Below are 72,089 nucleotides of genomic sequence, written 5' to 3'. Positions count from 1 at the left end.
TACATATCATCTCCTTAAATGAAAGCGGACCTAACTACACAAAAATTCAAAATCGAGTTATTGATTTATTGAACATTTGCCAAGAATACTCTATTATAATTGATTTAATAACGTATCCTGTAAAAACAATAAAAATGTAGTTACGTACGTTTGCATTTAAAAACTTACTTAAAACAAAAGTAAAGTAAAAAAAACTCAACTAAAAATATTATTTCTTATCGAAAATTAAGGAAAAAATTTCAATTAAAAAAACAAAATATTCTAATACATAAAAGAGATCAAAACAAAAAATTCATAAAAATTAACGAAGTTTTCAAAAAAGAAATCTGTTATTCGCTTGTGTTTTTTTAATTTTTTTTGTTGTTTGTTGCCGCATTATATAAAAATCGTGTAAAAAAAGTCGCGTATTTGAAAAAATGGTTGTTAATTTGAGTTCGCGTTATATCGTATTCGCGTAAAGTACCGCGTAAATGGAGGCTTACCTGTATATAGATACCTAAGTACAAAAGTTTTTTTCAATTCTATGGATAGATTATTTTAAAAAAATGTTTAAGTAAAATTATAAATTTTGTTAGATATTTCTCCACATAATTAAACAAGTAAGAAAGTATGGTCGGTCAAGCCCGACCATATAATACCCTACACCAAGTAAATGAGTAAAAATATTTTTCTTTTAAAATATCAATAATTTATATTTTTGAGTGATTTTCGGAAGTGGGCCTTATATGGGAGCTATGACCAATTATGGACCGATCACCATAAAATTAGGTCGTGTGATTTATGTCTATATTAAAGTTAATTATGTTGAATTTTGTGTGTATACCATCATTTTTAAGCGATTTATGCACGTTAAAGTGATTTTCGGAAGCGGGTCTATATGGGAGCTATGACTAATTATGGACCGATCGTAACAAAATTTGGTGACATGAATTTCGTATATATAGAACTTATTTGGAGCGAAATTTGTGTAGATATATAGATTTTTTTTCATCATTTATTTATTATATCTTCATTATTTAATGAACTAACAATAAGTGGTTCAAATCTTATATCTAATATTATTATTTAATTAGTCCAGCCAGTGCCGGACGAAAAAATTTTGTGTTCATGGTTATTTTGGTTAAATTGGCATTCTTCCTTCTAGATTAGGTCTGCTGTGTCCCTCCTTCTTAATCGAGTGTGGCCACGGTTATCTAATATGTTGCGGGCCAGCGGGTTTGGGTGAACTTCAAGTTTTTTTAAATATTTTTGTACGTTTTTCGAGATTTCAGTTTTTACAATGGGCACGTTTAGATCTTTGTGTATATTCGCGTTTTTGATATACCAGGGGGCAACTGTGATCATTCTTAGAAACTTGTTTTGGCGTCTTTGGATCTTTTCTACATTTGACGCTGAGGCCGTGCCCCATAACTGTATGCCATAACACCATATCGGTTTTATGATCATGTTATAAAGTAGAAGTTTACAATCTAAACTAAGCGTGGAGTTTCTGCCAATAAGCCAATTAATTTGAATTGATTTCAATTTCATTTGAGTCAACTTTGCATCTATATGACTTTTCCATGTAAGGCGACGATCGAGATGTATTCCGAGGTATTTCACTTCCGATTGTTGAATTATTGTTTGGTTATTGATATGAATAGGGGGGCATGATTCTCTACGCAATGTAAATGTAATGTGTGTACATTTTTGCTCGTTGACTTTAATTTTCCATTGTTTTAACCATTTTTCTAATTCAAATATGTGGTTTTGTAAGTGACGAGACGCTTCTTGAGGGTTTTCATGAATGCTTAGAATAGCAGTATCATCAGCAAATGTTGATGTATGAGTGCGATTGTTAGTTGGCATATCAGACGAATACATCAAATATAAAAAAAGGTCCCAGGATACTGCCTTGGGGGACTCCAGCTTCAATGGGTTGTGCAGTACTTAAAAAGTTTCCCTCTTTAACCTTAAATGTTCGACCAGTTAAATAGCTTTCTAATAGCTTATGTGTGTTTGCCGGTAAATTTTGACTCAATTTGTATATTAATCCAGCATGCCATACCTTATCAAACGCTTGAGAGATGTCGATGAAGAGTGCAGAACAGTATTTCTTTTCTTCAAACGCTTTTCTCACCATATTTACAAGTCTATGGGTTTGTTCGATAGTACTGTGTTTTCTTCTAAATCCAAATTGATGATTCGGAATACAATTGTTTTCAGTTAACATCGGGTACAACTTGTTCATAAGTATCTTCTCAAATAGCTTTGATATATTAGACAATAGGCTGATGGGTCTGTATGATTCTACTTTTGTGTGATCTTTTCCCGGCTTGGGTATCATGGTAACCAGTGAAACCTTCCATTCTGGAGGATAATATTCAAGTCGTAATATAGCATTAAAAATAAAAAGAATTATTTTTATTGCTATCCGGGGTAGCTCCATAAGCATCTTGTTGCTGATCTTATCCATACCAGGCGCTTTCTTGGGATTTAAATCAGCAATAGCATTTTCGATCTCTCGAATCTCAAAACGTAGGGGTACGGCTGCTGCAAAATAGGGTGCAACAGGTGGCAACTCAATTGCTTCGTTTGATGTGTTCGGTGTAAATACTTTTTTAAATGATTAACAAACAGATTCCCTTTTTCAGTATCATTTCTTGCCCAACCACCACTTGAATTTCGCAAGGGGGACTTACATATAACGGGTTTTTTAAGATTTTTTGTTGCTCGCCATAATGAGTAATCCGATTGTGGGGTTGCGTCCAGGCTTTCTAAATATTTATTCAATGATTCAATGAGTCTTTTTATACAATCTTTAAGCTTCGATTTTAGTTGGGGGGATCTGTGCAATTGCCACTCTCTTCGAAATCTTCTTTTTTCATTTAAGAGCCGTTCGACATCTGCAGAATTAATTCTATTATATCTGAATTTTCGGGGTGTTTGGGTAGCATGTTGAGCAGCCATTACATAGATAAACAAGTAAGAAAGTATGGTCGGTCAAGCCCGACCATATAATACCCTACACCAAGTAAATGAGTAAAAATATTTTTCTTTTAAAATATCAATAATTTATATTTTTGAGTGATTTTTGGAAGTGGGCCTTATATGGGAGCTATGACCAATTATGGACCGATCACCATAAAATTAGGTCGTGTGATTTATGTCTATATTAAAGTTAACTATGTTGAATTTTGTGTGTATACCAACATTTTTAAGCGATTTATGCACTTTAAAGTGATTTTCGGAAGCGGGTCTATATGGGAGCTATGACTAATTATGGACCGATCGTAACAAAATTTGGTGACATGAATTTTGTATATATAAAACTTATTTGGAGCGAAATTTATGTAGATACATAGATAAATTAAACATTTATGACCGATAAATTCCAATTTCGAGGGGACATTTGTATGGGGGCTAGGTGAAATAATGGACCGATTTCATCCAGTTTCAATAGGCTTGGTCCTTGGGCCGAAAAAGTAATATGTACCAAATTTGATCGAAATATCTTCAAAATTGCGACCTGTACTCTGCGCACAAGGTTTACATGGACAGCCAGCCAGCCAGCCAGCCAGCCAGCCAGCCAACCAGACGGACGGACGGACGGACGGACGGACGGACATCGTTTAATCGACTCAGAAAGTGATTCTAAGTCGATCGGTATACTTTAAGGTGGGTGTTAGACTAATATTTTAGGGCGTTACAAACATCTGCACAAACGCATAATACCCTCCCCACTATGGTGGTGTAGGGTATAATTAAACATTTATGACCGATAAAGTTCAATTTCGAGGGGACATTTGTATGGGGGCTAGGTGAAATAATGGACCGATTTCAGCCAGTTTCAATAGGCTTGGTCCTTGGGCAGAAAAAGTAATATGTACCAAATTTGATCGAAATGTCTTCAAAATTGCGACCTGTACTCTGCGCACAAGGTTTACATGGACAGCCAGCCAGCCAGCCAGCCAGCCAACCAGACGGACGGACGGACGGACGGACGGACGGACATCGTTTAATCGACTCAGAAAGTGATTCTAAGTCGATCGGTATACTTTAAGGTGGATGTTAGACTAATATTTTTGGGCGTTACAAACATCTGCACAAACGCATAATACCCTCCCCACTATGGTGGTGTAGGGTATAAAAAGGTTTAATCCTATGTTATTAAAATAAAATTAGAAAAGTTTAGATTTACATCACCTCTAATCCGTTTATATATTGCGCTTCAATCGGCTCAGTAGTTTCGGAGTTAAAATAACACATTGAAGCAAAAAATATATTTTTTATGTGAAAATAGAAAATTTTTTTGTTAAAAAAAAATCATTAAAAATCGAAAACGGCAGAAATTGTTTAGATTTAATGCTTTATCGAAAAGACACATGTAATAGGAACAAAATGAGATATCGATCATAAAAATCGATGGATTACTTTCGAATTTATTCACAATTAACTGAATTCGCTCATTTTTACAAAATTGTATGGGGTTATTTAGGTTATTGGCTTATTTCGGTAACAATAGCACAGTTTGATGTTATATCGGTAATCAAGCCGAGAGACCTTAAAATACGATTATGTATGTCTCAATTGCTGCTTGAACACTATAAAAGAAAATCATTTTTGCACCGAATCAATACTTGCCGAGGCATAAGAGATCGTATGTGAAGCACGTCGAACTAGCCGAATTGGCAACAAAGCCATATATCCATGGCGCTAAGGTAATTCTCTGTATTTTGTGGTAGAAAAAGGGTCCTATCTATTATGAGCTGCTGAAATCTGACCAGACCATCACAGGGAAACTGTACCGAACGCAACTGATTCGTTTGAAGCGAGTATTGGCCACAATATTCAAAGTTTAAAAAGTTTTTAGAATAAAGTGATTGGGAAGTTTTGCCTCACCCTCTTTATAGTCCACGCCGTGCACGTCTGATTACTATTTACTTCGATCGATGTAGAACGCTCTCTCTGGGATATACTTTACTTTCGATCAGACTATCCCAAATTAGCTTGCTTTGTTCTTGGCCTCAAAAGATGACCAGTTCCTTTGGCTCGGAATCCATATGTTGACAAAAAGATGTGAATATTGTGTAAATATTTCTATATAAAAGCTAAAAATTTGAAAAACTACCGCATTTTTAAATCATACAACCAATATTTCTAGAAAAAATTAATAATTTTCGCATTTTAATGTTTACACTAACAATATAAAACAATTTCTTTTTTAATTTAATTTAATTCAACTCAATAGCCTTTTCGTAAGCTTTAAATGAATTGAAATTATTAATAGAAATAGCTACTAATTAATTTTATGACTTATTTTTGAATATTTAAAAATATACACAATAACAATAAAAATGTTGGAAATACAATATAAACACATGTGTTAATGTTCTTTTTATGAATTAATTCATATATCATGGTTGAATATATTACATTAATCATATGGAGAAAATACTTATACAAATTTAGAAATAATAAATTCAATATATGAAAATATGTATGTATAATAGTTTTAACAAAAAGTTTGAGTATTTTTATTCCACACAATAGAAGAAACCATAATTTGAAAGTATATACATTATTAATACAACAAATAAAACTACATAATTAATTGTTGAATGAATACTGTGACTGGTATTAATTCGTTGTCCTCTTGTTACATTTTTGCAAATTCGATTTTGAAACTAACGTTAAAATATAATACTCAATTCTTTAAATCTTTTACAGTGCTTGGTCCTTCGAACTAGTTTTTATTACAATTTTAAGCATATCTAATTTAAAAAACTTCAAAACATACTTCCATTTAAAAAATGAAACAGAAATTCAGAAAATGTCAACTCCATGAAATTTTCCGCTTCCACTTGTTCTACATGCATTCAAAATAGAACATGTCAAAAAGTGTAGCTTTTTTTAATATGGATTTGATAAAAGTAAATATTTAATGATTTAGTTTTTGTATTTTTAAATCAGATAATTTTGGTTTAAATATTCATACATATTTACATTCACAAAAACCAAACGCATAGCAGGTGTTCAGAATTAATAATATTTGTTTAATTTGTCTTCTATTTGTCTATTTATTATTTAGTACAAAAAGAAAAACTATAACTCTTTACAAATTGCAAATTTCAATTAATATAATAACACTTTCTTTTCAACTAAAAAATTATTACAAAAAAATATTGACGTTATTGTTTATAACAAAATGAAAAATATAAACAATTCATATTTTATGTGAATGGCTTCATTTATTTGGAATAATCCGTTAAGTTGAATAATTATCAAAATGAAAGGAATCTAACGTTTTATTGTATCTTTTGAGAATATAATTCTTATAAAATTCTTTACATATTTAAATCAATCCAACACATTTATTTATATGAATTCAAATTCTTTTTAAATTTTAATAATACTCAACAAAGACAATATTTTCCTTTATAGAATCTTTTTTTGCAGAAAAATATTTTTTTTAATTTCAATCGAATTTGTATTACTTTGAAAAATATCGTTGACTTTAAAAATAATTAATGTTTAAAGGGAAAAATACACCAGGCTTCAAAATGATTTAACCACGAAATCAATAATACCACACCCAGCATAAAAAAGTAAAAAGGGAAAACTTTTATTCAAACGTTTTATTTACTTTAAAAAATCGATTCACTAATGTTACTGCACTAGAACTGAACTAGAACTGAACTAGAACTGAACTAGAACTGAACTAGAACTGAACTAGAACTGAACTAGAACTGAACTAGAACTGAACTAGAACTGAACTAGAACTGAACTAGAACTGAACTAGAACTGAACTAGAACTGAACTAGAACTGAACTAGAACTGAACTAGAACTGAACTAGAACTGAACTAGAACTGAACTAGAACTGAACTAGAACTGAACTAGAACTGAACTAGAACTGAACTAGAACTGAACTAGAACTGAACTAGAACTGAACTAGAACTGAACTAGAACTGAACTAGAACTGAACTAGAACTGAACTAGAACTGAACTAGAACTGAACTAGAACTGAACTAGAACTGAACTAGAACTGAACTAGAACTGAACTAGAACTGAACTGAACTAGAACTGAACTAGAACTGAACTAGAACTGAACTAGAACTGAACTAGAACTGAACTAGAACTGAACTGAACTAGAACTGAACTAGAACTGAACTAGAACTGAACTAGAACTGAACTAGAACTGAACTAGAACTGAACTAGAACTGAACTAGAACTGAACTAGAACTGAACTAGAACTGAACTAGAACTGAACTAGAACTGAACTAGAACTGAACTAGAACTGAACTAGAACTGAACTAGAACTGAACTAGAACTGAACTAGAACTGAACTAGAACTGAACTAGAACTGAACTAGAACTGAACTAGAACTGAACTAGAACTGAACTAGAACTGAACTAGAACTGAACTAGAACTGAACTAGAACTGAACTAGAACTGAACTAGAACTGAACTAGAACTGAACTAGAACTGAACTAGAACTGAACTAGAACTGAACTAGAACTGAACTAGAACTGAACTAGAACTGAACTAGAACTGAACTAGAACTGAACTAGAACTGAACTAGAACTGAACTAGAACTGAACTAGAACTGAACTAGAACTGAACTAGAACTGAACTAGAACTGAACTAGAACTGAACTAGAACTGAACTAGAACTGAACTAGAACTGAACTAGAACTGAACTAGAACTGAACTAGAACTGAACTAGAACTGAACTAGAACTGAACTAGAACTGAACTAGAACTGAACTAGAACTGAACTAGAACTGAACTAGAACTGAACTAGAACTGAACTAGAACTGAACTAGAACTGAACTAGAACTGAACTAGAACTGAACTAGAACTGAACTAGAACTGAACTAGAACTGAACTAGAACTGAACTAGAACTGAACTAGAACTGAACTAGAACTGAACTAGAACTGAACTAGAACTGAACTAGAACTGAACTAGAACTGAACTAGAACTGAACTAGAACTGAACTAGAACTGAACTAGAACTGAACTAGAACTGAACTGAACTAGAACTGAACTAGAACTGAACTAGAACTGAACTAGAACTGAACTAGAACTGAACTAGAACTGAACTAGAACTGAACTAGAACTGAACTAGAACTGAACTAGAACTGAACTAGAACTGAACTAGAACTGAACTAGAACTGAACTAGAACTGAACTAGAACTGAACTAGAACTGAACTAGAACTGAACTAGAACTGAACTAGAACTGAACTAGAACTGAACTAGAACTGAACTAGAACTGAACTAGAACTGAACTAGAACTGAACTAGAACTGAACTAGAACTGAACTAGAACTGAACTAGAACTGAACTAGAACTGAACTAGAACTGAACTAGAACTGAACTAGAACTGAACTAGAACTGAACTAGAACTGAACAAGAATGAAAATTCTTTTTCGAAATCCACGTTAATTTAATTATTTCATTAAAACTGCTATGGTGTAAGACATATTATACTTACAATAATAAACTATTATTTTAAGCCTTCTATTCTCTTCTTTTATAGGAGTATGTAAGTTGTAAATTATATCACTTAAGTAATAGAATTACTTCAGGGCTTTTCAAACAATATGTTTGATTTTGTCAATTAATATCAATTCAACATGTCTCATTTTCATATCGCCATCATAATCATTGTAATCATTATAATAGTCATTATCATATGTACACTTATAAATAATGAATAATAAAATCAAAATCATTCTATGCTTGAAATCATATTTTAATATCATTGACACACAAACAAGAATTAAAATTATATCTACAAGCACCGGCATTTTAAAGAATCTTGTATAATAGAGCAAACAAACACCTTTCAACACATCATGATGAAGTGAACAAGCAACCCAATACTTATTTACTACAGGGTATAATATTGTACAATATGTGTATTGTTTACAGGGAACAAGTATTAGGCCCATTGTCGGTAATCAACATAAGGTTAAAGACCTTTATGCTACGAGTATATTCTAATTATTTTGTTTGATTTGTATAAAATAATTTTTAATGTAGTTGTAGTAACGACCTAAGTTTGATATGAGTGTGTATGTATGTGCGGTTAGATTGCTTTTAGCCAAATAGCAATTATGTCAAGCAGAACATAGCAACAGCAAAATACAGCAAGGCTTAAATTCAATGGCTATAATTGTATGCAATCTGGTCAAAATAATGTAAAGTATGTAAATAAATTTGAAGAAATTAACACTGTTATAATAAGAGTATTTGGTCTTTGCATTTGGAAATATTAGTAATATTCTTGCACAATGGGGTAATTTTGTGAATTTTATAGTAAAAGATAGAAACTATTGGAAATTAAAGCAGAGCTTCAATAAGAAAAAACTATCCGAAAATCGAAATGTCGTAGACTTTGATAAGAAGCCAAAAAAAGTATTTATTCTGAAGATTTTTTAATTAATTCGAAAAATTCCAACTTATCTTATTGATCCAATACGCAATCCTCAAGATTTCAAAAAATAGATGTTCCAACATGTGACTTTAGTTAATGTAATATACAGGCATGTGATGAAAAACGATTGTTTTAAAAACTGAAATCAATCTCAAAAATGAGTTAGGTGTGATGAATTTCGATTGATTTCATATTCCATTTTTGTTCCATTCCGTATAATTTTTATAGCAAAAAACAACAAAAAAAGCATTTGTTTACATTAATTAATGTAACAATTTAATTTTGATAATTTCCCTTTGAAAGAAATTGGAATTTGAAACTAATATGACAAAACGATTCAAAAAAACACATCAACAACTTTTGTCGTTTTGAATTCGTTTTTGCATCTAAATCGTTGTTCATCACATACCTGATAGATGTACTAGTTGTTAAATACATTAACGGCCTCAATTAAAAAGTGAGAGCAAATTAATAAAAATAATTTTGTTAATAAAAAATTTGCTGAGAAGCTAAATACTTAACATTTGATAGTTATATGGACCAAAATTATTTATTTTATATAAAAAGTTTTCTTAATATTAATTTCATAAATCGATATCGACTTAAATTAATCGAATAAACTTAACAAAGGTCGATTGAATAATACTCTAGTAAATAAATTAAATTGGAGTTAACAAATTTACCAAACAAAATTTTGGCATCATGCCAGTTAAGCAAAAATTCATATCAGAGCTTCTATATCGGATGTCTTATATATTGGGTGTATGACTTAAAAATGCGGGATTTTTTTTAAATTTTTAGCAATATAAATTTATTCAAAGTATTGGCCATTGTTAGCTATGACCTTTTCCCAACTTTCCGGCAACATATGCATTCCGAGCAAAAAGAACTGTTCATCCCAGAGAGAGCGTTCTACATCGATCGAAAGGTCTTGACTATTAAGCCGGTGATGCAAAACTTCCCAACCACTTCTTTCTAAATATTTTTTAACAGTTGTTCAACATTTTGTCGTGATGGATTCATGTCTGGCCTCATATTTTGGGAGTTTTTATTTGCAAACGAATAAGCTGCAGTTAATAATAGATAGGACCATTTAGATACAACCAAAAACAGAAAATGACCTAGGCATTATTGATATTTGAATTAGGTGTCGATTCGGCTGGTTGGCCGGGCTTCACACAAGATCTTTTATGTTTCGGATTATTGTAATGGATCCATTTTTCATCACAAGTAATGATTCATTACAAAAATTATTTTCTTTTATAGTGTGCATCATTTCGGACATGCAATATCGTCTTTCAAGGTCTTCAAAACATAGGGTGATTCATGCAAAGGTGTAGTTATCTTTTAAATTAAAAACTTAAAATATAAATTGACCCGAAAGAACAATATCTAACATTCACTTTTTAGAGATAATTTGATTCAAATGTTTAACGTTACAACGCTTTTGGTGGTCTATTTAGAAGGTCCAATTTTCGATCACTCTTTCACTCACATTCTCCACTACAGCCGCAATATTCTCGTTAATACGGGCTGGGCGTATTATCCAATAACGTGCACAGAGACCCAAATTTGCTGATGGTTTTAGCAAAAGAGGCCTGGAAGGTTGTTGATGCAGACCATATATTGCTCGAAGTGCATGACAAAGATTTCTCACAGCACAGTGATGTTTATAATATAGCTGAATCTCTCAATGATGAATTATCAAGCAATACTGAATAAAAGTAAGATGACAGTATGACATCAGTCACGCGTCTTTCTTTGAAAAAAAAAATAAATATCCCTAAAGGAGTGATTTTTTCAGCATTTACATAACGATCTAGGAAAGTTTCAAGCCGATATTAAACTTTTATATTTTTTAGAAAGATAATTCTGTACGGATTTCGTTATAACTAAATGCGATATATTGAAGCAAAAACGTAGGGTGACTTGGGGCATTATCAATTATAATTCTACCAATAAAAATATCCATACTGTATTTAAATGAAGATACGAAACATACGGGATTTATTTTCCTTCCAAGAAGAAGACGTTTAATTCTCTTTGTGCCAGATGCATTGAAGCAAATTGAAACTGTTACTCTATCCTTTGTTAACTTTCTTCCTGGAGCACTAGTTTCTCTAGCGTGAACAAACATTTTATCTGGTAGCATTTTCCAATAGGAACCAATTTGCGTCCGCATTGAAAATAACAACAGGATTTAGATTATGATCAACTTAAATTAACTTAATTGTTTACAATTTCGATCAATAAAACTCTTTTGATTTTTTAAAAAGTCTTACACAGTGTTTTCTTGGAATATAAAATACATTATTTACATGCAATTAACAATTACAATGACTTTTTGTATATCTTTGGTTTTTAAAGCATTTCCACTGGAATATGTTTTTTCCACTGGTTAGAGTATCCCCTTTTCCATCAGGAGATACTCACAGTTCTTTAGAAATTGTTACATCGGATTGAAGAAAATTCAATCGTTTGCCTTGCAACGCATTTCAAAACTTCGAATGTTTAAATGTTCCAACATTAAAATGTTGGCCACGACTATCTATCTCACCGTTATCTTATTTAACCGATACCGATATTCAGAACGTCCCAGAGTTTTCGATTTCTAAATTTCATATCTATAAAAATCGTAATAAGGAATGTACTTTGTACTATGATCCTACTAATTTCATCGTTGAACCAAATGTAAAATAAAGTCGAAGCTAAATTCCTAACAAAGTAGAGTTATCTCCAGTGAACAAATGCTTTGTTGTACGAATAAAATATTATTTTACATTTTAAATGAAATGCAAATTACATTCAATTCCATCCCACAGTGTCTTTTTGAATTGTGGTGATATATTCTAAACTTTTAATGTTTCATTCTTTTGCCTTTATGTTTTGTTGTTTTTCTTCATCTTTTTAATTTTTCTTTTTTTGTTATTTTCCAACAAAAATTATAAATATTTAAAAGACAAAAAAAAAACAAACGAACTAAGCCACTTCAAAAGAAAGCAAAACGCGCAACATATTTGAGGCTCATTAGATATTCGCCCGTTAGCAAGTTCTAAACTACGCTAGCGCAAAAGTTCTTTGTCTAACAGCGTCTTGTATTTGGTTTTAATAAAATTCTTATAAAAAGCAAAAGACCTGACCAAAAGCTTTACAGTTCTATTGAGAACTTTTACTTGCTTACAATTGCGTATACAAAAAAAAATAGAAAATAAAATCAGATCAAATTGAAAGGATTTCAAATACACACAGAAAATATGATGAAATTGAGTTTGCTGCTGGCATGTCTGGCTGTTGCTTTGGCAGGTGGGTGGTTGATAACAAATGATATTTTTTAAATAAAAGTGAAGGGGGGAGTGGTTTTTCTAACCACTTCTAATATATTAATTAAACATTTTGTAGGAAGATTTTATGTTATGTCTTAATTAATTTGATTTTATTTTGAATAAATTAGAAAAGCGTGTTCCCCAACATGGGCTTATACATCAAATTCAAAAGGGTGTGGCTGGTCCCAATCCCTACATTTTCCTAACTGTACCTAAAGGTCGTTCCCAGGCTTTGGTACAGGGCTTTGAGGTGATTGAAGAGAATGATAACAAAACTGATAATAAAAAACCTATTGATGAAAACGATGATGAGGAAGAAGCCGATAATGATGAAGAGAATATGTCAGAAGATACTGATGAGAATGACGATGATGATGATGACAATGACGATGTACAAATGGATGATGATAATGATGTAGATAACGATGAAGAAGAAATCAAGGATTCTTTAGAAAAGAATACTGAAGAGTATGATGATGCTGATGATAACGAAGATGATGATGACGATGATCTAGACAATGTCATGAACATGAATTTAAAATTGAGAAAGTCTCATCCCCAATTCAAGGAAGCCAAATCCACCCAAATGATGGTGTCCCGTGAACATGCCGGTGCCATTTTGGTGCCCGATCAGATCATCGAAATTGAGGGCCAAAGCGTCATTGATGAAAATACTGGTAAACCAGCTTTGTTATTGCCACGCGCCATTTTAGACTCCATACCCGATGGTAGTGTTGTAGCCTTAATGGAACGCTCTGCTGAGGATGAAACCGACGCTGAGGCTGAGGCACGTGCCAACCGAGTCATTGTCAGACGTCGCCGCAAGGGTGCCCGTCGCAATATCAAACGCCGTCGTGGTGGCAACAATCGTCGTGTTGTCAACAGACGTATTGTCAAAAGACCCGCTGTTAACAGACGTGGTGTAAATAGACGCGGCGTAAACCGTCGCGTTGTAAAGAAACGTGGTGGCAACAAGCGTGGTGGCAACAAACGCCGTCGTAACAACAAACGCAATAATGTACGTGTAGTACGTCGTGGTAATCGTCGTGGCGTCAACAAACGCCGCGTCAATCGTCGCCGTGTTTCCCCCTATGCCTAGACGTCAACTCCTACTTGACTTTCCTTAGTATTACCTAGTTTTTAGTCTCTTCTATTTTTACTCTATCGACCATTCCATACGCCTAAGCTTACGAACAAATAAAATAAATTAATAAACAAAAATATACAAACGAATCATTTTGTTATACAAAAACCAAAGAGTTTCATGAGTTTCATTTTTATTTTTGGGAGAAGAGAAAGTTCATGAGGTCATTGGCAAAAACAAAGACAGAACTGTAACACTAACAAAATCCCAGCCAAAGGTTATTGTTTTTATTGTTCAGTTTTGATGTTGATCATTTAATATTAACTTTCTTCATATTAACAAATCTCGTAAATACTCATATGAGTTTGGCTAAAATTTCCATATTTCAATAACAATTAGCTGAACATCGTTAAGAATTGGTTGGCCAGATTATGTTAATGGCTGATTAAGAAATCTATGGCGCAGAGATGTTACAAATGGCGATATAAATGCTAGCTTTGAAGCTGTTTAAGCACATAACGTTTGCGCTGTTAACGAGTTTATATATAGACTCCACAAGGAACAAGCTCGGCGATTGAAAGATTTCATTTACAAAATGAAATTTTTGTGGTTATTGTTTTTGGCCCTGAGTGCCTTGTTGTTAATACAAACAACTACAGCAGGTAATAATGATCTTGACACTTCCCCATTCAGCTAAAGTGTAATATATATTTCGTTTCTTTCATATTCTTTAATAACTTGTGTAGAAGTTGAAGTACAACGTGCAGTACAAGAAAATTCTGATGACAAAGTAATTGAAAATAAACTTCTTAACGAGGTGGAAACTAAAAATGATATGCCATTAGACGATGGCGAAGAACACGCAGATGATGACGAAAATGAGGAGGAAACTGAAGAAGTTTCTATGAATGACGATAGTGATGATAGTGACAACGAGAAAAAGCTCGAAGATGAAAAATCTGAGCAGGAAGTTATAGTTGCTGGCGATGTGGAGGCTTTCAAAGAGGAAGGCATGGTAAGAAAAACTTATTGTAAAACAGTGAATCACTTACTAACATATTTATTTCATAACTATCCAGCAACGTTTAGCGCGTGAATTGAGAAGCTTCCACAATTCGAATGCTCTAGCCAGAAGCAATAACCAAAGGTTAGACGAAGATGATGAGGAAGCTATAGCCGAAGAACGTGCCATACGCAAGCGTCAACGTGTGCGCAGGCGCAAGACCAAAAACAAGATCAAACGTACTAACAAAAACAGGCATGTAGCCAATCGCCGTAGATCCTCCAACAACAAATCCAAAAATAAGAACTCACTACGTCGCAAATCTTCCAATAAGTCAAAAGCCAAATACTCTAAAAAAAATCGCGGTTCTAACAGCGGCACCAGAAGAAGAAACACCAGACGTAATGGAGTAAGACGTAACACCCGCAGAGGTGGCAATCGTAAGCGTGGTTATCGTTACAGCAAACGTGGTTTGCGTTCCAAGAGTGGCCACAAACGTCGCCGTTCGAACAAAAAGAGAAAGCAACGTGGTGCAAACAGACCACGCAAATCTGAAAGCGATGCTATGTTAATGGCCTCCGATGACAAGAATTCCCAAACGCCCGTGGCTGAGGAGGTTGCCCAACCCATTCAGCAAGCTGAACAGCCAGCAGAGGCCACTCAGCAATGAGGAAAATCTGTAATTTTTAGCATTTAGTTTAAGTTATTTATTTTAATTTATTTATTGAATAAAACTATGTCAACGATTTGAAATTTTTAAATTGGATATTTTAAGAATTTTTACCAAATTCTACAACTTTGATCACTGAATCAGATTTATTATATAGACTGAATGTTATTCATAATTGCTTATGGATTTGGAAAATTCGTTTCTTCAAATGTAATAAACGAGGAATTCCTATTCACCCATGAGGATTTCGAAAAAACTATTGTCAAAACTTTAGCAAAGTATATAGATTTATTATCAGCTGGTTTGCTTAACTCGATTTGAATATAAACATTCATTTGTTTTGTATAGAATTTTTGATTAATGAAGACCAAATAACAAAATATATGTATGTAAGGAGTGAGATCGAAAAATTCTTAACACACGTTTTTCATTACATTTTTTAACCCAAGTATTATTTGAATTTTTTTTTGATCAAGTTACCTTTGAAAAACATGTCAGTTATTATGTGTAATGTCAATTATATTAATTTTTTTGTTAATCTGATTAAAATGAGTGACCAGAAAAAAGTGCGTACTGAAATTATTAAATATTTTCAACAAAACCCAACTTGGTCTTACAAAAAGTTGGCCAAGCATACAAAGGTCTGCCGTCAAACTGTTTCCAATGTTATTAAACAGTACCGGGAGAACTTGTCAGTTGATAGAAAACCTGGTTCAGGTAGAAGGAATGGTCCACATGATGTTTCTAAAGCCAAAAAAATAGAACGCATTTTCAAAAGAGCTCCCAACACATCCGGTAGGAAAGCAGCCCGGTTAGCTCAGTGCTCGGACTATTTGGTACGAAAAGTTAAAGCTAATGCAGGTTTAAAAACATACAAGGCTCAAAAAGTTCCTGACAGGAACGCTACTAAAAATTTAGAGGCCAAAAACAGAGCACGGAAATTGAAGTCAAGTTTTATAAAAAAATATTCTTGCTGCATAATGGATGACGAAACGTATGTTCTGGCAGATTTTTCGCAACTTCCAGGTCAAAAATTTTATGTTGCTGATGCTCGAGGGAATGTTGAAGAAAAGTTTAGGACCCAAAAGCAGACAAAATTTCCCAGAAAGTTCTTGGTATGGCAAGCAATATGCAGTTGCGGCAAAAGAAGCCACTCATTTGTTACAACGGGCTCTATAAATACCGAAATTTACATCAAGGAATGTTTACAAAAAAGGCTGCTTCCATTCATAAGACTTCATAATGTGTCCACTTATTTTTGGCCTGACTTGGCATCCTGTCACTATGGCAAACAAGCCCTTGAGTGGTACAAGAACAATAATGTGGTATTTGTACCAAGAGAGGCAAATCCTCCAAACTGCCCGGAGCTAAGGCCAGTGGAGAGATATTGGGCTCTTGTTAAAAGAGAATTGAAGAGTACAAAAAAGGTGTCCAAAAGTGTGGTAGATTTTAAACGGAGATGGACTACATGTTCGAGCAAAGTGACAGAAAGCACTATAAAAACGTTAATTGAAGGGTTTCCGAAAAAGGTTCAAAATTTCATCACTAGTGATTAAAACTATAAAAATAATTTTTTTTGTAAATTGTAATAATAATTTCAATCAAATAAAAAAAAAATTAAAGCTGTAAGTTTAGTGGTTTCTTTTTTATAAACATATATGTATGTTAAGAATTTTTCGATCTCACTCCTTATGTACAAATAATTGTTTTTCCAGTAAATTGAAAAAATTTCATATACATACTGGATATTTTTAATATTAGTTTAGTGTAGAGATCTACCATTTATGTCTCGGACAATTTTGGCAAATGGTTAACAATACCCTGGATATTCAAAATGACAGAATCAAAAGTAGCAATCTCAAATTAAATATTAGAAAATAATGTTTACAAAATCTTGCAATAGGGACTTCCGAACTTTGTTGATAGCGGCCATCTGTCCAGTTGACTGTCAATTATTCAGTTTGTTTTGCTAAATGACCTTGGACTGATTGAATTGTTTTATCAAAATGGGTGCTATATTCGGGCAACGTTCCACGCGTTTCGCCCATTTAACGCGATGAGTCCCATGAATGGGTACTTTAATAAACAAAATTGTCGATTTGGAACGATACCAATGCATATGAGATCCAAGAGCGTCCAATGTTTTCCGAAGGAGTCACTGTTTGGTGTGGATTTTGGGCTGGAATCAGTATCGGCCCATAATTATTTGGGAACGACGTTGGCCAGGACATCACTGACAACGACGAGTGCTATAATTCGATGATGACCAACTTATTTTTGCCTGAATTGGATGATATGGACACCAACGACATGTAGTTCCAACAGGACGGCGCAATGTTCCATACAGTGAATGTTTGAGAATGTAAAATTTTAGATATTGGGTGTATGACTTAAAAATGAATTTTGTACCAATAAATCGTCATATATGGAAAGTTTCACTTTTTTAATTTAAAAAAAAAGTTCCGCTGAATCACACCGATTACTCACCAAAGCTTATGGTGAATGTGTTACAACGGTTTCAACGTTCGGCAGATAGTTTATGCGGTTAAAAAGTGGTGATTTTGACACGGAAGACAAATATCACCCTGGCCAACGAAAAAAGTTTGAAGACCAAGAATTGGAGCCATACTCAATGAATATTGTTGTCTAATTCAACAAGAGCTTGCAAAATTATTAGGAGCTACTCAAGCAACAATTTAAAAACAGGTAGCATATGATTTTGTATTTCTGAAATATTCCTGATGCATAAGAGATCGGAAGCAGTCCAACAAGCTGAATCGACACCAAAGCCAAATATCCATGGGGCTAAGATTTTCTGTATTTGGTGGGACCAAAAGTGTCCTATCTATTATTAGCTGCTGAAATTATCACAGGGGACCTTTGCCGAATGCAACTTATTCGTTTGAAGCGAGTATTAACCGAAAAACGCCCAAAAGATGCGGCCATACATGAATCCGTAATATTCCACATGTTGCAATACCAGTTAAAAACTATTTAGAATGAAGTGGTTGGAAAGTATTCCCCCCTTATAGTCCAGACAGAGACTCGCCCGACTATTATTTGTTTCGATCAATGCATAACGCTCTCTGGGTTACGCTTTACTTCAGAACAGAGTATCCCAAATTGGCTTGATTAGTTCTTGGCCTCTAAAGATGAGCAGTTCTTTTGGCTCGGAATCCATATGTTGCCAGAAAAATTGGAAAATGTCATAGCTAATAATGGCCAATACTTTTAATAATTGTTTATTGTACCAATGTTTCAAAATAAAATTTAAAAAAAAATCCCGCATTTTTAAGATTACACCCAATACAAATGTATGAAATTTTGTGATTTTTTTGGTATCAAATTATCAGATAAACCCATGTATATTTCATAACAAAAATATTGTTTGCAAAAGGTTTAAATTTAAAATGTCCTTCATCAAACATCGGAACTAATGCGGCACATAATCCATTTTAACTCAAATTCTCAAAATTGCAGTTTTCGTATAAAGTGTCACACTAATGCGACAAATGCTCCAGGAAATTCTAAAAATGTGTAAAAAACAACATGCTAATTTATAGAATTAGAAGCTTTTTAGCGATTTCTCAAGGTGGATTTCTACTGACGAACGATATTCAATATGATCTCTGTCTATAAAATCGTATCTATGTCTACTGATTGAACTATAGATGTCTGAGGAGTAAAATACCAAATTTCTCAATAGGAGTGTAGTTATTTAACCATTTATAATGCATCATGGCAGACGCTATAAAGTCTAAAAGGTTTTTGTAATACAATTTGTAAAGGGTCTTAAAACAAGGTATACAACATTTTGGATGATCTTCAGTCTCTAATAAGTAACTCGATGATTTAATTACACAAATCATAGATAACATATCGTCCCCTTAATAAAACAAAAGTGTATAATTTGTTTGACATTTCGAAATAATTGAGTTTAAAATGTTTGTTTTAGTAGACATCTAGAACAAAACTTATATTTCAATTGATCTTTTGATCCACTTTGTGGAAGTAGAATTTCACTAATTTTTGATCACATATAGAATCAGTTATGTAGACTCTTATTATGCATTAAATAAATAATGGTGTATATACTTATACATTATTGTTTTATTGAGGGAACAATATGTATATTTTTGCACTTCAAATATTTTTTTTATATTTGTAACAAGTTTTTAAGTGTTTAAGTTATGTATATAATTTAAAGTAAACAACTCCTTTTATTAATACAAATAAATTTAGTCTCATAAATCCCTTTTTAATAAGAAAAAAAACTAAGTGGTTGCTTCTGCGCGAATACTCAATATCTTACTGAGTATCAGAACTTTGTGCAGACTCTCTATAAACATAATATCTCTATCCTTTAGCAATGTGACATTTCTCAGAAAACTAGTCTTTTGCAGACTCATAAATTTATAAAAAAAACTCCAAAGCAATATATATATAAAACTAATAACTATGTATTAATATTATAGTATTAAACATCTTTAAAGTATTGAAAGTAACTAAACGAAACAAAAAAAAGATGATCATTAATCAATCAATCTCTCACTCTCTTGATTTGCAGTGATTTTCTAAAGTGAGTAACGGCGGGGTCAATAGTAGTATTGACAGTAAAAATGGCCAGCGGGCTTTTGTAGCTGTAGTTATTGTTCTTTTCACTCTAACGTCAAAAATATTTAAGTTTTAATCTGAAACTAACTATTATGTATATAAGTTTATGCATGTGAATGTATGTCTAATAATGATAATATAATAAGTAACTGAAAACCTAACTCTGACTGATTGGCTGTCTGATGGTTTGATGAATGTTCCAGCTAATTTTTCATACTTTAGAAATGAAAATATCGGTATCGATTTGAAATGTTATCTTCTTTCTTTTTCGCTGGCGTTAGTTTGGCAAAAGTTTAGTGATTAGCAATTTAAGATGATTTAATAGTTTATGCTGTATGGAACTTTGACATGCTCGAGGGCTAGCTAACGTAGTTATGAAAAATCAATCATCTTTTCTTTCTTTTTTTTTTGATGAAAGACATTAGTCAAAAGGCCTTAGAGAGAAAGAGTGATTAGAAATTTTGGCATTTTATGCCATCAAATTGGTTTATTGGAAATTGTATATAAAATAGTTACAGAATAGTTCTAATCATCAGTCAGTTCCCAGCATTCAATCCTGTTGTGGAATATTCAAATTTGTTCATCAATAGCCAAAGTAAAGACCTACAGGAAATTCGTTAAGATCGAGGTTTTGCATCAAATTAACCATGAATTTGAAGAGTTTTACATTTGTGCTGCTGCTGTGCTCAGCAATAGTGCTACAGACTGCCGGTAAGTTGTCATATATAGGAATCCTCCAATTGACATAAATTGATTTGGTTTTGTAACTTGTTTATTGCAGATGCCAGGCAAGGCAAAAAGGCCCACAAACGTTATAGATTGTTCGGAAATAGAATCAATTCGGTGGGACGGGATGAATATGCTGTTGCTCAGGGTCGCTTTACAACCGCCATGATGAATAAGTTCAATTCATTAAAGGGTACAACCACGACTACTACTGTTGCAACTACGACTATAGATACTTCACCACCAGCGGTGACTCCACCAGCCCCAACAACTGTCACAACTCCACCAACTGTCACGACTCCACCAACTCCTCCAACGGTTGCACCCCCACCTCCACCTCCACCACCACCAACAACACCGACAGCAGACACCACATCTCCAGAAACTCCACCAGATACTACATCTCCAGAAACTCCAACAGATACTACATCTCCTGAAACTCCACCACCAACTGAAGAGGAACCTCCAGCCGATGAAGATCCAGCTGATGAAGATCCAGCTGCTGATGATCCAGCTGCTGATGATCCAGCTGATGGTGGCGATGATGCAGGTGCTGGCGATGATGCAGGAGCTGGTGATGATGCAGGTGCCGGCGAAGATGATGCGGGTGCTGGCGAAGATGATGCAGGTGCTGGCGAAGATGATGCAGGTGCCGGTGCCGAAGAACGCAGCGTATTCAAGATGCGTCTCGATGAATATGAGGATGATGATGATTATAACGATGACGAGGACGATAATGATGAAGATAGCTCTCTGATGATTAAGAATAATAATTCCGAAGATATCAATGACATGAATCAACTTGGTCGTGCCGCTCGTGCTCGTCCATCTCAGTGGAGACGTCGTATGCAACAGCGCCGTCGTCGTCAAATGCAACAACGTCGTCGTGAAAGAAATCGCCGACGCAGGCTTATGGAAAGACGTCGTCGTCAAGCCAGACGCAACAGAATTCAAAGGAGACGTCGTGTTGCTCAACGCAATCGTAAACGTCGTCATCAATTGAACAAACGCAGACGCAGACGTGCATACTTGAAGAGACTGCAGCAACAACAACAACGTCAACGTAAACTGGCTGCACGCCGTCGCCGCCTTATGCGCCGCAACAATAAGAAACGCCGTGATAACCGACGTCGCGAACAAAACCGTTTGCGGTCCCGTACTAATCGTTTAAATCGCAGACGCAACCGTTTGAATAACAGACGCCGTTTGCGCCGCTTCTTAAGAGGTGGAGGCAATAGACGCGTTGTCAGGGTTAATGTATGAAAGACAACTAAAAATGCTTTAAACGAAAACAATGCAAATAAATGGAAAATCTAAACCTAAATCAAAAACAAACAAAAAAAACTCTTGTATTCTGGATGATTGTATATTTTCACTTACTCAGTCTTTTACACACAGCTAGCTCCAGGATTTATTTTATTTCAGTAGTTGAGGCTGGTGGTTGTGCAGAATGATGATGGTATGATTACAAATTTCTTATATATTTTTAAGTAGAGATAGATAAGTAGATTATAAGCAGGCACTGAAAAAAGTGTTAGTTACCAACCAACCTCAAACTAAACATTGCTTTTAAGATGTTTCCCAAAATATTTTGGACCTTGTTACATAATCGCATGTTATCTCGCACGGTTAAACAAAATTATTCTTTGTTCATACTCTTGTTAGTTAAACAATCAAATTGCAATAGTTCAATCTTCTCCGAGTCAAAAAACTATCGATTATAAAATTTAAAAAATTTCTAAATTTTAGTATTTTATCCGCCAAAAATTATTCAATACATACTTTCTGTATGTATGACTTTAAAATTTTACAATAGATGGCGTTTCTTTTGAATGCAGTTTTAGTTTTTACTAGCTGTCCCGGCAAACGTTGTTCTGCCATAGCTCACACAAAGTTTGAAGACTCCCACTATTATAGTACTCCAGATATGCAATAATAAATTTTTACTTTGTATGGGAGGTGTCATGACCATTGTTCCTATATAGGTCAATTGTGAATCTAAACCATCCAGGGACCCACTCAAACACACACAACAAATTTCATCGAAATCGGCCCAACCGTTAAAGAGGAGTTCAGTTACTAACACACGTACAGAAGAATTATGTACATATATAAAGATTAACTTATTGTATGTCATTTGAATGGTATATATCAGACATTTATTCTCACTTAATTATTGAGCATTGTGTTCCATCGATTTCAAAGTACGAAAGATCATTTGTGCGGTTCAGAAGTGGTGATTTTGATACGGAAGACAAGATCGCCAGGCCAGCCAAAAAAGTTTAAGACCAAGAATTGGAGGTATTACTACATGAAGATCGTTTGTGAGCAGCAGGATTCATTCAAATTGGGTACCAAACGAATTGAAGCCGAGAGATCTTGAAAGACGATTTTGCATGTCCGAGATCGCTATAAAAGAAAAAAATTTTCCACCGAATCATTACTTGCATGAAAAATGGATCCATTACTATAACCCAAAGCCCGGCCAACCTGCCAAATCGATACCAAATCCAAATATACATGGCGCTAATTTAATGGAAGCGAAAGGTCTGTTGAAATTTGACCAGACCATCTGTACCAAACGCAACAGATTCGCTTGAAACGACCATTGGCCGAAAAATTTCCAGAATATACGGCCAGACATGAAACGTAATATTTCATGACAACGATCGGCCGAATTTAAAATCATGGTTGAGTCATTTACCAATCAAATAGTGATGTTGAGTATTATCAAAATTATCTACTCCCAGAGTTGCATTTTTCATATAAAATGTTAAATTTATCAAACATTTATAAAACAAAAAATCGTTTTATTAATCTGTTTTAACTTTTTGTAATCAAATCTCAATTTTCATAAAAATTGGACTTAGCTCGATTGCGCACTAAAATATCGTCGCTGAGCAAACAACAATATTTTTTTTAAGAACTTTTCAGAAAGACAAAAGTAGTTGTTATTTTCGTAAATTAAAATTAAAAAGTTTGCTCCATATTTTTATGTAGTTAGTAAACTACTCTTATCTCTCTTCTAGCAATTTAAGAAGAAAAAAAATTAAATTTTTGTTCGTCCTAGAGTTGTAAGGACATTTGCACGAAATATGCACATAACTCTTTTTTCAAAAATAATTTGAATATTTTTTTGTGCATATAACTCGCTTTTGTCATAAGTTTCCAGAATTTTGTTGAAATATTTGCATACTTAGCATACATTTCCTGCATTGACTTAAGTTAATGTTTGCAATTTTTCCAATCAATTTATACTATCTGCAGTATATTGAGAGCGATAGTTGCAAGTAACATACGCCTACAGAATTTAAGAATTATGCTAAATTGGATACCAATATTGACGGGATTCATACACCGCGGTAGTTCTCTATCACAACAGATATTTATCAGATATTTTTCGATGTATTTTATTAAAAAACAATTAAGAGTGCATGTACAACATTTTTAGTCATAGAGAAACATAGAGCGGAAACTAGAAAAAAACTCAAACAAAAAAATTACTCAAAATAATCACACATACGAGTGTTGTTTTTGTTTTCATATAGTTTTTTCTACTAATACATTCTCACCACTTAGGTTTCTGACTACTGGGTTAGGTCTTTGACAGGAGAGTCTCCGCTCTATGTCTATTCTCTATGTTTTGAGTTATCAAAAAATTGTTAGTAAAAAAACAAATTTTGAGAAAAAAATGTTTTGTGAAAAAAATTTTGTTTAAACAAATTTGGAGAGTTTTAAATTTTTACCCATATAATGTCAAACCTCCTTTTTCTTTTGTTTGACGTTACAAGAATTGTATTGCGAATTTATTTTCCACTGAGTGTACCTTATATTGTTGTTTCATAGATTAAACTATTTTCATTTGATACTCGTATCAATTGTCTTGTCTATGGACATTATTTAGTTATCGAGATATAGTTTTAAAAAATCGTGGTTTTCTGCTTATATCTCAGTCACATACATACATCCACATCGATAAACACATAATTTATTAAAAACACTGACGAATTTTAAAAAATTGTAAATTTGGTAAATTTCCGTGAAAGTATTAAACATAGCCTCCTGTATAAAAATAACATTTATTCCAAATGCCAATGTTAAAATCAACAAAATATAAATTTTTTAAAAACTTAAATCTCATACATTTTAACTAGTATGAAGGAAAAATTTCATGAATAGTAAGTTTCGAATGATTATGTCTAATATTACGTGAAAATAACAGATATTTTTGGAAAAAATTAAATTATTTAACATTTTATAAATATTTTAACATACGCAGATAGTTCCTAGAGATTTCTATGTATTGGAATCATTTTAGTTTTACTTTATAAATGTTCAACTTTAAACCAACATAACTTTTGCGCGCTATTAGAAAAATCATTAATTCAAATTCTCTAACATATTTGCTTTTCCTATATAGAAATTATTTTCTTTAAATTTTATTTTGAAAATACTCGAATAAAGAAATTTTAAAATTAAAATTAATCTAAATTGATAAATGTTATTCATTCGAATACAAAAATCTATTATTTTTCAAATTAAGTTCTCCGTTTCAACACCAAAAGCTTTTCATGTATTTGAGTTTAATTTTTGCAACAGTGCAAAAAACACACGATCATGACAGTATAGGTTCGACTCTACTAGCAAAGGGTTGTAAAACCCTCTACTCAGTTTGTCCATTTTGGTTACCAATTTTTTTTATGGGCCTCCAAAGATTCTGAAAATCAGTATGTCCTCAAAAAAAGTTGTCATCAGTTTTTGACCAACAGCTAATTCAGTCTTAGTGATACCGTTGAACTATATATGGGCAATTCCACGAGAATGACTACCACGACTGAAAACACAAAAACCCTTGAAACTTTTTTTTAAGATGATTTAAATATGAGAAAACACTAAAATATTACTATGTGTAAGTATTTAGAGCTTATTACAACATTTTATTGGCCAAAATAATAGTTTAAATTGGCTTTATTTAATTTTTTTAATTTAATTGCCATGTTTTAGACTAAAATTGCGGTTAAAACTATGCTCCCAATTAGCATATAGTATGAAATGAATTTGACTCTGATTGTTTATTTGCTATTATAAAATTGTTTATTGAAACCGAATGTATATTTTCTATTAATTTTTTTAGTATTTGTATACATATATTTACAGAATATATATTTTTTATTATAAGAGAAATATCTGTCACGTACGATATTAAATTTTATTTATTATAAAATCATCCAAAGATTGATTTTATTTAAATATAACGGATTGTAAAGGAAAAATAAAAGAAAACACGCCTCTCACGATTCGAAAATTTTCGCATATTTCTATATGTACCTCAAAATGACTTTCGCTCGATATTTTGGACAACAATGTTTAAATAGAACTTTTAATTATTTTAAAATATAGTACCCTGTGAATGGAACATAAAGACCAAATTATTATTCAGATACTCTTATTTTTGGAAAATCTATTCCACTCTACGGCGTACAAATGTCATAAAAAAATAAATTGTGTTAAATTCTTTGCCAAAACAATAGCTTTTTCGTGTCTTTTTATTGAAAAAAATTTGGAAGAAACATTTTTTTATGATCAAGTCCACACTTCTATGTTGTTATTTACTCGGCTGAGGTGTTTTCGAGTTGATTTAAAGTTGTTCAGCTTCGTAGGCAGAATGGGGATCAGTGGGTGGCCCCTCAAATTCTCACATTTAAAAAATCTAAATGAAGAGCCGTTTTTTTTTTTTTTCAAAAATTGGTTTTTTGGTATTTTTATAATATTTGGGTTGAAATCTTCTAGAAACAATCTAGTTAGTAGGGTATTCATTCCACTAATGATCGTTCGATTAATCGAATAATTTCTAATAATTATTCGAACAATTTAAAAATGGCCATTTTCGAATAACGAATAAGTCGAACAATTTTATGTAGAATAATCGAATAAAACGAATAAATGTTCATATATGTTTAAATTTATTAAATTGCTTAAAATGTTTCATAATTCCAAATTTAAATAAGTAATAATGACTCCGAAAAATTGTATTGTTTCTGAAAATCGACAAATAACTAAAGACAAAGGGACTTTCGATCACTGTAGATGAGTGTTCCGATAACTCCTTCTATAAATATATAAATATTACTGCAAGAAGTTACAATTCTAAAAACAAAGCTTTACAAATTTTTAACTTAGGACTTGAACCAATGAGAAAGGTACGGCATACAATATTTATTATTTAGCTGGCGAAATATTGGAAGAATCGCAATTAATAATCAAAATTTTAACTTAGATTAAAGTGGAGTTGAATGTGATTTTGAAACGGTTATCGAAAGTGATATTGAGGATGACATATGATCTTAAAATATATGTATGTATATAAGTGATGTTATTAACCGCGTACGCAAAATATTTAATAAATCCAATGATAAACACAAATATTGCAAATATTATAAATGTTTCAAGAAAAGCATGTAGTTCATCTTATACATGATTTTGAACATCTTTGTCTTACATGGTATTAAACTTTTTGCGTATTTGTAAAAACGTCAATCATGCACTGCCTGACTTCAAATTAGCCACGTTCACTGACAATGATATCAAACTTTGGACAGATTCCCTTTATTGTGTAATTTCACAAGACCACTTTATTAAGCAAAGATTCGGCAACGTTGATAGAGCTTGATGTATAATACAGTTTGTTATAAATAATTTAGAAAAAGTGAATAATTAATTTACTAAAGAATTAGTTACTCAATTTAAAACCCATAAAAAAGTTCTTAATACGTTTATATTGCATTTGAATTCAGGATCATGTCCAACTAGCTCAAATTTTTAAAGCATAGCTCCAAAACGGAAACTAAAGGGTTTGCTAGTCAATTGTTTTGTAGATTGTTCGGGAGATAATCTGATCAGAATATTCCAGTTAAAAATTTAATGATGGACTTTGTTTTCGAATGTTTTTTAACATTATCAATACTTGAATTGTTAACTTTAACGTTATTTTTTGTTTTTCTTTAACAATATAATATTAAAAAACCGACATCAAAACTTCATTCTTTACTTTTTTTAAAAAAATTAAATTATTCGAATAATTCGATTAATTTTAAACGTGTGATCGAATTATTCGAACAAGTTAAAATGTCTTATTCGAATTATACGTTTTATTCGAACAAGAGAAAAATCGATTAATTCGAATACCCTACTAGTTAGCATAATTTTTTTTATAAGTAAATGGGTTCTAAAAATACTTGTGCTTAACAAAACGTACAACATTAGTAGAAAACGAAAAAAAAATTTATTTAATTCAGGATTAAAAACATTCATTTAAAATATTATCGTTAAAAAAAAAACAGTTAAAAAACATAATTTTTATTTTTAACAAAACGTACTTTATTTCTTTATTTTTTACAAAAGGTTCTTTTTCCGATATTAAAATGGTTTTATATCAAACATCATTAACATTTAATGTGGTAACTTATGGCAGTTAGATGTATCTATTAATAAGTAAGAAACTTGTTACCATTTCCAGGTTCATGCAGTTTTTTAAGCGGGCGAAATAAATATTACTCAATTTCCCAAAATTTTTAAATGAGCAAAAAAGTACCCTTTGTTCTGCGGCTCCTCAAATATACGTATGTCTGTAGGATATCTCTTTTAGTTCATGAGATATTTAGGTTTAATTTATTTTTAAATATCACAAAACAAACCTGTTAACAATTATCTTGTCCCTATAAAAAGTTACACGCATCCAAATTTGAAGCATCTTTTTATATGTTTCAATTTTGTATGTGTTTATTTTTTATGTTTTTTTCCAAAAAAAAAAGTCCCTAGATATCCCTAGATTCAGGACTATATCAAATTTGTATATGATCTAGTATGAGAACTTAATGCAAAAAGACTAATCCAAACTTGGCCATTTTTTAAAAAAAATTTTAGGTTTGAGTAAAAAATTCTAAAAACGCAAAACACCGATCCTCAAAAACTCTTCATATTTATATATTTAATAAATCTAAAATTCTTTTTTTTATATTTTTTATGAGATTTGCGCCCCCTGTTGTGGGATTTTGGAACTATTTTTAAGGATTCAAAAAAACATAAATTGTATTAATTTTTGATGCATAATCGACTGGTGAAATCAGAGTTGTAATATATTCAACCGTTTTTGCTCTACAGAAAAATGTGCTCAAAATCTGCGTTTTTTGGTGCGTTAAACCACCACAAAGAGTGAAAATTTTCCAAAAAAAAAAGGACGCCAATATTTTTATTTACGCAAAAACCTTCAGTAAAATGATGATACTCGCAAATCAAATGAAGTGACCTGGTCACAAACGAACTTGTACATACAAAGCATTTTTAATATCACAATTTAAATAACGACAAAGTGGGCACTTTTCTTTGAAAAAAAACTTAGTTTTTGGAACAGTGTCTGAAATTTCGGTGTCTGAAAACAATGAATGGCAACAATAGTAATGTCATTGACTTAAGTACATTTAGATCTATATTACTTCCAAATTCTATTGTGATGTCTGTAACCGTTAAAATTTTACATTAATTCAAATTTTATATTTTTCTTGATGGCAAATCACCATATTATAATCTTTTTAGTTTTTATGGTAAATAACGTCCGAAAAAAAACACAAAATTATTTCATTTTACTAAAATATCAATCTTCAAGTCCCAAGGTTTCCACCAATATCAGAAAACTTATATAAAAAGCTTATATTTACTCTTCAGAAGCTTCACAAACCTTGCCCATTTTAAAAGTTCATACTGATAATTATTTGCACACTCGATCATACTATTTGTAAGTGTTGAATTTTAACTTAATACTAATTTTGGGAGTATGAGAATAAAAATTATTATGTTTTCCTTGATAACTAGAATAATTTGTATTTAAATTTGTTTGTTCAAAAAGCGAAAAAATCCAGTCAAATATGGGTCATATTGTGCAGTTGTATGATAATATTAATCGCAATTATATGACCCCTTGGAAACAGCCAAACTATCATGAAACAAAAATAGCTTGGCTCATTTAAAACAAATATTTAAATTTATTTCGCGAATATTTGCTTAATTAAAAGATATTAAATGAAAAGCTTAAATTTATGATTGTTGTCACCTGTAGTTTAGCCAAATTTGGCTAAATATAAAGATCTTTGCCCTTTCAACTGTGTGTGTTACACTAAGAATCTATGTAATGAAAACCATTTTGCTGGATGAGAGATAGCGTGTGTGTAAAATTACCAATGCAAATATGTATTCATAAATATGAATTTGATTTGATTGTGTCTCCAAACATACAAAAACAAATCGACCGATAGGCCTACAATGGGGTTACACCGTTTCATTTGATTATGCAAATAAGTTGATCTTTCTTTCTATGTTCTTGTTATTGTTTATGTAAAATCGTTTGATTACAGCGTTTTAATTTATGAGCGACTGCATAGAATTGTTGTTTCTTTTACCATAGAATGTAGAATTTCTTTGGAGAAATGTAAGCGAATTTACAAAATTTTACAACATATAAATATGGTTGGATGGACGGTATTAAGTCAGTGTTCTACCAAGCCTTACAACTTGGTGGAGTGTGTTAAGTGAAAAGCCCAGCAATTTTAGCAACTGATCGTTTTTAATACAAAACGATTTAAGTTTAATCGAGACCAGCTAAGAATATTACAAGAGTTGTAAGCAGACATGGCTTCCACAAAGGCCACATTAGTCCTTGTTTGTTTTGCAGCAGTTTTGTTGCAATCATCAGGTAAATATTTCACAATCAAATGAAACTCTTATGACGATTACTAAATTTTAATGTTTTCATTTAATTGCATAGGTTTTGCTAGCGGAGGACAAGTATTTTTTGATAAATTTGCTGCTTTGGCACAAATAAAATATCCCACAACCACAACATTACCTCCGGATACAACTGATCCTACTACTACGGTTACATTGCCAACTGAACCAGAGCCTACATCGCCAACACCAACATTAACAGAACCACCAACTACAGATACCGAAGAACCTCCTACTGATACTGAGGAGCCACCACCAACCACAGAAACTGAGGAGCCAACTACAGATACTGAAGAGCCACCTACAGATACCGAAGAACCTGAAGAGCCACCTACAGACACCGAAGAGCCACCAGAGGACGAAGAACCACCAGCAGAAGACGATGAGCCTGCAGAAGATGATGATGAGCCACCACCAAAAGATGATGAGCCACCACCAAAAGATGATGAAAAACCACCACCAGAAGACGGTGGAGACGAAGGCGGTGATGAAGGCGGTGATGAAGGTGGTGATGAAGGCGGTGATGAAGGCGGTGACGAAGGAGGTGCTGAGGAAAGATCTTACAATCGCTTAGGCATGTACTATAATGAAGATGACGATATCATCGAAAACGAAATCTTTAAATCGGAAGGATCAGATATTGCTGAAGGACGTGCTTACCGTGCCAGCTCCTCACAATGGCGTAGGAGACAAAGACGTTTGCGCGCACAACGTGATCGTCTTAACCGCCAACTTAAGCGTCAAAGAAGAAATCACCAAAGACAACAGCGTTTACAACGTCGCAGACAAACCAACCAAAAACTGAGAAAACGTAATCAAGAACGCAGAGAACGCAACAAACGTAGGCAACGTATTCAACGTGAAAGACGCAGGAAGAGCCAATTAAAACGTAACCGTCGCCGTTTGAGCCAGTGGAGAAAACGCCAACAGCAACGTCGCCGCAAAGCTAACCAACTCAGCAGACGCCGTAATGAACGCAGACGTCAAAACCGTTTGAGAAGACGTATCATGAAGCAAATTCGTCAACGTCGTCGTCAACAATTGAGAAGACAAAGAAGAAATAAGCCAAAACAAATTCGCATCAGACGTTCACGTCGCGGCCAACGTCGTCGTGTCGTACGCAGAAATCGTCGTGGTCAATACTAAACCGGATCGAAACTAAAGCCCATTGATAATTGAACAAATAAAAATCATGACTTCTAATTCACATAAATTGCATTGCATTTTTCTTACTTTTGTTTGACCATAATTGTTGCCAACATTTAGAACCATTGTTAGGTATTAACAGCTGATTAAAAATATTTGATGTTTAAATTACCTGAGATTGACTTTTGACATGGCCAGATTAATTTTGATCGCAACAAATCGGCATTCTAAAAGCGATTACCTTATTTGCATCAAAACATTAAGAATCAAAAATCCCTTTCGACACAGAAGAATGTGAAAGAAATACAAATTTTGAAGTAACAATCGGCATATCTGCCGGTTATGTACACAGATTATCTTAACAAATGTCTGATTATGACCAACAACTACATTTATGACTACTTGGCCTACGCCCTGCTGTTGTCAGCGACATTTTCTAAAAAAAAAATATTCTAATATTTATGTGATTAGTTTGCATGTAAATCGTTATCAATATTCCTAACATTAACATACAATAACAATGATATATATGAAGTCGAGCAAAAATGTTTAGATCAGGTCAATTCAGTTCATTTTGGGGTTGACATTGCTGTGTGTGTGTGCGCAAAGTGTTTGAGTTTCGCACAAACAAGTGTTGAAAGAAAAGAAACAAGATCACTAGTGTGTGTGTATTTTTGCAAAATTTATGTAAATTTTATCATTTCTTTTCGTTAGATTTGTTTAGTTTTTGTTGCAAATATAAACAATGCTACTAAAAACTTAATATATCGGTCATAAATATGCTTTAGTGATCTTAATTAAATTCGAATACATTAATTCCCTTTGATAAAATGAAAATCTATAGATCCAATGAAACATATAAATATTTTGCGAATTTGCGAAAACAGTATCAGTCATCTGCTGGTATTCTTCTATTAGACTACATACTAAAGAAGAATTCCTAACAGAATAATAGTGATTTGTAAATATCAAATATAACGATATTTTCCTTTTTCATATCAACCGATTATACCAATCTTTATAAAGATGCGCACGAGCTGGCTGTTGCTAGTTTTGGCCGCACTGTTAATTCAGTCAGCATGTAAGTTCTTAACTAAAGATTTTGAGATCTCTACCTGGAACATATCCAGCTATATTTCGGTAAAATACTAATATTTTTCTTGTTTTTAATTTGTGTATAGATGGTCGTAATGATGAAAATGGAAGGAGATATAAACTGTTTGGACAACGTGGACGTGCAAGCATTGGAGACGCTCGGTTTACCTCGAACTTTTGGATGAAGAAACAAACAACAACTGCTAAACCCGATGCTCCTACTGCAACTGTACCAGTACCACCAACAACAGCAGAACCACCAACAACAGCTACACCCCCAACAACAGCAGAACCACCAACAACAGCAACACCACCAACAACAGCAGAACCACCACCACCGCCACCACCTCCTCCACCACCACCACCTCCACCACCACCACCACCACCACCACCTCCACCACCTCCTCCACCACCACCACCACCACCTCCACCACCTCCACCACCACCACCACCACCAGCTGATGATGATGATGACGAACCTCCAGCAGAAGACGATCCACCAGCAGATGATGATGATGATAAGCCCCCAGAAGATGATAAAGAAGAGGAGGAAGAGGAGGAGGAAGAAGAAGAAGGAGGAGATGATGATGAGAAAGACGACGAAGATGATGAAGGCGGTGACGATGAAGGTGGCGACGATGAAGGTGGCGACGATGAAGGTGGAGACGATGAAGGTCGCGGAGCTGTAGGTCCCAGGGTCAAGTCACAATTTGATAACGAACAAGATTTACTTAATATCAGCAACGAAAATGATGATGGAAACTATCTGAGCGATTTTAATGATCCCGCTGAACTTGGTCGTGCTTCACGCTCTCGTCTTTCTCGTTGGCGCTCTCGCCAAATGAGGCGTCGTCGTCGTCAACAAGCTATGAGACGTAGAAGACGTTTGAATCGCATGCGCAGAAACCGCCAAAGGAACACCTATAGAAGACGCTTATACAGATTCAGACTTACCAGGAACCGTCGTACCCGTCAACGCAGAAATCAAGCAGCTCGCAGACGCGCTATGATGCGTAGACGCACTCGTTTACAAAGACTACGTCGCACACAAAACCTTAGACGCCGTCGCATAGCTGCTCAACGCCGCAGACTACAAAGGCGCCACAGGAACCAATTACGCAGAATCAGAAAGCAACGTGTTAGAGCAAACAGACGTCGTGCATTATCCAGACGCCGTAGAAATAGTCGCCGCCGCAACAGGAGACAAGCCATTAGAAATCAAATCCGAGTCAATCGTATCAGACGTAGAAATCCTAACAGTATAATTATTCGCGAAGTTTAATGCACAAATCCCTGACAAATGAACAATAAAATTCTATAAACTTATTATAAATCTTGCTTTTTCATTTAAATTATTTTTGACACAAAAATATATAATCAGTTCTAGTTCAGTTCTAGTTCAGTTCTAGTTCAGTTCTAGTTCAGTTCTAGTTCAGTTCTAGTTCAGTTCTAGTTCAGTTCTAGTTCAGTTCTAGTTCAGTTCTAGTTCAGTTCTAGTTCAGTTCTAGTTCAGTTCTAGTTCAGTTCTAGTTCAGTTCTAGTTCAGTTCTAGTTCAGTTCTAGTTCAGTTCTAGTTCAGTTCTAGTTCAGTTCTAGTTCAGTTCTAGTTCAGTTCTAGTTCAGTTCTAGTTCAGTTCTAGTTCAGTTCTAGTTCAGTTCTAGTTCAGTTCTAGTTCAGTTCTAGTTCAGTTCTAGTTCAGTTCTAGTTCAGTTCTAGTTCAGTTCTAGTTCAGTTCTAGTTCAGTTCTAGTTCAGTTCTAGTTCAGTTCTAGTTCAGTTCTAGTTCAGTTCTAGTTCAGTTCTAGTTCAGTTCTAGTTCAGTTCTAGTTCAGTTCTAGTTCAGTTCTAGTTCAGTTCTAGTTCAGTTCTAGTTCAGTTCTAGTTCAGTTCTAGTTCAGTTCTAGTTCAGTTCTAGTTCAGTTCTAGTTCAGTTCTAGTTCAGTTCTAGTTCAGTTCTAGTTCAGTTCTAGTTCAGTTCTAGTTCAGTTCTAGTTCAGTTCTAGTTCAGTTCTAGTTCAGTTCTAGTTCAGTTCTAGTTCAGTTCTAGTTCAGTTCTAGTTCAGTTCTAGTTCAGTTCTAGTTCAGTTCTAGTTCAGTTCTAGTTCTAGTTCAGTTCTAGTTCAGTTCTAGTTCAGTTCTAGTTCAGTTCTAGTTCAGTTCTAGTTCAGTTCTAGTTCAGTTCTAGTTCAGTTCTAGTTCTAGTTCAGTTCTAGTTCAGTTCTAGTTCAGTTCTAGTTCTAGTTCAGTTCTAGTTTAGTTCAGTTCTAGTTCAGTTCTAGTTCAGTTCTAGTTCAGTTCTAGTTCAGTTCTAGTTCAGTTCTAGTTCAGTTCTAGTTCAGTTCTAGTTCAGTTCTAGTTCAGTTCTAGTTCAGTTCTAGTTCAGTTCTAGTTCAGTTCTAGTTCAGTTCTAGTTCAGTTCTAGTTCAGTTCTAGTTCAGTTCTAGTTCAGTTCTAGTTCAGTTCTAGTTCAGTTCTAGTTCAGTTCTAGTTCAGTTCTAGTTCAGTTCTAGTTCAGTTCTAGTTCAGTTCTAGTTCAGTTCTAGTTCAGTTCTAGTTCAGTTCTAGTTCAGTTCTAGTTCAGTTCTAGTTCAGTTCTAGTTCAGTTCTAGTTCAGTTCTAGTTCAGTTCTAGTTCAGTTCTAGTTCAGTTCTAGTTCAGTTCTAGTTCAGTTCTAGTTCAGTTCTAGTTCAGTTCTAGTTCAGTTCTAGTTCAGTTCTAGTTCAGTTCTAGTTCAGTTCTAGTTCAGTTCTAGTTCAGTTCTAGTTCAGTTCTAGTTCAGTTCTAGTTCAGTTCTAGTTCAGTTCTAGTTCAGTTCTAGTTCAGTTCTAGTTCAGTTCTAGTTCAGTTCTAGTTCAGTTCTAGTTCAGTTCTAGTTCAGTTCTAGTTCAGTTCTAGTTCAGTTCTAGTTCAGTTCTAGTTCAGTTCTAGTTCAGTTCTAGTTCAGTTCTAGTTCAGTTCTAGTTCAGTTCTAGTTCAGTTCTAGTTCAGTTCTAGTTCAGTTCTAGTTCAGTTCTAGTTCAGTTCTAGTTCAGTTCTAGTTCAGTTCTAGTTCAGTTCTAGTTCAGTTCTAGTTCAGTTCTAGTTCAGTTCTAGTTCAGTTCTAGTTCAGTTCTAGTTCAGTTCTAGTTCAGTTCTAGTTCAGTTCTAGTTCAGTTCTAGTTCAGTTCTAGTTCAGTTCTAGTTCAGTTCTAGTTCAGTTCTAGTTCAGTTCTAGTTCAGTTCTAGTTCAGTTCTAGTTCAGTTCTAGTTCAGTTCTAGTTCAGTTCTAGTTCAGTTCTAGTTCAGTTCTAGTTCAGTTCTAGTTCAGTTCTAGTTCAGTTCTAGTTCAGTTCTAGTTCAGTTCTAGTTCAGTTCTAGTTCAGTTCTAGTTCAGTTCTAGTTCAGTTCTAGTTCAGTTCTAGTTCAGTTCTAGTTCAGTTCTAGTTCAGTTCTAGTTCAGTTCTAGTTCAGTTCTAGTTCAGTTCTAGTTCAGTTCTAGTTCAGTTCTAGTTCAGTTCTAGTTCAGTTCTAGTTCAGTTCTAGTTCAGTTCTAGTTCAGTTCTAGTTCAGTTCTAGTTCAGTTCTAGTTCAGTTCTAGTTCAGTTCTAGTTCAGTTCTAGTTCAGTTCTAGTTCAGTTCTAGTTCAGTTCTAGTTCAGTTCTAGTTCAGTTCTAGTTCAGTTCTAGTTCAGTTCTAGTTCAGTTCTAGTTCAGTTCTAGTTCAGTTCTAGTTCAGTTCTAGTTCAGTTCTAGTTCAGTTCTAGTTCAGTTCTAGTTCAGTTCTAGTTCAGTTCTAGTTCAGTTCTAGTTCAGTTCTAGTTCAGTTCTAGTTCAGTTCTAGTTCAGTTCTAGTTCAGTTCTAGTTCAGTTCTAGTTCAGTTCTAGTTCAGTTCTAGTTCAGTTCTAGTTCAGTTCTAGTTCAGTTCTAGTTCAGTTCTAGTTCAGTTCTAGTTCAGTTCTAGTTCAGTTCTAGTTCAGTTCTAGTTCAGTTCTAGTTCAGTTCTAGTTCAGTTCTAGTTCAGTTCTAGTTCAGTTCTAGTTCAGTTCTAGTTCAGTTCTAGTTCAGTTCTAGTTCAGTTCTAGTTCAGTTCTAGTTCAGTTCTAGTTCAGTTCTAGTTCAGTTCTAGTTCAGTTCTAGTTCAGTTCTAGTTCAGTTCTAGTTCAGTTCTAGTTCAGTTCTAGTTCAGTTCTAGTTCAGTTCTAGTTCAGTTCTAGTTCAGTTCTAGTTCAGTTCTAGTTCAGTTCTAGTTCAGTTCTAGTTCAGTTCTAGTTCAGTTCTAGTTCAGTTCTAGTTCAGTTCTAGTTCAGTTCTAGTTCAGTTCTAGTTCAGTTCTAGTTCAGTTCTAGTTCAGTTCTAGTTCAGTTCTAGTTCAGTTCTAGTTCAGTTCTAGTTCAGTTCTAGTTCAGTTCTAGTTCAGTTCTAGTTCAGTTCTAGTTCAGTTCTAGTTCAGTTCTAGTTCAGTTCTAGTTCAGTTCTAGTTCAGTTCTAGTTCAGTTCTAGTTCAGTTCTAGTTCAGTTCTAGTTCAGTTCTAGTTCAGTTCTAGTTCAGTTCTAGTTCAGTTCTAGTTCAGTTCTAGTTCAGTTCTAGTTCAGTTCTAGTTCAGTTCTAGTTCAGTTCTAGTTCAGTTCAGTTCTAGTTCAGTTCTAGTTCAGTTCTAGTTCAGTTCTAGTTCAGTTCTAGTTCAGTTCTAGTTCAGTTCTAGTTCAGTTCTAGTTCAGTTCTAGTTCAGTTCTAGTTCAGTTCTAGTTCAGTTCTAGTTCAGTTCTAGTTCAGTTCTAGTTCAGTTCTAGTTCAGTTCTAGTTCAGTTCTAGTTCAGTTCTAGTTCAGTTCTAGTTCAGTTCTAGTTCAGTTCTAGTTCAGTTCTAGTTCTAGTTCAGTGCTAGTTCTAGTTCAGTGCTAGTTCTAGTTCAGTTCTAGTTCTAGTTCAGTTCTAGTTCTAGTTCAGTTCTAGTTCTAGTTCTAGTTCTAGTTCAGTTCTAGTTCTAGTTCAGTTCTAGTTCTAGTTCTAGTTCTAGTTCTAGTTCAGTTCTAGTTCTAGTTCAGTTCTAGTTCTAGTTCAGTTCTAGTTCAGTTCTAGTTCAGTTCTAGTTCAGTTCTAGTTCAGTTCTAGTTCTAGTTCAGTTCTAGTTCAGTTCTAGTTCAGTTCTAGTTCTAGTTCAGTTCTAGTTCAGTTCTAGTTCTAGTTCAGTTCTAGTTCAGTTCTAGTTCTAGTTCAGTTCTAGTTCAGTTCTAGTTCAGTTCTAGTTCTAGTTCAGTTCTAGTTCAGTTCTAGTTCAGTTCTAGTTCAGTTCTAGTTCAGTTCTAGTTCAGTTCTAGTTCAGTTCTAGTTCAGTTCTAGTTCAGTTCTAGTTCAGTTCTAGTTCAGTTCTAGTTCAGTTCTAGTTCAGTTCTAGTTCAGTTCTAGTTCAGTTCTAGTTCAGTTCTAGTTCAGTTCTAGTTCAGTTCTAGTTCAGTTCTAGTTCAGTTCTAGTTCAGTTCTAGTTCAGTTCTAGTTCAGTTCTAGTTCAGTTCTAGTTCAGTTCTAGTTCAGTTCTAGTTCTGTTCTAGTTCAGTTCTAGTTCAGTTCTAGTTCAGTTCTAGTTCAGTTCTAGTTCAGTTCTAGTTCAGTTCTAGTTCAGTTCTAGTTCAGTTCTAGTTCAGTTCTAGTTCAGTTCTAGTTCAGTTCTAGTTCAGTTCTAGTTCAGTTCTAGTTCAGTTCTAGTTCAGTTCTAGTTCAGTTCTAGTTCAGTTCTAGTTCAGTTCTAGTTCAGTTCTAGTTCAGTTCTAGTTCAGTTCTAGTTCAGTTCTAGTTCAGTTCTAGTTCAGTTCTAGTTCAGTTCTAGTTCAGTTCTAGTTCAGTTCTAGTTCAGTTCTAGTTCAGTTCTAGTTCAGTTCTAGTTCAGTTCTAGTTCAGTTCTAGTTCAGTTCTAGTTCAGTTCTAGTTCAGTTCTAGTTCAGTTCTAGTTCAGTTCTAGTTCAGTTCTAGTTCAGTTCTAGTTCAGTTCTAGTTCAGTTCTAGTTCAGTTCTAGTTCAGTTCTAGTTCAGTTCTAGTTCAGTTCTAGTTCAGTTCTAGTTCAGTTCTAGTTCAGTTCTAGTTCAGTTCTAGTTCAGTTCTAGTTCAGTTCTAGTTCAGTTCTAGTTCAGTTCTAGTTCAGTTCTAGTTCAGTTCTAGTTCAGTTCTAGTTCAGTTCTAGTTCAGTTCTAGTTCAGTTCTAGTTCAGTTCTAGTTCAGTTCTTGTTCAGTTCTAGTTCAGTTCTAGTTCAGTTCTAGTTCAGTTCTAGTTCAGTTCTAGTTCAGTTCTAGTTCAGTTCTAGTTCAGTTCTAGTTCAGTTCTAGTTCAGTTCTAGTTCAGTTCTAGTTCAGTTCTAGTTCAGTTCTAGTTCAGTTCTAGTTCAGTTCTAGTTCAGTTCTAGTTCAGTTCTAGTTCAGTTCTAGTTCAGTTCTAGTTCAGTTCTAGTTCAGTTCTAGTTCAGTTCTAGTTCAGTTCTAGTTCAGTTCTAGTTCAGTTCTAGTTCAGTTCTAGTTCAGTTCTAGTTCAGTTCTAGTTCAGTTCTAGTTCAGTTCTAGTTCAGTTCTAGTTCAGTTCTAGTTCAGTTCTAGTTCAGTTCTAGTTCAGTTCTAGTTCAGTTCTAGTTCAGTTCTAGTTCAGTTCTAGTTCAGTTCTAGTTCAGTTCTAGTTCAGTTCTAGTTCAGTTCTAGTTCAGTTCTAGTTCAGTTCTAGTTCAGTTCTAGTTCAGTTCTAGTTCAGTTCTAGTTCAGTTCTAGTTCAGTTCTAGTTCAGTTCTAGTTCAGTTCTAGTTCAGTTCTAGTTCAGTTCTAGTTCAGTTCTAGTTCAGTTCTAGTTCAGTTCTAGTTCAGTTCTAGTTCTAGTTCAGTTCTAGTTCAGTTCTAGTTCAGTTCTAGTTCAGTTCTAGTTCAGTTCTAGTTCAGTTCTAGTTCAGTTCTAGTTCAGTTCTAGTTCAGTTCTAGTTCAGTTCTAGTTCAGTTCTAGTTCAGTTCTAGTTCAGTTCTAGAACTGTAAAACTGCTTTGCACCTTTCAATACCGAGTCTTAGAATATTTGCCAAAATAATAGATGAGACGTCCGTGTACATCATGACACTATTAAAATTGTATAATATCAAGTACAGTTACTGAGTAACATACGGTTTCTAGGGAAACATCATGCCAAGAATAAGATAGTGATATTTATTTGCCTAGCACTGTGTGTTTCTCGAATTGATAAAAAATTTATTTTATTCCGTAAAATTATTCAATTTAGAAATTTTAAAAATCTATGATATTAAAGAAAAACTCCCAAACTATTAATTCATAATATTGAACAAAGATGTTCATCGTTGAACATTTTTTATAAACGAATTTTTATATTTATTTTTCAATATATTGTTTGTGATTAAACCGAAAGATCACAACATTGTCGGTCCTAACTGAAATATCTATTACTATCTGTATTGGAATTATTTTGCATCTGATAATAAACAATTTAAATGTTGAAGTCCTTATTCAAAATCAGTTTTTAAATGATAATAAATCCAAACAAATTTTATATGGAAATAGATTATGAATATAAGGGTTAATATTTTATTCATAGGATAACATATTTGTCAAAAACCTAAGTCCGTTGTCAAAAACCTAACTCTTGCAACAAGCATATGATTTGTTGTATTTTTGTTTGAAAAATCGGAGTTTCTCGTCTCTATGTAAAATTTCCTATGATTTTATTAAGTATTTCAATTTTTTCATTGTTAACCAACAAATTATTAAAATTTTCTAGTTTTAAATAAACTTTATTAATTTATTCAAATGGTATTATTTACTCATTATACCCTAAACCACCATAGTGTGGAGGGTATTATGTGTTTGTGCTGATGTTTGTAACGCCCAAAATATTAGTATAACACTCAACTTAATGCATGCCGATCGATTCAGAAATAAATCACGAGGCATAATTTCATGGCGGTCGGAAAAAAATTATTGAAATTTTAAAAGAAAAATGTCTCTTGTAATTTACTCAGTGTAGTGTATTTTATGATCGGGCTTGACGGATCATACTTTCTTAATTGATTTTCTTTCGAATAATCGAGAAATGTTTAAAAGTGAATCGATCACTCGAATAATAAAAAAAAAAAAATTTTATTCTATAAAAATTTACCTCGATAAATTGACAACCCTACTATGTACATAAATGACATGAAGTAAAACCCAATTTACATGTTTACCTGTACATGTAAACAATGTACGCTGCCGTAAATGTACCACATATGTATGTTAATATTTTCAAGATCGATGTAAAACAATAATGTTTTGTTTAATAATGATATTATGATGATGATGATGACTTCAAAAAGAAATTTCTATTTCTTTATTACTTTTTCCTCTTTGCTGAAAATGGCTTAAAGCGCTTTAAAAATGTGGCTTTAAGTTCTTGGGTATTTGAAAGAAATAAAAGTAAACACAAAAAATCGTTGTACTTTCGCATTTACCGTTTGCTGAGTGAGTACTTGAACATAAATTTTTGCATAAACCGTAACATAAAAGTAAATACTATAATAGTTGATGAATACGAAATGATATTCAATTTTCGTTTTGTACAATTGACTGGTCAACAATTTTGGAATCGTATAAAAAGCTGTGATTGTCGATCGACAATTATCAAACATTGATTTGCAATCACAGCAATCACTAGATATTTATTGAAAAGTTCTTTTATTGATCTAAAAGTAGTTTCAATTATGAAATTCTGTATTCTAACATTTGTCGTATTGGCAGCGTTTGCAGCAGTCGCCTTGGCCGATCCAGTACCCGAACCAGCTAAAGGTGAGTTAAGCTCTTCGAGAATGAACACAAAGAAGTTCAGTTTTACTTAAATTTAATTGGAATTTGTTTAGCTTCAAGATATCGTGCTGCTCAAATCATTGAAGATGATGCTAACAATGCTGATGAGCAAGGTGTGGATGAATACGATCAGTCGGAAAAAGATGAAGTGGCTGTAAACGATTCGTCGAAGAAAGGAGATGCTTCCAGTGGTCGTTTGTTTATGAAAAAGTTCCTGTTGTTCAAAAACATGTTTGGCCAGAACCAAAAGCAACCCATTATACCCATTATTATAACTGGAGGCAATTCTAATGATGACACTGATTTGACATCACCTACAGTACCATCTCCAACTACTATTACTTCAGACATCGAAGTACCCACTGCTACTGGCACCATTACATCTTTACCCGAAACCGATACTAATATTGATATTAATACTGGTGAAGAAGAACAATTTCCACCAGGTCGTATTCAACTTTATGGTCGCGGCACGTCCGATGAAAATGACAAGGAGGCCCATGAAGAGGATGCCATAGTCGATCAACACACTTTAGCTGCTGCTTTGGCTGCTGGAGCTGAGGAATATGTTGTTACCGATCAAGAAATTAAGGGAACTTCCGATGCTAAGGCTAACAGTGCTCCAGCACGTATTAATTTAAGACGTCGTGGTGCCAAACGTGGTCAAGTCGTGAGTGTGCGTGTACCTGCCAAATATCGTGGATACTTCAAAAATGGCCAACGCGTTATTTTGAAGTTATTTTGAACAACAAAAGAAACCGCCCTGTTAAACGTCGCGTGATTAAAAGACGTAACAACAATCGCAGACGCATCAACAAGAACAAAAACAAAAACAAACGTCGTCGCATTGTGGTTGCTTGAAATTAGGAACGTAAAAACCAAAAAAAACAATACTAATCCTAGATAACATTTGTTAAATGTCTAAAGAAGCTGAAAAATTAAATAAATTATTTAAAATAAAACTAGAACAAAAATGTCTAACATTAAAAAAAAACAATTAAGTTTATTTTATAAAAATATGTAGCCGAAAACATAAATTTAAATTATTTCAACATATTCTGACAGCATTGAAATTTCAGCATCAGTCGTTAGTCTATATGTAGATATATTTTAAGGATTTCAAGGTTTTTAAAAAAGTTTTTTAATATATTGAAAAAACTTCCAATTGTGGTGTGAAAAATTCGAAGGATAAGCTGAAAATTCATAAAAAATTTTAGTTGGGTCTCAAAGTAGTGCATTCGCATCTATTTTAAAACGTTGTTGACACGCCCACTATTGATAGTCCGCACATTCTTGTCCGAAATATTAATATTGATGATAGAATTACCTGTACAGAATTTATGGACTCTATCTCTTATAGTATCCTATATATTCGATTTTTTTTAAATTTAGCTCATGTTGGAGGTGCCACGTCCACTGTTAATACATCGCCAATTTATTCCTCAAATATTTATAAAAATTTTATAGTTTCGTAGTTATTGTATTTTTATACCCTTCGCCTTGAGTGGCATATCAACATAGCTATAGCGTATCAACATATGTATACACTATAGACCCGGTTCAGTTGCTATTAAAATCGAGAAAATCGGCCCATATAAGGAAAAAATAAGGACAACTTAGATTTTTGACCTATATTTTATCTACACACAGTCTCAAAAGTGAGTAAACACCAGAGAATTTTTTGATTTTTTAAGATCATGAAAATCATTGTAGTCAGACTTAAACCTTTATTTTTCAGAGCCGAACCTATTATTCAATCCAATCTCCAACAAACCAAAACGTTTAAATTTTAATCGATTGATAAATTTTTGGATTTTCTTTATTAAAAAAAATCAAATCACTTTTGAGGCTCACTGTATATCTGGATTACTAAGTCATTAATATAGACAATATGGATATCTAATGATTGTCTAATGATTGTCTAATGAAGTCCTTTGCAACGACGTATACAACGCCAACACCTACAATATTTCAAAATCGGGAAAAATATTTTTTAACTCGAATTTTTTTTCAACAAATGAATTTAAAATAAAATAAAAGTTTTACTATAAAATTAAAACCAAAAAAAAATTATTTTTAAATGAAAATTTAAAAAAAAAAATTTATTTGAATACATACCAATTTTTTTAAGAAATCTATACTCATTAAAATGATTTTCGGAAGTGGGCTTTATATTGGAGCCATGTCTAATTATGGACAGATCGTTATAAAATTTAGTGACATGACTTTTGTATATAAATAAATTATTTGTATTGAATTTTATGTGAATACCAACATTTTTAAGAGATTTATGCTAGTTAAAGTGATTTTCGGAAGTGGGACTATATGTCAGCTATGACTAATTGTGGACCGATCATCACAAAATTTGCTGAATTTGGTTTGGATGTCTATATAACTTGGAGATTTATGAGATCTTAACTATTTTCAGATAGGGCAATCGTATGGGGGCTAGGAGAAATAATGTACCAATTCTAACCAAATTCAATAGGCTTCGTCCTTGGGGCAAGGGAAATTGAAATTGCGACCTGTAGTTTGATTACAAGGTTTACATGGACAGACGGACGGACATCGCTTAAACGACTCAGAAAGTGATCCTGATTGGTATACTTTAAGGTGGGTATTGGGACAATATTTTTGCACGTTACAAACATCAGCACTAACCCAATATACCCACGCCACTATGGTAGTGTCGGGTATAAAAATCGAAAAAGTTACAGTGAATGTCACTTAAAATCGTACACCATCGTAGTAAAATTTTATTCATTAGTTTTAGAAAGTTGATGTCTTGGAAATAATTTAAAATGCTATTTTTATATTGAGTGTGCTATTACCTATCAAAAAAAATGGTATAATTTTAATTGCGCTTATCTACAAATAACAAAATTGGGTAACACTGTCAGTGCCCAGAATATCAACGCTTCATTTAAAATCCTACAGGCACTAAAAAATAGCAAAGGATACACTACAAAGTATTAGGATTATTTTATAATATTAACTTTTTTTAATTTTTAAAGTTTTAATTTTAATTTAATATAAGTGTACGAATTTAAGTGAAATATGAATTTTGTGATGTTCTTTAATTTTCATCTATATTTTTTTAAGGAATTGAGGTTTTGTTAATTTTTTTGTTGAAATACATATTTTTTGTTCCAATTAATAAAATTACTTTTAATTTTTTATATAATCACCTATTATTGCCTGTATAATTTCATAATATTTAAAAAAAAATATGTTGTACGATTTTGAGTGACACTCACTGTAGGTCAATTCAAATGCTAATACTTCGTAAACTATAGGATACAATTTAAAGCTATAGCGAGGTTTTTTATAGATATCTCCTACTGAATCCATTTATATTAAAATCTTTTAAATCAGATTGAACAAGTAAGAGAGCTATATTCGGCTGTGCCGATTCTTATAATCCCTTCATCAAATTTTACTTCAAAATAAAAATTTTAAATACACAGAAAAAAGTTTCAACATAAATATTATGATTTGATTTCATTGATTTCAATTCATAACATTTATAAATAATTTCTTAAATATCAAGATTTTGTTAATAGTCAAATTAAATCTAGAAGGCTTGAAAAATATGATTTCAATTTCATTTATATTTTTATGTTGTTGAAAAATGTTTGAAATTTTCCTTGGAAAATTTTTTATTTATTTTTATGATTTTCAGCTACAAAATGAGCAAATATGCGCGAAATTGATTAAATCTTTTTAAGGGGATGATATGCTTAATGTTTATTTATATTTTATTATGTTTAATGAAACATATTTTTAATTTTCAGATATTGCTGATTCATCTTAAAATATTGGCCAATATATGGCTATTATGCAAATAGTTTTGAATTAATTCATTAGATAATGCAATTATAATGCAATTTATTATAAAATATTTTTAAATTTATGCAAAAAAAGCAAAAATTTCCGTCATGAACAATTTTATAATATTTATGAACATGTTCTTAATCTGAATGAAAAAAGTTTGGGAAAAAAAAGTCAAGTTCGATTAATAATATTTATTACAAAATTCATTCCAATTATGAATTTTTTTTTCTGTGTATTTTTAGGTAAACAAAATTTATTTTTTTTGGAAGTTTTTTAATTTTTTGGAAAAAAAAAATTTTCGAATTGTTTTTAAAATTTTTTTTTTTAAATTTAAAATTCTTTTTTTTTAATATTTAGTGAAAAAAAATCGGGTTAAAATTTTTTTTTCCGATTTTGACCCATTGTAGGTCGAACTTACTATGTTTTAATATACGTCATTGCAAATGTCTTTGAAATATCTATGATTAGATATCCATATTGTCTATATTAATGACTTAGTAATCCAGATATAGGTCAAAAATAGAGGTTGTCCTGGTTTTTTCCTCATATCTCAGCCATTTGAGGACAGATTTTGCTGATTTTATGCTCGACAGCATGTCTGACAGAATTATTGAAGATTTGGATCCCGAAGTTATCTGGGTTCTTCAGAAAATTTATTTCAACAGACAGATAGACGGACATGACTTAATCGACTCCGCTATCTATAAGGATTCAGAAGGTCGGAAATGAAAAATGTAGAAATTACAAACGGAATGACAAAATTATATATAACCTTCTCACGAAGGTGAAGGGTATAAAAAAAAAAATAATGCATCGTTTTAAATATAGCATATATGTATCTGAAGTACCTCATTGGGTTTAGAAACTGTTTGTTTTGCAAATAATTCACCTGCTTAAGAACGAGGCGTTTTTGAGTTGTATTTATATGGATTCGTAACTGAAAAGTTGTCAAGAAATCATATTATAGTATGTACTTAAATATCTACAATATACGCTTACAAATATGGGTTATCTATTTTAATTCTAGAAATATTTATGTTGACTTTTTTTGTGACCTACAAACAATTTGTTCAAAATATTTGCTTAAAATATGAGACCTTTTTCTAATAAAATAGAAAAAATTTCCATACTGTTAATTATCTGGACCCTAAAAAAGTTACAGGAAATTATATTTCCTAAAAATTTTAAAAATAAATAATTTGTCAACACTTAGTCGATTTTCAATATACTAAGTACCTATTATCTGATGATAGTAAACAAAATTACACTTAATTTTATTAATTATAATAAATGCCATTTCTAACATAACTTTAATAAATATAATCATAATTAAATATTAACACACCATTGTCAGTATTACCATAAACATCATCAGCAGCATCACTATCATCGCTGCCATTAGCAATACATTTCAACTAATTTCTCTCACTTAAGGCCACCTGTTACCTCGATGGCAGCACCATTAACATACGATGATTTATCAGATGCTAAAAATGCTATTACTTCAGCAATTTCATTTGGTTCGCCCATACGGCCCAGTGGACAACGTACAACAATTTGGTCTTTAATCTTTTGGGGCACCACCTCCACCATGGGTGTATTGATGTAACCTGGCAGGATGGCATTCACCCGTATGCCGAATTTACCAAATTCTTTTGAAGCCACCTCGGTAAATGAAATGACACCTGCTTTGGTAGCGGCATAATTTGCCTGGCCCACATTATTCAGTTTGGCCACAATACTTGAAATATTAACGATGCTGCCATCCTTAATGTTGTGTTCAATCATGGCCTTGGCAAATTGTTGGGTCACCAAAAAGGTGCCCTTTAAATTCACACTATAGACATCATCATAATCGTGTACAGGCATTTTTAGTAAATAGCCGTCACGTGTAATTCCAGCGCAATTAACCACCACCGAGGGGGCACTTTTGAATTGTGTGGTGGTTTGTTTAACGGCTAAACAAACGCTATCATTTGATGATACATCAATTTTCAAGGGGTAAACATCTAAAGACACGAAACAAATCAATAAATGTGAAGCATATTTTTAGGCTGTATATTTAATTATGAAAGTGTATTAAAACTCACCACCACCCAATTGTGTTGCCGTCGCTTCGGCTGCTTTCAAATTAAGATCAGCTGCTATGACTTTGGCCCCATAATCTTTCAACACACGGCATGTGCTGCGTCCAATACCAGAGCCAGCTCCTTAATAATTTGTGTTTTTTTCATAAATTTATTATCATGTTTCTTCCACTATTAACGTAATTAAACTCACCGGTAACAATTGCTAATTTTCCAAATAATTGTTTAGCCATGATTTAGTAGAAAAATTTAATAATAGAAAACAAAAATATTGATAAAAACAACACTTGCTGCTATAAAGAAGATTAGTAAACAACTGATCAGAATAAATATAAAAATCAATAAAGAGAATAATATAGGTGGGGAGAGAGAGAGAGAGCTTTTGATATTCAACAGTGTTGCCATTACCTACTTACATATATAAAATTTGCCGATTGCAAAGCAAATTATCTATAAAAATACCCACATTAAAAATCAATTTTATAAACAGATTTGCTACCAAAACCAGATTTTCCTTAAAAATCCGAATGCTGCCTAAATAAATGAAAATATGTTTGCCCTAAAATCAAAACTGAACTGTTAAAAACAATTAACAGAGCTATATTTGGCTGTGCCGAATCTTAAATACACATTTTTTTAATATGTATGTATTTTTAGGTAAATAAATTTTTTTTTTTTTTCAAAATTAATTTTTTAAAAAATTGTTTTTGGAATTTTTCAAAATTTTTTTTTTACTTATTAATGAAAACAAATTTATGACAAATAAATTTGTATTGATGAAAAAAATTGTAGGCCGATTTTTACCCAGTGTAGGTCCAACTTACTATGGCCTTATATACATAAGTCATTGCAAAGGACTTTGAAATATCTATCATTAGATATCCATATTGTCTATAATAATGATTTAGTAATCCAGATATACATAAAAAATCGAGATTGTGGCCGATTTTTCGATTTTAAATAACAACCGAACCGGTTCTATAGCGGTTATATTGATGTATGAATGAATCATGTATGTAAGTTATTTGGGCGCTACGGAAATTTGATTTCAACAGACAGACGGTCAGGCGGATATGGCTATATCGACTCCGCTGTCTATAACGAATGCAAAATGAAGTAATTACAAAAGGAATGTTAAACTCATGGTGAAGGATATTAAAATGATATGAAAAATCAAAGACAAAATTAAATTTTATTTAAATTATTTAAATAGTACTTTATTTTAGTTTAGGAGACATTTTCCGTGAACATTTTTATTTAAAATTTTTTAACGAATTATTTTTGTTTTTTTTTATATTTTTGATAAAATAAAAAAAGTTTTATACAGTTATCTGGTTCATATTATGAAGAAAATATTATAAATTAAAGAAAACTTTCAAATTTATCTAAAAGTTTCTAAAAAGGCAATGTCCCGATTGTAAAAAAAATATTATACGGAATTTAAAGATCTTACGATGTATTGTATACAAGTTAAAAATTTCATTACGATATCTAATCCATTCAAATATTAAATTTGTCTTCACGAAACATCAATAAATAACGAAATTACAGATTTGTGTGGTTTTTAAGTTATTTTTGAGGTAACAGTAAACAGTTTTTTTTTATCAAAAATGTCTATCAAAATTAGTTTAAGTACACGCAGAGAAAAAACATGGTTAGACATGGTTACGACAACTATACTATGTTCTCTGTAACAATATATTGTTGTCGTAAACATATAATTATTGTTTTAATTTAATTTCAACAATATTATAGTTACTGTAAACGTTTATATTTTCATCGCAATTATAAATATGAATATGGTTTTCGAACAACTAAATATTGATAATTAGGTAAACATATTATTTTTATATACAACCATTAAATGTTGGGTTTATATACGCGTAGTCATAATATGTTTAAGATGCAAACAAAATATGTTTACAACAACTATATAATGATAAATAGGTAAACATATTATATTATGTAGTCATAATATGTTTAAGATGCAAACAAAATATGTTTACTTTTAATAGTATTTTTTCCAACCATTTATGAGTGCTGGTGTTTGTCTAAGCTGTGTTGTTTTTTCAAGTAAATTTTGAGTGTCTGTAATTCCCATTCGCTCTATAGTTTTATTTATATATTATCTTTAACTTTCCTAGAGCGAATAACAATAAATTTGATTTTATCAATAATATTTTAATTGTGAATTTAGTACTTTAAAACTAAATCCTATTAAAATTTTGTATTTCCAAAAATAAATTTTAATAATAATATGATTATTTTGGCTCATAATATGATTGTTTTGGATCATAATATGATTTAATTGGGTCATAAATATGATGACTCTGGGTCATATTATGATTGTTTTTTATCATAATATGATTATTTCAAAACATATTATGATTGATTTTTATCATAATTTGATTATTTCAGAACATATTATGATATTTTATGATACCAATAATGATCATAATATGTTTTGGACTACAAGCAAAAATCTGATCATAATATGTTGCTCTTAGTTTATGGTTACCACAACCATGTTTTTTCTCTGCGTGTAGATATGAAAAACATATTGAGTAGGTTATTCGAATTATTCGATTTTTCTCTTGTTCGAATAAAACGAATAATTCGAATAAGAGATTTTAACTTGTTCGTATAATTCGATCACACGTTTAAAATTAATCGAATTATTCGAATAATTTAAATTTTTTTAAAAAAGTAAAGAATGAAGTTTTGATGTCGGTTTTTTAATATTTTATTGTTAAAGAAAAACAAAAAATAACGTTAAAGTTAACAATTCAATTATCAAGTATTGATAATGTTAAAAAACATTCGAAAACAAAGTCCATCATTAAATTTTCAACAGAAATATTCTGATCAGATTAACTCCCGAACAATCTACGTAAAAATTGACTAGCAAACCCTTTAGTTTTCGATTTGGAGCTATGCTTTATACAATATAAACGTATTAAGTACTTTTCTATGTCATTCATTAATTCGAGTTTTAAATTGAGTAACTAATTATTTAGTAAATTAATTATTCACTTTTTCTAAATTATTTATAACAAATTGTATTATACATCAAGCTCTATCAACGTTGCTGAATCTTTGCTTAATAAACTGGTCTTGGGGAATTACACAATAAAGGGAATCTGTCCAAAGTTTCATATCATTGTCAGTGAACGTGGCTAATTTGAAGTGACGCATTTACAAATACGCAAAAAGTTTATTACCATGTTAGACAAAGATGTTCAACGATGTTCAAAATCATGTATAAGACGAACTTTATGCTTTTCTTGCAACAAAACGTTAGTTTGCAATATTTGTGTTTATCATTCGATTTATTAAATATTGTGCAACACTTACATACGCGGTTAATAATATCACTTATATACATATATTTTAAGATCATGGCCTTTATCTATTTCAATGTAATCATTATAAATGTCATCCTCAATATCACTTTCGATGACCGTTTCAAAATCACATTCTCACATTCAACTCTACTTTAATCCAAGTTAATATTTTGACTATTAATTGCGATTCTTCTAATATTTCGCCAGCTAAATAACGAATAATTTATTCCGTACCTTTTATTTTCATTGGTTCAAGTCCTAAGTTTAAAATTTTGAAAGATATGTTTTTAGAATTGTAACTTCTTGCAGTAATATCTATATATTTATAGAAGAAGCAATCGGAACACTCATCTACTGTGAGTGTTCAATACCTTTTTTTGTGAGTCATTATTACTTATTTGAATTTGAAATTATGAAAAATTTTAAGCAATTTAACAAATTTAAAAATAATGAACATTTATTCGTTTTATTCGATTATTCTACATAGAATTGTTCGAATTATTCGTTATTCGAAAATGGCAATTTTTAAATTGTTCGAATAATTATTCGTAAGAAATTATTCGATTAATCGAACGATCATTAGTCGAATGAATAAATTGTTCGAATTCGTAAGAAATTATTCGATTAATCGAACGATCATTAGTCGAATGAAAACCCTAATATTGAGTTAATATTTTATTTAAAACCGGTTTTTTGAATTTGCAGTTTTTTTAGACATTCTAACTGCAGCATAAACATATTCTGTGAACAGTGTTTTAGTCGATTAACAGCAAGCCTAAGGATATGCAACGGTTCTAATTACAGAAATGCAGAGTTACCACATCATCAATGTCAATGTTGCCCTTATAAAATAATGTTTACCTAATTTTTTGTTCATACTAAAACTATGCTATAGTTTATACAGATATTTTTAAATAAAAATAAATTTATATAGAACTGCCAGAGTACTGAAAAAGGCTAACACTTGCTCTCATACCATGTAAAACAGTTTTGTAAATGTTCCTTTGTTTTTCATATGTATATATGAATAAGTTTGACATTTTGTTTGGAATTTCCACATTGTCCATTTGCGACCCTATAAAGTACATATACATATTCTGGATCGTTATAGTTAGGGGATTCGATATAGCCATATGCATCACTCCGTTTGTATGTTGAAATCATCTTTCCGAAGCCATTAAAGTGGTTGATATATGAGCAAAAAACCGAGACTACCTTGACTTTTTCAACTAGTTTTCACCCACAATTTTCTAACAATCATTTTGTTTCACCAAAATTATTTTGTTCAACAAAAATTACCAACGTTTTTGTTTAAATTAAAATTGCTTTAATTTAAAATATCTAATATTTTATTTGGTTGCCCAGAAAAGTTTAAAAATGGGAAAAATCGTTCAAGTAGATCTAGAGTTATGGATCTGACTCATCTCTTGATCCTCGATTTTTGCCTTTTTCAAAATTTTCTGTTAATTTTCAAAAATATTTTGTGGCTCTCACATAAGATCCACTTCCTATAATAACGATAACAACCACACAGATATCCCATACAGAAAATTACTATAGCGCCTTTGGTGTCGATTCGGCTGATTGGCCGGACTTCAGACAAAAAATTCGAGTCCATTAGGTCCAAAAGTACGCAATATATTTTTTAAAAAAGCGGACCAAGATATGGCAAAATTTTAAAATTTAAATTTTGAAATACCTATAACTCGGAAATTATAAGAGATAAATAGCACACGCAAGCATGTTTTTTCAAGACCTAGCCGAGCGCTATAAAAATATATAAAATCGGATGGGAAACAACAAAATGACATGTGTTGCAAAAATGTTACATGTCGAAGGTACCCAACTTTGAGCCGTCATAGCGCCGCCACTGGAGCATATGTAGAGTCAATTTTAATGACTTAAACTCGAATACTCCTTGAATAGGCCCATTTTATTTCGATCGGATCAGTTTTTTTTTGATTTTATTGATTCTTCCCCACTTTGGTACTTTTTTATTTTAGCTAATGGTACTTTTTAAGTGTTATGAAATTTCTCTTAGTGTTTCCGATGCTTTTAAACACTCGATATTACTCAATATTTTTTAAGTTTTGACTCAATTAAATATTCAAATTGTCCATACTTTAACATTACTATTTTTATACTTACCATACTATGTTTGCGGTCACGTTTGACCATAGTTCTGTTTATAATTTATTATTTTTCCATTCCAAATAAAACTGCCTATTATTTTTCATTTAAATATTTTTATTTAATAATAAAAAAATCATTTACTTATCAACAAAATTGCCAGCATTTATTTGTTTAAATCAAGCAAATATATATTTGGATTCGACATTTTTCTTATACCTAATAAACTTCATTTTCTTTATTATAAATTTACAACTATTTTTATGGGATTTTCTTTACACAATAAATTCATGCAAAATATTATAAAAATATACAAATAAAATTACTATAATTTTTTATTAATGCTTTTAAAAATTACAAACTTAAATTGTTAAAAAAGAAATAAGAATTTCAGCATTATTTTTATTTTCAGTTTTATACAAAAGTATTTAATTAAATATTATAGAGAAATTAGTAAAATAAAATGAGAAAAGTGTCATAAATGGCTTATTATTTTAAGGACTATTAAAGAACACATTTTTTAAAAAATAATTTCAATTTTGTTGCAAGTTTTTTGTTTTGTTTTTGGTAAATACTTTTTCAATTTATTTTAAATACTATTAAATAGCAAGCTTTTTATATTCTTTAAATATTTTCATCGATTTATTTTCATTGTACACAAAAGCACAATTATGACTTTAATATATTAAGTTTTTTTGTTTTTTTTTTTTTTGCTTGTAAGACACTACATTCAAGGTAATTTGCATAATATGCTTTATAGATTAGATGGTAAAGCATATAGAATTTTATGTTTTTTTTTATTTTGTATTTTTATTTAGTTTCAAACATTTTACATATAAGTAATTTACAATATTTTAAGAAATGTTTGCTTTTTTATAGACTTATTCATTATACATTTGGGACTTGTTCGATTCGTTTTGTTTAGTTGTCTGTCTAAACTAAATTTTAATTATACATACATTGCTAGCTTAAAAGAAATTTACTTAAAATCTATCAGGTACTTTGGCTTTTATACTAGAACTAACAAAAATAATAATAATATTTAGGCTACTAAATACTTTCTTAACAATTTACTTAAGTTGTGTATTAAATCTACAATTCTAAAAATAATAATTCTAAATATATATTTTTTATTACTAAATATACATATATAAGTAAACTCTTTTTAGTTGTTTGTTTTGTTTTTCAGAGAATTTTTGTATTTTAAGAGTTTAACACAAATTGAATACATACTAAGTTTTTTAAAATTGTAATAGATGCTTTCAAAGGGCCTTATGAATACAATATTAAAGCAGTGTTGTTTTCATGTTTTCTATTTGATGGACTGGTTACTTCAGTAGTTACTGCTGGAGTAAATGAAAACAATGTTCCTCTATTTCTTTAAATACTTTGTTAATTTAGTCTTTTTTAGTTATAAAAATTGGCTTGTCGTTAATGAAAGCAGAGACTTAGGCAGAATGTGGAGAAAAATGTATGTAAACGTAATAATACAAGATTTAGTGTAACTGAAAAATTTACCACAAAGAAATATTTAGAGTTAACAAACGCACCAATATGAAAAAATCGAACTCTATTAAGTAACATTGATTTTAAATTAATTAATAAAATTATCTTTTGACTCGTTCATGAATTCAACACACCTAGGTAAGTTTTTCCTAAACTCACCACTAAGACATATTCGTTTTTGAGAGAAAAAATTTCAACAATACTGACTACAGTATAAATATTTTTACAAACTGAACATTTTCTATGAAACTCCCCACGTTGAGGAGAATTTCAAAAAAATTTCACCACAGCTTGTTATAGTGTAAAGGTAAGGATTTTCAGAATATTAACAATAGTAGGAGACTTATGGACGTTAAGGTGAGTTTCGGGAGGAGGATTTATATCGGAGAGTCAAAAGTTAGTCTGACTTTTGACTCTCAGAATTTTCTAAAGAAACCTATGAGAATTTTATGTTGATAACAACATTTATAATAGAATGATTTTATAGATGTGTTTAGCCTTGAATAATTTCGCAGAATAGCAAAGAGTTTCCAATAAAGCCGGATCGATATTAACAATCTGTGACGGCCATGTTAGTCAAATCTTATGTTTATTATTCAGTCAGTGAAGCCAAATCAACATTACAGAGTGACAATTTTGACGTTTCAATAAAACAAAAATCAGTTTTCTAGGTCAGCTCTCATGGCATGAGAAAGATATAACAATTTTTGGTACCCAATTTAGTGTGTTTTAAAGTTAATCCCTAAGGCAGTTCTGAGAGAAATATAAAACTTGTTTATTTTCTGTCTCGTGACACCTCTGTATACTTTGTCACAACATGGAAGTAATCCGAAATTATAAAACTTTATTGTCAAAATGATTATACGTTCTTTAGCGATAAATCAAATTTTTGAATGAATAGCTATAATAACAAGTTAAATTACCTTATATGGGACGACGGCAATCCACAGGAGATTCACCTGTTGGCAATGGATCCACAAAGTTATACTGACTTTTACGAATTTTTTGCCGGCGATATCATTGGTCCGTACTTTTCCGAAGACCACAATAGTGAAGCCATCTCCGGCAACAGCGACCACTACAGATCAATGAATCCAACTTCTTTTAATCTGAAGCGAACTTTATGGACATTTGGTACATAAAGATTCACAATGATCGGAGTGACTTGAATTTGATCGCGCTAGATTTTTTCTTGTGAGGCTTGCTGAAGTGCGAAACCTCAAAGCCAACATAACCCAGGCCATCGTTCATATTCAGCCGGATCTATGCGTCAGAGTCATGGAAAATGCATCTCTTGGATCCGTGCCACCATAACCTCGACGAATATTGAACGATTTGCACTAAATTTAGTCTATATAGCTGAACTTTTGGGATCGGTGGCAACGTGCTAATATCTGAGGTCATTTGAACGACTAGCACTGAATTTAATCACCGTAGAGGCATATTACATGAGTATTCAAGGGTCATTCCGCAAGAACCTTTGTATGGGAGCTTTGAGAAATTATGGAACGATAATTTTCAATATTGTTCGTTCTTCAGCGAATTTTAATTACAATTGCGACCTGAAGTTTGGACAGACATCCTCAATCGTGTGGTGAATACTGCACATACCTTTCCTCTTTTGTCTCATTTCATTTTTTTTTTGTATTTGAAAGTCTCCTTAATGTAGATGGTTGTGTACAAACAGAAATACACATAGAGCGGAAACTGTACTGTCAAAGATCTCAGTTTTCATCAAAAACATAAGTGGTGAGAAAGTATTTTTTTCTTTGAGTTTTGTTTTTTCTAGTTTCCGTTCTATGTACATATACATATTTCTCTATGTTTTTGTATTTGTTTAAAAGTATGACTTTGTGGTTTTTTGAATTTGTTTCAAATTCACCCTATGGTGAATATATGTAATGTAGAATGCCAGTTTAAGTATTATTTACAATTTCAGTCTTTCTTTTAATTAATTAATTATGCTCAATAGTAATTTTTGTCTTTGTCTAAATTATTTTATAATAAAAGTACTTTTTTGTTTACCTTAAACAGCTGTTGGTGGTGGCATTAGAGAGGAATTCGATGATCTTAAATAGGGATTACCATAAATGGCACTAAAACGTGGATCAACCGCTGAAGCTGGTGTAGCAGTTACCACATGAGTGGCGGTACTTTGATTACTACAACTGCCGTTAGGTGATGAACTCACCACAGAGGCCGTGGTTGATTGTAAACTAGGAAGACCATTTTCCTGGCGTATTTCCCGGGAGCCAATAATGCTGCCGGTTAAACTGCCATTACCATTCGATGACAAAAAGGTCATGGGCAGACTCTGTTGTTGTTGTTGCTGCTGCTGCTGTTGGTGCTGTTGTTGTTGCAGCTGTTGCTGTATATGGTTTTGATGATTATTTTGTATAATTGTGGAGCTACCATTGGATTTCGTGGAACAAGTGGTTAGATATTGAGGTGGTGGACTATAGTGTGTGGTGTAATCTCCATAAGGTACATAACCACCCGAGATATCCACCTTGAGATCACTATAATTGGAAGTACGATCACCAGCCTCCATTTTGCATGAACCCACGCCTCCATTTTTCGTAATTTGATGTTCGCTTATAACATCGGCTGGGGGAAGTTTGGAACGTTTTTTACATTTGAAATATACCACCACTAGAATGGTAATGATCATTAATAGCGCCACAGCTGAAATGCCTCCCACTATGGTCATTAACAAGGGAACGCTTTCTGCAGATGAGAAGAACAAAAGTAAAACATAAAAATTAGTAAAATATACTATATGTACATATAAAAGAAATGAAAATCTTTTTTGCTAGACTAAAAATAAAGAAAACAATATTCTACTTACTTTGTGCTTGTAAATTAATTTCCGCCACATCATTGCCATAATCATTAACCACCGTGCAGTTGTATTTGCCATAGTGATAAGATTGACTGTCACGTATAATTAAGGTCGATTTCACACCACCCGGCACGGCATCAACTAAAACTGAATAATCATGACCTAATTCCGAACTGATTTCATGGCCATTAAATGTCCAGGAGACATGACGTGCTCGGGGCACAGAGGTGGCAAAACATTCAATGCGCGCTGTATCACCAATCAAACCATATTGGGTGCGTGCCGAGGAAATGCTGGGCGAACCTTTAAGATAGACATAGGCATCGGCCGAAATCTCTGCATAACCGGGAACATTGGCCTTGCAATAATAACGGCCAGCGGTTTCATTGCTAACACTAAAGGTTAAATTAGGATTGGCGCCAACCACCTAAAAACAGGAAAAAAGAAAAGAAAAAATAACTTGGTTAATAAACACTACAATTTAATATTTTAAAATAAAACCAAGCACAAATAATGTAGTTATTAAGCTTAAAATATGTAGTTTTCAAATACTTACTCTATCAATGGGATGTTGTATCCATACAATGTCGGGTGTAGGATTGCCATCAACTTCACAATTCAAGGTAACCAAACTCCCAATATCAGCCTCCATGGATCGAGGTTTCTCTTTAAATGTTGGGCCATCTAAAATAACAAATGTAAATTAAGTTAATCATAAATTCTAGGAACTTTAGCTTAAACCCAATAAATATTTTTTAAACTAATACTTACAGCTGATATCCAAAGTCTCACTGTCCTCACTTTTGCCTATGGAATTTTGCACTTCACATTTCACTATGGCATCATGGAATTTTCTTGTGACATTGCGTATGACCTAAAATTACAAATATAAAAGAAATAAATAAAATTCCTGTTTTTTAAACACTAACTATGTAGGTATTATTTACCATTTCTGTTTTTTGTCCACCACTTATGGGTTCATCATTTATGTACCACTTGTAGCGTACATCACTGGGATTAGCATCAGATTTACACTCCAGCCTAACTTGAGAATGTTCCAGTATCCGTCCATTACCCACAGCACCGCCTATCACACTAACCCTAACCTTGGGAGCGTATTTCACTTCCAGTCTTATTTTGGCAGAGCGATAGGTACGATCGGCAGTATTTTGAGCCTGGCAGGTAAAAGTGGTATTGTGATGTTCCTTTTTGGGCGTTAGTTTAAGCACAGATTTGGCGGTAAATCTTCTGAGATCCGGTAAAGGTATAACGGTGTATTCAATATTGTCGGTTATCACATTGCCAAAACCATCGATCCAGGTTATTTCTGCTGCCGGTTTACCACCCACCGACACACATTCTATATCTACCTTACGATCTTCTGTGGCATGAATCACTTCGCCTTGCGATATCTTGGGTGCTTCTGGCGGTACTAATACTGTAATTTTGGCAAATGTAGATCTAACAGCCGGTTGGCCTTCTGGACCCGGACTCACTTGACACTGATAGCGTGCATCATCATCCAACATAACCGGATAAATATCCAAAGAATAATCACCCTCCTCATCGCTGCCTATCATGGAGTAACGCTCGAACCCGGCCAAATCTCTAGAGGTACCCAAGCCAAAATCATCTTTGGTCCACTGCAAAACACCCTGTTTGTTGATCACTCTACAGGGTAGAGTTACACGGGCACCCACTACCGCCGTTTGATCTTGCGGTTCCATGGCGAAACGTTGATTTTGGAATTGTGTAAAGAGATTGGAGGATTTGCCATGACACAAATGCAAAGATAGAAGACAGCCAACCAAATAGACGATAAGTAGATTAGATGATAGAGTATTGCTAGTAGAGCAGGCCATTGTGTTGAGAGGAGAGTTATTAGTTGTGTATTGATTTAATTAAAGGCTAAATCAAGATTGTTTATAAAACAAATAAATCTGAAAAGAGATGAAATATAATAGAAATTAGTTTGCTGTTTACGTTAAGTTTAACAAATTAAAATTTTGCATAAAATAAACTTAAATAGACAAAATTATATGTATATAGAATTAACTGTTATACACAAAATTTTCTATTGAAATAATTGTTATACACAACATTTTATATGGCAAATACGGTCTTATCTGTTTTTGAGCCTCAAATTTTTCGCTGAACTTTTTATACAATGCTTGTTTTCAAATCGAGTTTCAAACAAAAACCGTTAAATTTCAAAACCTTCTTTTTATCACTTGATTAAAGTAATGAATTCTGCCTTAATTTATACACAAAATTTTCTATTGAAATAACTGTTATACACAACATGTTTTATAAAATAATCTGTTATAGACAACACTTTTTTATAAAATGAACTGTTATACATAAAATCTTCTTTTGAAATAACTGTTACAGAAATTTTGCTATTGAAATAACTATTATACACAACATGTTTTATAAAATAAAATGTTATGCAAAAAATTATATATAGAATTAACTGTTATACACAAAATTTTCTATTGAAATAACTGTTATACACAAAATTTTTATAAAATAAACTGTTATACACAATATTTTATATGGAAAATACTGTCTTATCTGTTGTTGAGCCTCAAATTTTTCGCTGGACTTTTTATACAATGCTTGTTTTCAAATCGAGTTTCAAACAAAAACCGTTAAATTTCAAAACCTTCTTCTTATCACTTGATTAAAGTAATGAATTCGGCCTTTTCCCACAAAAGAAAAGAAAGAAATTTAAATGAATTTTTCCTAAAAGCAATATTTATTTAGAAGTTATATTTAAGTACATATTTGTGTTTTTTTTTTTTTGTTTGTTTTAATACTTCTTTAGAACTTGCCACAATAATTTAAAGTAACAAATCTCCCAAAATAACAAACAAAACAAAACTTTATCACAACTTTATAGCATTTTTTTCAAGGTAGTTATAGTTGTTGGAGGTTTTTGGTTCAAGTAGCAAAATTACAACAAAACAAGCTAGTAGTACACCTAACATAAATCTAATACCATGCTACATACTCATTTACTAAGTGCTTACTTGTACTGCATACTGCATGGCCCCCCCAAGAAATGAAATATTTAATGAAATAATAAGAAAAAAAAGTAAAATAAAACAACAAATTATTTTAATGAATTGTTAAATTACAATTTGTGCGGCATTCTGGTCACAAATTGTAAAGAAAGAAAATTTTGTAAACCGAAAAATAAAAGTTTTTTTTTTTCTATTTTTTTTTCTATAAATTACAAATAATGTAATGTATTGTCTACATTGTACATAATACAAGTATATTGTATTGTTTGTTTAGTACTCGTATTATATTATTTGTATTGTTGTTTTTAATACACCGGAGATGGAATGCGTGTAGTACTTTACACTAGACCGTAGATTTCATTAAGTTTATTTAGTTTGAGAAGAATTCTGGTAAAAGGTTTGATTGTATGTATAAATAAGTTTTATTAGTAAATGACTAAGTGTGTGTGTGTGTTAATTTGTATCTACAGGTGTTTTATACATATTTTTCTCACGCATTACATTTATAGCTTTTTGTGCGTTGTAGTTGCTTTTGTGCTACTGGTTGACTCGGTCGATTGGAAGGAATTTTCTCCAGTTTATTTTTTTGTTTCTTATTTTGACTCACACTTGTTGAAAAAGACACAATTACTCGGTAACTTACACGTAGACAAATAACAATCAAGCAATATATTATTTCTTAACAACCCAGCAGTTGTAGGAGACTGTCCTGAACTAGTGATTTTTACCTATCATTTAGGATGATAACTAGTTACATAACTAGCTATGTGACTAGTTATTTTAACAGGTGCATGTCCTAAGCATTACCCCTAACATTGACTCTATTGGCTAACAATGATACTGCCTGCATACTGGTTACATAGAGTCAGTTACCTTACTAGCTACCTAACTGCTTACTTGATCAGCTACTTGACCTCAAATATTCATTCCGATTGCTTGGAAACAAACCTTCTTCTACAACTCCAGAATAGATTACTTCTAGTATGTAAAATAACATTACAAAATAAAAGTGACTACACTCTAGGATACTTAGAGACACTAAAGAGACAATTGTACTCATGGTATGTCAGTATACTTAAGCAAAATAAAATGTGAAGAATATCGACACAATTTGTATGAAAATAGTTTGTACGAATTACTAACAAAAAAGTGCTGTACAAAATAAACTTATAAATTGACCACAATCTAGATTACTTAGAGACACTTAAGTGACAATTGACTTCATACAACATTACATGTATAAAGTAACTACAGGGAGCACATACGAGTCAAATGACCCAAAATATATCAATTGGAGTTCTGTCAAGTGATCGGACATTAGGGACTACTTGCTTAACTGCTGGGTTATTTCTTAACAATTTGTAGAAAATAATCAAAACTTACGCTCACACAAAGAAATAGTACTTTCTGAGTACTTAAGATACTACAGTGGTACTTATTGTTTAGTTTGGCATTACACTCGGAGAACAAATAAAAGCAAATTATTAAAAAAGTGCTATAATTATAGTAAATTATGAAAATCCAACAGACCTTAAACAAAAAGATTTAATTTAAACATATTTAAATGATTAAGTACTCAAGTGTATAACAGAAAATTTTGTGTATAACACCATTTATGTTGTGTATAACAGTTTTTTTTTTAGAAAATGTTGTGTTTAACTGCATTTTTTATAGAAAATGCTGTGTATAACTGTATTTTCTGTAGAAAATTTTGTATATAACAGTATTTTCTATAGAAAATGTTGTGTATAACAGTATCTTATATAGAAAATGTTGTGTATTACAGAATTTTCTTTAGAAAATTTTATTTATTACTGTATTTTTTATAGAAAATGTTGTGATTAACAGTGTTTTTCTACAGAAAATGTTAAGTATAACAGTATCTTATATAGAACATGTTGTGTATAACAGTATTTTCTATAGAAAATTTTGTGTATAATAGTATTTTCTATAGAAAAGGTTGAGTATAACAATAAATTCTATAGAAGATGTTGTATAACAGTATTTTCTATAGAAAATGTTGTGTATAACAGTATTTGCTATAGAAAATACTGCTATATTTGCTATAGAAAATGTTGAGTATAACAGTTTTTCCTATAGAAAAACTTTCTATAGAAAATGTTGTGTATAACAGTATTTTATATAGAATGTGTTGAGTATAACAATATTTTATATAGAAAATGTTGATTATAACAGTATTTGCTATAGAAAATGTTGTGCATAACAGTATTTTCTATAGACTCATTTTATGTAGCAACTTGTTGTCTTAGATATCGATTATTTCTCACAATTTTCAACTAATTCCTTATACAATTGATTACCAACATTTATTCTTTGAGTATAAACATTTCCCCCTCAAAATATTAACTGTATATTGCTGTGATATGTCGAATCTATGGCTAAGTTTAATCATGAAGGGAAAGAAATGTATCTAAATCTATCGTTAATTGAAAATTTCAATAGGAATAGAGCAATACAAATATCAATAGAAAAATACCTGGCTAATATTTGTACATATGTATGTATTTATGCAGACATTCCTCCTCATTCATTCTCTGGGCGCATAATAGTACAACCACCTCAAAAATAAATACCAAACCAGCCCAAACAAACAGATAAATTCACTTATTCAGACGGACAGACACATTCAAACAGATGCCACAGATTCAAACCATGTTGCCAGTATTGAACGACAACAACTTTTGCTCGATTAAAGCCACATTATTAGTGGGCTTCCGTTTCTTAAAGTAATAAAGAAAACATACTCTCAGACACATAGAAAACAATCTTAAAGAAATTAAATTTGTAATATGTATAAATAAATAAGAGAAAAATAAAGAAACGAATGAATGAATGTTAGAAGAAGAAACAAGTGTTTCTGGGGTTTTTTAACTGAAAATTTGTTATTTCCGTTTGAATGGTGGTGTTGCTGCTTGCTGTTGCCTGTGGATTTTTATTTCTACTACATTTTTTTACCTCTACCATCATCATCCATTCATCTGTATTTTCATTCATTCATATGTACTAACAGTCACTCATTCAGTCAGTCAACCAACCAACCAGCCAGCCATTCATCCACCTAGCCATTTATTTATTTTTTTTTATTTATTTAATTATGTTTGTTACTTTTGTTACTTAAATGTTGATTTTAAATGCTGTTTTTTTCTTCTGTGTTTCTCTGACTTTTCAGGTTTTATTTCCAATAAAAAGAAAAAAAAAGAAAAAAAATTTTCTTTTTGGTTTGGTGAAAAGGTTTTTTATGTTGAAACTATATTTTCTTGTGTTTAACAAATTGTTTATGATTGCAGAGATAAAATTAACATTAATTAAATAATTTTTCTTTTAATTAAAATATTTTAAATTTTTTTAATTTTGTTATTTGAAAAACTTGCACTTTTACTTGTAACAACTTTCAAATCGACCGATGAAATGAAATTTTTAGGCAGGAAATGGGAAAACCATAATTTGGTTACACAGAAAATGGTGACAATAAAAAATTTGTACATGTTCTTACCATGTTAAAGATTTAGCAACATGTTGCTTTAGCAAATGAACTTAGCAACATGTTTCTAAGAGGGTTGAGATAAACAAATAGTTTAAAGCATTAATAAAATGTTAGGCAATGGGAAGAACTGAATTTGATTACACAGAAAATGGTGACAATAAAAATTTTGATTATATGTTATGATATTAAAGATTTAGCAACATGTTGCTGTTTCAAAAAGAACTTAGCAACATGTTTTTAAGAGCGTTGCTGGTTTCAAATGCCTTTTTAATTCAACCAATTTTTTGGAAAAAGAACACCCAAGTATTTGAATTTAAGTGTCCAATAACAAAAAAATATGTTGGTTGCAAATCCGATTATAACTAATTATGAGACATATACACAGACAAATGAAACGATAAAGCAAAAACAACTAACAACATGAGACTTTGACATTTCAAAGTGATGAATTACAAGGGTTACATTTCAATTTTTTCTGCTGGTTTTTTATGGTTTTAAATTGAAATGAAAATGAATGTAAAAAAACCACAGCCAATAGTAAGAGTAGTTTGTCTGGCTGAATAAAAAAGTTCATTCAACAGAAACTTTTCAAAAGCCTTTATATTTATGTAGGTACAATTTACTACGATTTAAAATAGTTCTACTTGATTTTTCTGTACTATTTTATGCAGAAAACAGTTAATTAAATCATATTTCTTTTGAAATACAACTTTAAGAATTTTCTATTAATATTTTATTAAATCGGAATTTTCATTTTATAAATTTTACAATTCTTTGTCTGTTTTTTTTCTTTTTACAATTTAAAAGCTGATTATTTAAAGTACTTTTTTAGGAAATACATATTAAGTGGTCTTTATATTTTCCATTGAATTTTTATTTTTATTGATTTTCTTGTTATAGTTTCTGTTGGACCCCAACCTCTAGCCCTCATTAATGCCACACAAACAAGTGGAAAAAAAAACATTGTTGTTTTTTATTTTATCAAATTGTATTATAATGTTTTATAATACTTTTCTATAGAAAATAAAATGATATGAAAAATTGAGGCAAATGAAAAAAATAACAACTAAATAATAAAAATATTGAAGCGTGAATATGTATAAATGTTTGTAGTTTGCTCTCGTTTATTATTATTATTATTTTTTGTTTTCTATAAGAAAATTCTTGTTGTTTGTTTTCCATAAATTTTCTGCTGTTTTATATATTTTCCAATAAATACTCACTCACTCACTCCAATAACTACACATATACATTCACTTGTTCTATTATAAAGAGGCGCCATGTATATGACAACATGACTTTTTATTTGAAGGGTGCTGTTTTTGGTTGGCGGGGGCGGGGGTGTTTGTTAAGTAATATTAGAGGGTTTGGTAATATAATAGCATTCATTCCTCATACCCCAAAATCTACCATCTTACTGGGAATAACAGTCAATACGACACCCACTAAATAGTACTTTGAAATGGAAATAGAAAATGTAAACAATAAATAATCAATGTTTACGAATAGCCTTAACGAATTGAAAAGTTTATATTTAAAAGTATTTCCTATTATGTAATTATAATAGCCTTTAATATGCTAACATGTTTAGCAACATTTTGGATAATCATTATAAATTGTTGCTGCAACATATTTTCTTAAACATGTGGCTTATAATCGAAGTAACAACATTTCCAAAACCAAATGGAAACAATTTATAGTCCTAGTTTATCCTAGAAATGTTTGGCATCATTTCATAAAATATTTTGGAAATGTTGAAGCAACATGTTTTAAAGACTTATTGCTTTTAATGTACATTCCTTATCGAATGTTTAGCTAAACATTTTAGCAACATTTCATAAAATATTTTGCAACATTTTATAAAATGTAAGCAAAATTTCATAAAATGTTTTGCAACATTTTCTAAAATGTTAGCAAAATTTCATAAAATGTTTAGCAACATTTCATCAAATGTTTAACAACATTTTTTAAAATGTTTAGCAACATCTAATGAAATGTTTAACAACATTTAATGGAATATTTAGCAACATTTCATGAAATGTTTAAAAACATTTTATAAATTTTTTAGCAACATCTAATGAAATGTTTAACAACATTTAATGGAACATTTAGGAACATTTAATAAAATGTTTATCAACATTTAAAAAAATGTGTAGCATCATTCCATAAATTGTTAAACAACATTTCAAAAAATGTTTAGCAACATTTCAAAAAATGTTTAGCAACATTTCAAAAAATGTTTAGCAACATTTAATAAAATGTTTAGCAACATTTAATAAAATGTTTAGCAACATTTAATAAAATGTTTAGCAACATTTCATGAAATGTTTAGCAACATTTGAAAAAATTTTTAGCAACATTTCATAAAGTGTTTAGCAATATTTAATAAATGTTAAGCAGCATTTAATATAATGTTAAGCAACATTACATAAAATGTTTAGCAACATTTCATAAAAATCTTTGTTTGGCTATATTTTCACTAGACACAGCTAAAGCAATGAATTGTTTAGCAACATTCCATTAGATACATATTTAAAAAATGTTTGTGGAACATTGCCTAAAATATACAAATCTAGAGTAACAGTGCTGCTATTTAAGAGCTGAGGGAAGTCAAATTACTAATATTGCCCTACACTGCCATCAAATCTCCCGTAGGGTGCTTAAGTCCAAGAAGAATACAACTAACTGGAAAAACACTAACTATTTTTATGATTTAAATTACGAAGAGTGAGAGTTGGGTGGTAAAAGCACATTTACAAGCACAATATAGCCCCAGTATTTGTGTTATGGTTAGTAAAAATAGTGGTTAATGCAAGTGGCCCAAAGAAAACACAACGAAAATACGGATGTGTGACTCATACTTAAAATGATTTGTTACAACAATGAATGGTAAACAAAACAACAGCAAAAAGAATTCAGAAAAAAAATTACTAAAAACCAATACCACCCTTAAACCTCAACACCCTCTGCCCATTCTAAAACAATGAGGTCTTTTAAAAAATGATTTTATATTGAAATTTTTATGAAGACCAAGACAGGAAATTTGTAGACGTTTATTATGTTTTCTATTTTCTGTTTTTTTTTTTACTTTCTGTGACGTTGTTAACAAGGCCAAAAAGAAGTCTGTATTAAAGATTTTCAGTGAACAGTTTTTTTTTAAGAGGGTGTTAAAACTGTTGTATAATAAACCCCCTTAGCACTCACCCCTTAACTCAAAGCTTAACTATAAAGAGTTTTTAACATTGTTTTTTAGTTGTTTGTTTATAGGGAATAAACTTGGTGGCAATAATTTTAATCCTACAAAAAAGAAAAGTATATAAAGTTTGTGTTGGAAATTATTATATTCATAGATAAATGTTGTTGTTTGTTTATTGGTTTTTCTAGAATAAATGGACGATGTAAGGATGTATGTAGTACCCCCATACTAGAAACGATGATGTTGTAAAGGATGATGTAAGCTTTTGATAAATATACATATAATGATTATTGTGATAAAGTTTTGCTGCTTGCATAGGGCCAAGGGAAACCCCATCAACATTGACAACAATATAACAACTTGAAAGCATCCTTTAAGTTTAACTCCAACTATTTATATATGTAGTTCTTTAACCCTTAAGGAGGCGAGCTGTAAAGAAAGGTCCTTTAAAATTGTGTGAAAATTTAGCACTTAGAGACAATTTCATAACCCTGCGGTAAAGTTTTAGCAACATCTTATTAAGGAAATGAGCAACGTATTTCAAAGTTCAACTAAATCCACACTGAATATCTTTCTCCGAATAAGCTTCTAATATAATTGAGCTTTAAAGCTTACTCGAAACTCTGTTTAACCAAAGAAATATTCCAATAATTCAATAAAAATTTGTTGGGTTATTAAAGGATTAAAATCAAAGGAACAACAACTCCCGTTAAACGGAAATTATTGAAGGGCATTTTCTCATCTTCTCAACTTTATTTGGGCGCTATAACGTTTAAGATTTTATTCGTCTTCGTTTTTGGTACTATTCTAACATGACACAAACACTTGCTTATGATAATGTTTTACAATATCCTTTTAATGTTATTACAAGTGTGTCCTTGTCGCCAGCTTTGTCAATGTCTAAAATGGAAAGAAGGCAGCATAAAAATAAAAAAATAAAAAGAAAACAACAGCACAAAAAAGCGACGCCATCGTTCTTAAAAATACCAAAAAACACAATCAAAATATGAAGATGATGAGGACGCTGAGAAAGCAGAAACAATATATTGCCAAGATATAGTTAAATGCTGCTGCTGATGATGTTGATGACGACGTCGTTGGCAATGTTGACAACAAAAGAAGCGATACTTTTTATTAATTTTCAGTTTTGCCAGTTAGATCTCCTACATCTTTTGCCTTAAAATATGTTAAAATTTTGAGTTTCTAAAGAGCTTAGCTGGTGCCAGCCAGGCTGGCTGTGTATTTGCTAGCCTGGATATTTGTATTTTGCATGCGCCTAGCTTGCCACCTCCTTAGCTATAACAGCATTGTAAAGCTGTTTTTATATATTATTATCAGGGAAACCGGAAATATGCTCTAAAAAAAGCGTTTTAGGCGCTTTAAATATGCATTAAAAACTTTAAAATATGCTCTTAAAATTTAAAAAATATGCTCTTAAAAAAACAAACATTTACATAATTTTTAACCAAACAAAATTTACTTAAATTTTCAAATAAAAATCGTTGTCTATTGGATCTGAAAACATTTTTATACATAGAAAATGTTCTTTCGACATCAACTGATGTTACAGGAGCAAATTTAAAAGACAATATTTCTTTAACACTTAGAACGGTTAAGTTTGAATTAGAACTAAAATTTGATATTTAGATGGAGCTATTATTAAAATAGTGCTTATTTTATATTAAAACAAATAAGAGAGCTACATTCGGCTGTGCCGAATCTTATATACCCTTCACCTAATTATAGTTCAAAATAAAAAATTTAAATTATTTTTAAATATTTTTTTTTTCAGTTTTTTAATTTTTTGGAAAAAATTTTTTTTTTTTAGGTGAACATTTTTTTCCAGTTTTTTAATTTTTTGGATAAAAATTTTTTTCGAATTGTTATTTTAAATTTTAAAAAAAAATTTCTGTTTTTTAAATTTTTTTTTTGGTGAAAAGCCATATTTTGAATTTTAAACAAAGGAAGTAAAAACCTGTAACACAACAGCGAAAAATAAGTAAGACAAAATTTGTTTTTGATAAACTCAAAATATGCTATTAAACAGTAAAATATGCTATAAAAACGCAAAATATGACATAAATATGCTCTTAAAACAAATATATGCAAAAATATGTATTTAAGGGTAAAATATGCAAAAATATGCACTAACAAATCGATGCCAAAATTCTTAAATAGTTCTGAAACGTGTAAATATCTTATCCATGTGCTCATTAGACTCACCAGAAAAAACATGCATTTGCATATTTTGGTTTCCCTGATTATTATATATTTTTATTCCTAAAAAAATATTGTAGTTAAATATTGTTCTACAAAAAACTGAAAATGATCCCCAGCAATATTATAACAAATATTCACACTTTCTTACAGTTCCATTTTCTCCTCAACGATTTCGTTTCAGTTTCAATGTCGTTTAATATTTCTGTTATTTTTTTTTGTGTTCTCATTTTCTTAATATTAAATCAAATATTTTTTAAATGAAATATATCTAAACCACTTTGCAAACCAATTTATATGTCTCTGTGTCACAGAGTTGAGTGTTGTTCGTATTAAGTAAAGAAAAATATTCGTTTTTATTAGAGAAATAACTGCCTTAAAAGATATTAAAAGAAAAATTATGACCAAAATTATTAAACTAAAAGAAAAAAATGTATACATTTTCTTCTTACATAAAGCTTGGTAACAATAAACAAGCCGTAAGAAAAATAACAACAGAAAAACAATAAATTATTATTAATTTCCAAGATAATTTGTTTACTAAACCAACACCACAACAAAAACAAAATTATAAATTTTCTATAATTGTAGTTAAAGATTGGAAGGGGACATTTTTATAAAAGGTGGTGAAAATTTAAGATGAAATTAGTTTTATAAAAAAAGCTTTTAGAAAAAAAATTAAAAAAGCGAAAATTTACAAATTTGTATAATTACTTCTTTAAATAAAAGATTTTGGTAAAACCATATTCGAAATAAAACCTGCTAAAGTAAAAAGCTTTATTAAACAATGTTTAATGAAAGCTTTTAGTAATATCATTTTGAAAAAATTTTAATAAAAGCTATTATATATATTCGTAATAAAAGACACGAATTTTAATAATTGTTTTTGTTTTTTAAAAAAAAAAGCTTTTTGTAAAAGCTTTAAAATTTTTGAAGTGAAAAATTTTGAAATAAAAGCGTTTTGTAAAAACATAATTATTTGAACTACGAGCTTTAATAAAAAAGCTTTAAAAAAATAAAAGCTTTTAGCAAAAGCATTTTTAAATAAATGAATATTCGTAACAGAAGCTGCAAATTTTTTAATTATTATTGAAAAAATCTTTAAAAGGTTTAAAATGTATGTAATAAAATCTTTAGAAATAAAAGCTTTAAAAACAAAAACCTTTTAGAAACGCTTCTTATAAAAGCTTTAGAAACAAATGCTATATGAAAGTTTTAGAAAAAATGCTGTAGAAAGAAATAGTTTAGAAGAACACGTTGTAAAGATAAGATTTAGAAAAAATCAACTTTTTAAAAAAGCTTGAAACATGTTTGCAGGAAAAGTATTACAATTATATGTATTATGTAAAAGTTTTAGAAACATACAGAGAGGCTCAAAAATGAATTACCACCAGTAATTTTTTTATTCAAAACAATCATTATAGTCCGACTTAAATCTTTTTTTTCAGAACACCGAATATGTTATTCAACCCAATTTACAACAAATCAAAACTTCTAAATTGTAACCGATAGTTAGATTTTAGGATTTTCATTATCTTAAAAAAAATCAAATAATTTGTGGTGTTTACTCACTTTTGAGGCTCTCTGTATGAAAGCTTTTTGAAAAAAAGCTGTAGAATTAAATACTTTAAAAGGATAAATTGTAAGTTTAAGATTTAGAAAAAACTACTTTTTTTAAAAGCCTGAAATATGAAAGATTTTGATAAAATTTTAGAAAGAAAAGCTTTATATTATACATTTTAAAAAAGCTTTATAAGTTAAATATGTTTATAAATGACTTAGAAGGAAATGTTTTATATACAAGATATAGATAGAAAAGCTTTTTGCAAAAGCGTTAAAAATATAAAATGTTTATTAAATCTTTAGATATTAAAGCTTTTTATACAAATCTTTAGAAATAAAAGCTTTTTGCCAAAGCGATATGAAAAAACTTTCTCAGCTTAATTAAAGCTTTTTAACAACATAAAAATAAGATGCTTGTGTAAAATAAGCTTTTAAAATTTCAGTTTTTCAAAATTTAAACCTCTAAAAATTACATTAAAAACTTAAATTGGCCAACAAAAATGAAAACGTACTAAAATTTAATGCTTTAAATCAAAATTGTTTAATTTAGCACTTTACTAATTTTAAAATAATTGTTCTTTAAATAAAAGCTTTCAACTACAGGGTTTCGAAATGAAAATCTAAATCTATAAAAAGTAAAGGACTTGAATGCAAAACAATGTGTTTATTCCATTATTGGATAGTATTTTATTTAAAAGATTAAATTGTTTAATAAAACAGCTTCTTTTGCCAAAAAATCTGTCTGCCATAAATTAAAAAAAACAAAAGCTTTTTTCACACAAAATCAAAACATTCACTTCTTTTAAAAGCATTGAATTTTTTTATTTTTTTTTAAAGGAAATTTAAGATATTAAAACGACGTCATAATTATAAAATTATCATTTAAACGTTTCAATTTAACTCAAACCAATTTAGGACATATTGCAGCTATTTAATTGAATTTTATTTCTGTTTTTTTTTTAGTTAAGCTTATTTTTTTTGCTATATTTGATAAACTTGGTCTATTAATATTTATATTTGTTTATGGCTTATCCGACAATTATGGTCAAGATTAAGCGCCATAATTTTTATTTGTATTAAAGTAGAGAATTGAATAAATTTATTATTTTTTTTTTGTTTCATATAAAAAGTTATTGTATTTTTTTTCAGTTCGTACGACGAATGAATGTCTTTAAAATTTATGATTTTA

The 72,089-nt window shown here is 31.3% G+C and overlaps 6 protein-coding genes across 6 annotated transcripts; 4 read left to right on the top strand and 2 right to left on the bottom strand.

Annotated features, from left to right (window-relative positions):
• The first annotated feature begins 12,670 nt into the window (after positions 1-12,670).
• Positions 12,671-13,838, top strand: LOC135956835 (serine/threonine-protein kinase rio2). The gene is made up of 2 exons (XM_065507429.1): positions 12,671-12,719; positions 12,868-13,838. Exons 1-2 carry the CDS (start codon positions 12,671-12,673, stop codon positions 13,836-13,838), a joined length of 1,020 nt encoding a protein of 339 aa, XP_065363501.1.
• A 580-nt stretch (positions 13,839-14,418) lies between these two features.
• On the top strand, positions 14,419-15,496 carry LOC135956832 (uncharacterized). The gene is made up of 3 exons (XM_065507427.1): positions 14,419-14,485; positions 14,570-14,838; positions 14,903-15,496. The coding sequence occupies exons 1-3, from the start codon at positions 14,419-14,421 to the stop codon at positions 15,494-15,496; spliced, it is 930 nt and encodes a 309-aa protein (XP_065363499.1).
• A 17,289-nt stretch (positions 15,497-32,785) lies between these two features.
• Positions 32,786-34,136, top strand: LOC135956829 (bromodomain and WD repeat-containing DDB_G0285837). The gene is made up of 4 exons (XM_065507422.1): positions 32,786-32,840; positions 32,941-33,016; positions 33,091-33,311; positions 33,358-34,136. The coding sequence occupies exons 1-4, from the start codon at positions 32,786-32,788 to the stop codon at positions 34,134-34,136; spliced, it is 1,131 nt and encodes a 376-aa protein (XP_065363494.1).
• A 7,411-nt stretch (positions 34,137-41,547) lies between these two features.
• Positions 41,548-42,511, top strand: LOC135956827 (uncharacterized). The gene is given in 3 exon segments (XM_065507420.1): positions 41,548-41,632; positions 41,704-42,395; positions 42,398-42,511. Coding segments are annotated over 3 exon segments (891 nt in total).
• A 4,212-nt stretch (positions 42,512-46,723) lies between these two features.
• On the bottom strand, positions 46,724-47,880 carry LOC135956718 (estradiol 17-beta-dehydrogenase 8). The gene is made up of 3 exons (XM_065507287.1): positions 47,765-47,880; positions 47,575-47,694; positions 46,724-47,493 (listed from the first exon to the last, which is right to left on the bottom strand). Exons 1-3 carry the CDS (start codon positions 47,802-47,804, stop codon positions 46,910-46,912), a joined length of 744 nt encoding a protein of 247 aa, XP_065363359.1. The 5' UTR covers positions 47,805-47,880; the 3' UTR covers positions 46,724-46,909.
• Positions 47,881-56,416: 8,536 nt separating this feature from the next.
• On the bottom strand, positions 56,417-59,234 carry rst (roughest). The gene is made up of 5 exons (XM_065509857.1): positions 58,341-59,234; positions 58,165-58,267; positions 57,950-58,077; positions 57,400-57,820; positions 56,417-57,278 (listed from the first exon to the last, which is right to left on the bottom strand). Exons 1-5 carry the CDS (start codon positions 59,118-59,120, stop codon positions 56,578-56,580), a joined length of 2,133 nt encoding a protein of 710 aa, XP_065365929.1. The 5' UTR covers positions 59,121-59,234; the 3' UTR covers positions 56,417-56,577.
• Between the last annotated feature and the right edge of the window lie 12,855 nt (positions 59,235-72,089).

The sequence above is a fragment of the Calliphora vicina genome, chromosome 4 (genome assembly GCF_958450345.1).
Source record: "Calliphora vicina chromosome 4, idCalVici1.1, whole genome shotgun sequence".
Classification (NCBI taxonomy): domain Eukaryota; kingdom Metazoa; phylum Arthropoda; class Insecta; order Diptera; family Calliphoridae; genus Calliphora; species Calliphora vicina.
This window is presented reverse-complemented; position numbering and strand designations above follow the sequence as displayed.

Bases quoted from the DNA above. Each gene is read 5' to 3' on its own strand.
- LOC135956835 (XM_065507429.1), top strand. From the start codon at position 12,671: ATGATGAAATTGAGTTTGCTGCTGGCATGTCTGGCTGTTGCTTTGGCA. The intron at 12,720-12,867 runs GTGGGTGGTTGA...TGAATAAATTAG, and splicing joins TCTGGCTGTTGCTTTGGCAG to AAAAGCGTGTTCCCCAACAT.
- LOC135956832 (XM_065507427.1), top strand. From the start codon at position 14,419: ATGAAATTTTTGTGGTTATTGTTTTTGGCCCTGAGTGCCTTGTTGTTA. The intron at 14,486-14,569 runs GTAATAATGATC...TAACTTGTGTAG, and splicing joins AATACAAACAACTACAGCAG to AAGTTGAAGTACAACGTGCA. The intron at 14,839-14,902 runs GTAAGAAAAACT...ATAACTATCCAG, and splicing joins CTTTCAAAGAGGAAGGCATG to CAACGTTTAGCGCGTGAATT.
- LOC135956829 (XM_065507422.1), top strand. From the start codon at position 32,786: ATGCGCACGAGCTGGCTGTTGCTAGTTTTGGCCGCACTGTTAATTCAG. The intron at 32,841-32,940 runs GTAAGTTCTTAA...ATTTGTGTATAG, and splicing joins ACTGTTAATTCAGTCAGCAT to ATGGTCGTAATGATGAAAAT. The intron at 33,017-33,090 runs GTTTACCTCGAA...CAACTGTACCAG, and splicing joins GCAAGCATTGGAGACGCTCG to TACCACCAACAACAGCAGAA.
- LOC135956718 (XM_065507287.1), bottom strand. From the start codon at position 47,804: ATGGCTAAACAATTATTTGGAAAATTAGCAATTGTTACCG. The intron at 47,695-47,764 runs GTGAGTTTAATT...CAAATTATTAAG, and splicing joins AAAATTAGCAATTGTTACCG to GAGCTGGCTCTGGTATTGGA. The intron at 47,494-47,574 runs GTGAGTTTTAAT...TCGTGTCTTTAG, and splicing joins GGCAACACAATTGGGTGGTG to ATGTTTACCCCTTGAAAATT.
- rst (XM_065509857.1), bottom strand. From the start codon at position 59,120: ATGGAACCGCAAGATCAAACGGCGGTAGTGGGTGCCCGTGTAACTCTA. The intron at 58,268-58,340 runs GTAAATAATACC...TTGTAATTTTAG, and splicing joins GTGGACAAAAAACAGAAATG to GTCATACGCAATGTCACAAG. The intron at 57,821-57,949 runs GTAAGTATTTGA...TCCTGTTTTTAG, and splicing joins TACAACATCCCATTGATAGA to GTGGTTGGCGCCAATCCTAA.